The sequence below is a fragment of the Amblyomma mixtum genome, chromosome 2 (genome assembly GCF_055824585.1).
Source record: "Amblyomma mixtum isolate Tamu chromosome 2, ASM5582458v1, whole genome shotgun sequence".
Taxonomy (NCBI): Eukaryota; Metazoa; Arthropoda; class Arachnida; order Ixodida; family Ixodidae; genus Amblyomma; species Amblyomma mixtum.
This window is the reverse complement of record NC_143013.1, coordinates 28,663,621-28,735,709: the sequence shown is the minus strand read 5'-3', so window position 1 is coordinate 28,735,709 and position 72,089 is coordinate 28,663,621. Positions and strand designations below refer to the sequence as shown.

General features: G+C 48.5%; 1 protein-coding gene across 2 annotated transcripts; it reads right to left on the bottom strand.

The window, feature by feature from the left end:
* Nucleotides 1-33,277: 33,277 nt before the first annotated feature.
* LOC149358794 (uncharacterized) lies at nt 33,278-65,449 on the bottom strand. Of its 2 annotated transcripts, none has more exons than XM_089568912.1 (4): nt 65,286-65,449; nt 59,263-59,391; nt 53,514-53,776; nt 33,278-33,672 (listed from the first exon to the last, which is right to left on the bottom strand). In XM_089568912.1, the coding sequence occupies exons 1-4, from the start codon at nt 65,298-65,300 to the stop codon at nt 33,435-33,437; spliced, it is 645 nt and encodes a 214-aa protein (XP_089425038.1). In that variant the 5' UTR covers nt 65,301-65,449; the 3' UTR covers nt 33,278-33,434. The 2 variants fall into 2 exon arrangements, with proteins under 2 accessions (XP_089425038.1, XP_089425039.1); XM_089568913.1 differs by lacking the exon at nt 65,286-65,449 and adding an exon at nt 63,704-63,823.
* Between the last annotated feature and the right edge of the window lie 6,640 nt (nt 65,450-72,089).

The window sequence follows — 72,089 nt, the reverse complement described above, 5'->3', positions numbered from 1 at the left end:
CCCACGACCTCCAAATCACGCGTCCGGTGCTCTACCGCTGAGCTATGGCGACGGCTGTCAATCCTTCTGCTTTCGGGCTCAGCGGTAGCTCACCGTAGCTCAGCGGTAGAGCACCGGACGCGTAATTCGGAGGTCGTGGGTTCGGATCCCACCGGCGGCATGTGGTTGTTTTTTCTTCTGCTTTTCTAATCAATTAGCTTTAAGCGATAACATATTCAGTAATTAAATTGATCCACACCACAAAATAAATAAATTAATTAAAAATCCCATGTGCCCCTTGGTTTCTGTGGCTGTTGGCTTCTCTCATGCGTATAAAGAGCAATATACTGGGTCTAGTGTAAAGGATCAAAAATCTAAAAAGAGCAAATGGGAAGACGGGTAGATGAAATGGGGAAAATTGCTTTCCAGGCAGACAAGATATTCTGTCTTGTTGAAGCAAGAGAAGTTTTTAAGTTTTACCTTGGTGCAGCACTCCATAAAGAGAAGAAGCATTGCAGGAACAGCCATTAAACTCAGTGCCCTGAGGGAGTACGAACCCTTTTGTTTCGTTTGTATAGCAGCAAGGCGTTGAAGGTGCTCGGCCTGCAGCAGCAGCACTCAGTAGCCTCTGAAGCACTGAAATATGTCCCCTCTTTTAATGTTCTTGTAATATAAACACGACCAAGACAAACCCTTTAACGTTCACTGCAACTAGTTTGACAAGAAACAGCATTTACACATGTTCGTCTTGATTCCTTGTCAGTTCCCGGATAGACGTCTGCATCCGTTTCCAATAGCTGAAAAAAGTCACAAGATATCCTCATTATCGACGGATACTTGAGTTCATTCCATTATTCTTTAAAGGGCAACTGCACCACTTATTTTAGAATTTCGCGATATTTAAGGATTCAAATCTATATAGGCTTTAGGTAAAGCATGCTAACCGTTTTTGCACTAGCATTTAAAATAGTAACGTAATTGACGACTGAATTTTGCGCTTCTCCTGAATGCACCGGAGGAGTGTGGAGAAGTTTAGCGTGACGTCACGGAAGTCATGATTTCAAATTACCACTGCCGTCATCCACACCCTGCCCTGACTCGTTGGATGCTGCCAAACAAACCACTGCAGGATTTTCCTTCGATGGCGTTCGTTTTTTTTCCTTCAAAGCAGGCATTTGTACGTTGGAAATGTACCGATACCTTCAATGACGTCATCATGCGCCCCCCACTTGACGTTGTGCGCTGCGGAGAAGCTTGAAGGGCGACGGGATTTTAATCGGTGATTACTTCACTATTTCAAGTGCTAGCTCAGCAAGACTTCGCATGCTTTACCTGCAAGTTTCACACATTCGACCCTCTTAAGCTCGTTCATTTTTAAAACCTATGCAGTTTCCCTTTAAGTATGCAGCTGTATAATGTAGTAAAAACATTGGATTTCTTTATTTCATAACTATATTTATTCCAAATTGCATTGGACATCTGTCGAGCTTTTCTATTCATAGAAAAATATCCGCATGACTGGAATAGCTTTTCTCGGTGCGTCATTTTGAAAAGTGCGCTTGGTTTAAACTGATTGTTAGAACGTGGCAAACTGCGTTACATCAGATACTCGCATGCCGCGTGCGGCTTAAGTTCTGCTACGGCTGTTTACTGCACGAAGCTCTTTGCCGTGGATGCACGCTGCAGGGATTCACGGTATCTCGGGACACGGAGTTATCCTGCACTGCCGTTCGTCGTCTTGCATAGATACGATCGTGCAAAGACGCGCCTCGCACACGCAACGTCCCGCTGGCCCGTGCACAGCTTCCGTTTTATGCTCATCCAAGAGACAAGCGCCACACTGGGGGCTGTGCTGGCACGGAAGGCATTTACATAATGACAACTCGGGAGCTGGGAGGGTGGTGGTAAGGCGGGGATAACCCGCGTTTACAAACATGCATGATCGAGCAGACGACGTTAGGCTTCAGAGTGGCATCTCTGCAACTGTAAGAATGAAAATTTTAGAAGAAATCCTCGTATGAGCAGAACTTGCCGCAGATGTTTGAATATATACGCAGTGGAACGCGCACTTTATATTGTCAGTATGTTTCTGTGTGCACGTTATACACGGATAGTGATGAGCGCAGTAGCGCTTCTGAAAGCGAATTCGCGCTCTCTCGCTCGGGGAGCCGTTAAACAATTAGTATGCTGGTGCGAATACAATACTCCTTACTACGCGAGACAAAAATGAAGCAAAATCTGCAAGCTGGCTTTAGTACGCGATCGCCCGAAAATTCGGCAACTGAAAAGCGTTTGGTGTCTTCGAAGCACGCGAAGAGAGCTGCTGCTGTGTTGCGTAACGCCTTGCCATTTGCGGCAAAAACATTCGAGCCACAGTTTTTGCTCTTTCGGTGTTATGCCTGGATATACGCAACAGCCCCCATTTGATCCCATTTTGTTTATTTACCGCAGAGGCCGTTTATATATAGCATTACGCTACGAAGTTGGGAAGGAAACGAGGAGGGGGGGGGGGGGGGGGGGGACCGACAAATTTCAGTAAAAGTGCGCCGATAAGCATAATAAAAATAAATCGTAATAGAGAAGCACACACTTGAAAAAAATAATAATAATAAAGCGAGATATGCCTAAGAATAACTGATCAGTATATATCAGTATATTTTGTCACAATCGAAAAAACCATTTTCTCGCCGCATTCACATGTTCTTCACTGTATCTAACTGTGGCAATTTGAAGGGCAGACGATTGCAGTCAGAAATACAAAGAAAACAATTATATTTTTCTTCCTTTTTACTTTCTTAGTACATTAGAATTTCGGCTTCATCCTGAGTGGACCATTTGAACAAGGTGACAGGCGGCACGTTGGACTCAGACATGACTGATTGAAAGATGAGTGTGCCCATTTAGGGTTAAGTCAGAATACTTAAACGGAAAGGATTTTACAAATCAGCATGCGTTTGAGGTGGCGTAGAGACTGCACAGTGTGGTTAAAAATTAACTTTTCGCAGCTAATTGCGTCATTACTGCACGACGACTTATCTCCTTGCTAATATTTAATTAAAGAGAAGCTGGATATTGCTATCGGGAAGCGAGGTTCTCGCATTAAAGTTTTGCACTTGGATCACCTGGAGCGCACCGCGAAGAAATAATAGCTGCAGTGTTTTTCAAGCACTCAGCCTGAAGTGATTTCAAGAAAGAAAAAAATTCTTAATTGACAATACATGACTTCATTAAGAAAAGAGTGCCGGGGTAGTCGGTAAGGATCCATCACAGAAAAAGTAGAGTGCAAAAGGCAGGACTAACCAGTAAGATCCGACACACACCGTGTTGTGTGCGTCGCATCTTGTTGGTTAGTCCTGTCATGTGCGCTGCATTTCTTCTTAACCTGGAGTTCACCTTCAGATCAATCGTGAAGTTTATGCGAAGTAACGCAGAGAACGCAGAATAGAGAGAGAGAGAGAGGGGAGGGGGGGTCTAGCTTTGTAAAGAAACAAGATAAAAAAATTAAATCTCATAAGCAGTGCCAAAATCAATGTTCGCTGTCCTTCATCCTCTTCACTTATTCAACTCACTGACGTGCAGCCCGTATATTTGCTCGAATAAAAAGGTGAGGTTAGGCGCAAAGGGAAAGCCGTCTATATGTGCAAAAACAGCGCTGAAAACGCTGCCTGTCGCTGCAAGCTATTGGCGCTATGAAAAAAGAACCGCTTTAGCATGCAAATAGCAGTTCACCGCGTGTTGCTACTTCCGAGTTACGATAATGTACCGATTCGAACTACGTCATCTCTTTTGGATTAATAAAGCCATCCTAGCACTTTCACATGCAAGACGTGGATAATGCTGATGATGATGATTTTTTTTTTTTTTTTTATGGCGCAGCGGTAGCTTTGGCCGAAGAGCGCCATGACACAAGGTATTTTCGTCTACTCAAGGTAGAGTCACAGACCAATTCCTCTTGTTAATTCAGCCTTACTCTTTCTCGGAAATCCATATTTCCACGGAAAGGAAAAAGTGTAGCCCAGCGGAAGCTGAGAGGATGTGTCAGAAAGCATATTTTCAAATTCTAGTAGGTATAGCGTACGAATGCACCGCCATAAACGGCGATGACAGTTCCATGCACGACTACGCATTTGAAGTCAGTCTTAACTCGTCACTGCTATAGAGCGGACTGGTGCTTTTTCTTTTAATATTTCTGTCCTTTAGACATAAGACAAACGTTCTCGATGAAAAACTTCCTTCGCGAGCGTTTCAGGGTGTCTATTGTCCCTTAGATGAGCTCTAAAATGCACAATCTGGAAATGAAAAGCCGCAATCACTGCGGGCCCCTAGTCTGCAAATACGAGACCGAGATTTCCCCCGGTTTCAGGCGTCCTTATCTCGATAGAGTAGACAGACACGACGTTAACAGGCGCGTTGACCAGTCCGGACTAAGAGCCGACGCATTTTGTTACTCTGCCCAGACGCGTGTTGTCATCACGTTTGCGTAACACAGACATCATAGGGCCACCGAACCTTTGTCCATCGAACACGTAGAGCGCACTTCCATAGAAACGCTTCTGTAGATGATCTTTCGGCCCCGACTTTACGAGCGGCGACCGCGGGCAACCACACCGCACAAAAGCTGGGCGACAGCGATTAATATCGTTGAGTGACACAGCAAGCATCAGTGTCCCTCTATGAGCGCAGCGCAATGCCTCCTGGTGGTCTTTCGGCTGGTTGAGTATTCATGGTCGCCGACCCAATCGTAAAAACGGAGGGTCGTAAAATGGCTAAAAGGGGGCGCCACAATTGGCTTCTGTCGTGTTGACGGGCGTCTCGACTTGCCAGGGTTTTCCGCGCATCTCTGTATGCATGGATGGCAGTAAATATGATACCGGCCGTCGCGTACAGGCATTCATGATTTCATAACGCGCGCTGCGGGCACGCATCGGCGTGATTCGACTAGTGGCACTCAGCGCGAAAGCACAAACAAGTCTGCAGTGTGCAAGTCTGCAAGTATGCAGTCAGTCATTCACCAAATCGCTAAATCTGTTTTTTCTATCAATCAATCCCATCAATAAATAATGTGTACGACACGTTAACACACCATATCCTACTCACTCCTATCATTTTCGCCATGGGCGCTGATATAGTGATTAGGCAAACAGGCCCGCCGCTTTGACGACATACAATTAAGTGACCGATTGACAATGCCAATGGAATGTTTTACTGCGATTGAATTGAATGTGACGAATGCAATTGATCCATACTAAAGAACAAGGAATAAAAAATTCAAGAGTGAATTTTCAACATTCTTCTGCTGCTTTGCACTGCACAGCGTTCTTATTCAGTGCACAAAGCTTTCTGCCAGATATTAAGGACATCCGACGGCTGTAAGCAACTGCGTCGTTCATACTGACTGCTGCTTGCGGTTTATGCAGATTATGGGCGTACCCAACAAGGGACATGCGAAGCTAACGCAATACCTCTCTTTATTCCGTTGTTTGTTGCGCATGTCTACCCCAGTGTAGATAACGTGTGTGATATATGTATTGCTTTTTTGCCTTCATTTCTTTACCTTTTCAAGTTGTTATTCCCTGCTGAAAACTGTGTACACGTCTTAATGGGTCAGCAAGAAGGTTTATGGCACATTTGGTTTGGCTTTCTAGGATGAGCATCCCAAGCCGACTCAGGCTTTGAGGAACGCCGTATTATAGGGCTCCTGATAATTCCTACAACCTAGGGTTCATTAATGTTCACTGACATCGCAAAGTTCGTGAAAGTCGCGGGTTCAATCCCGCGCGCAGCGGTTGCGTTTCGATGGAAGCAAACTGCTAAAGGCCCGTGTTCTGTGCGGTGTCAGTGCAAGTTCAGAACCCCAGGCGGTCTGGAGCTCTCCCCTACGGCGTCCTTCAATGCCTAAGTCACTTTGAGACGTTAATCCTATAAAGCCAAATCGAATGTGTCATAATCCTATTTGCTGATCCATTCAAACCTATATACATATTGAAGTACGGTTATTTCTTTTTGCGTAGTTTTTTTTATTTGCTAGCAGCAACTTATTGTTGTGGTCGGCTGTTTTTGCCATAACTTTTGACTCCTTTTCAATGAATCTTTCTTTCTATCTCACATATCCTGCGAGGATATAATGAAAGGGCTGGGTGTATTAGAATTAGGCGACTTTACTTAATTCAGCTTTCGAGCATTCAATGAGAGCTCGCGTTCTCCCGCCGCTTGCTTTAGGCTGTTCAATATTTCAGGGTATAAAAAAATATCTTGATATTTACGGCGATGACCACCAACGACGAATGCACCTATGCTTGTTTTATGTTGTACGCAGAAGGCTTTTGAAATGGAAACTCCGAAAGCTTCAATGTTAGCTCGTTTTAAATGCTGACCCTACATCCAACAAAGCGGGAACGGTGAGGACGCTTAGGTTGTTTGACAGAAACAAGCGGAGGAACAAGAAAGATGAGAGACAGGGCACTAAAATAATGACATCTGTTTTAACGATGATACCGCCCTACTGAAAAAAAGCTGTGGGCGCAATAACCTCACACAGGCTTTGTCATAAAAATGTCACACAGTTTGTATCATTGTTTTATTGGTTTATTGGGGTTTAACGTCCCAAAGCGACTCAGGCTATGAGGGATGCCGTAGTGAAGGGCTCCGGAAATTTCGACCACCTGGGGTTCTTTAACGTGCACTGACATCGTACAGTACACGGGCCTCTAGAATTTCGCCTTCATCGAAATTCAGCCGCCGCGGCCGGGATCGAACCCGCGTCTTTCGGGCCAGCAGCCGAGCGCCGTAACCACTGAGCCACCGCGGTGGGGCCACAGTTTGTATGATATTGTATGGTAATTGTATGAGAAGTGTATGAATTTGTAAGAATAAATGGCATGTAGGATAACTGTATGAAATTTCTATTACAAACCTCTGTGAGGTTATTGCATCAGACAGCTTTTTTCAATAGGGCATACCTTAATTTTACTCTTAGTATTTCCCCGTATATCTGAAGGTTAAGCCGCCGCGGTGGCTTAGTGGTCATGGTGCGCGGCTGCTGACCCGAAAGACGCGGGTTCGACCCCGGCTGCGGCGACCGTATTTCAATGGACGCGAAATTCTAGAGGTCAGTGTACTATGCGATGTCAGTGCACGTTAAAGAACTCCAGGTGGTCGAAATTATCCGCAGCATTCCACTACGGCATCCCTCATAGCTTGAGTCGCTTTGGGACGTTAAACCCGATAAACCGAAACCTAAGCCTTTATCTGGAGAAACTTTGACAAACGAAGTTCCATGCAGCAGAAGTGTGTAATTCCTGCATGCCAATAATTCACCAGCCTTTGCGTATTATAATTCTCAAGTTGCATGCCAGATATGTAGTTTTGCGGTTTTGTATCACACTTACTTAGCCCACCCCTCATGTAGTCGAAAAAAAGAAAAATTACTGCTGAAAGTTAAGTCGAGACTTTTCAGAGAATAACTTGGGCACTTTGGTGGCCTGAAAACGTAAAATCACCTCATTCAGCCGTCCTCACGAGTTTCAACATGGTGCATAAAAAAAGCACAGTGGTAAAGTCTACTCTAGCCAAATGCTTCTTTACCTTTAGGCACAAAAGAGGAAAAGCTTGTCCACTTTTAGGCAAAACTATCATCATCATCAACCTGACTACGCCCACTGCAGGGCAAAGGCCTCTCCCATGTCTCGCCAATTAACCCTATCCTTTGCCAGGTGCGGCCAATGTATCCCCGCAAACTTCTTAATCTCATCCGCCCACCAAGCTTTCTTCCGCCCCCTTCTACGCTTGCCTTCTCTTAGAATACAGTCCGTTACCCTTAAGGACTTATATTAAGGGCACTATATTTGAAATAAACTGTTTTAAAGTGTAGTGTTGCGTGTTAATGCGCAAGATTTTCCTTTCTTGTTGCCTAAAATAAAAGAAGTTTTTTAACTTCGAACTATCTTTTCGTACTTCTGAGTAACAAACAAGTGCACCCCTTCAAAGAGAATTAAGGGGATCTGTTAGAAGATTTAGCCATCAAGATGTTTTTAGAAGAGTGCATTAGGCATGCCTTTCCAGCTTAATGCCGTATAAGAGGTTCCACTCTACGTCTTCCGAAGTCTAGACACGTTTGGGTGAGATTCTTACTGGCCTTTCCACAAAATAAAAACGCAGAATGTGAAGAAGAACATGCGAATTCTCCACATGTGCTGTCACCCTTACCGCTAGTGCCGATATGTGCTCGAGATACCACTGGCTAGAAGGCTGTGTACGCAAGACGCGAGCTAAGATCGGGGTTAAAAATAAGGGAAGAACGGGAAAGTGGGAAACTGATGTCTGAATTTCTACTCATAGATTACACACACAAACACACGTCCAAATAATTGAATCTGGCCGCGAGAACTGGCGTGCGGTAAGGACTTTCGTTGTGATAGGCCGGGCTCGGCGGGGATTCGTGACCTTAGGAAAGGGAGGAGGAAGGGTAAGGGGCGGACGAAGGGGACGGAGTCGTGCGCCTCATCTGGAACTATCTCGGGCTGCCAGGCTGACTCGTCCGCATCGCCAGCAATCGAAGCGGCGCAGTGGAGAGGTGGATAAGGTGGAAAGGAGGGCGGAAGGGAAGGCAACCGAGACTTCTCTCATCGCCGCCGCCAACTCCGCTGTGTCGGCGACAAGGAATACGCCACTTCTTCCTCTTAGTGAGGCCAGGGGGCGCGCGCGGAGCAGCGCTAATCCCCATCCCGTTGCTGCTGCCTCAGGTCACGTGACTTTCCTCTCACTTCCCATCTTACTCCCGAAACACATCCCGATTTTGTTTTATTCGTGACAACTCTTGCACTTCCCTTTACTTGATCTGCGTTTTATTCCACCGTTTTCTCTGCGATCTACCCATGTGTCATTCTGGCTCCGTTTCGATTTGTAGCTGGCATTTTTTACCGCAGTGCGTTTGAATTTCTTCACCGACCTCGGCTGCTGAAAGTTACGCATAAACACGTACATGTTTTGCTTTGCTTTGTTTCCTATAGGTGGAAAACATTCTGGCCGATAATCCACTGCTACAAACTGACTTGTCGAGCAAGATTCCAATACGCTGTGATTCAAATGATGTCATGCATGAGTTCCACAAGCCATTTTCAACGCATCTAATCGTAGAGCAGATTAGTTCTATAGTCAGAGTTCTCTTAGCGTGCAACGTGCTCATCCTCCTTGATACCTGGACACACGGGTCATGACGACGGGAACTAGTCCGCTCACAACGCGGCTTGTGTAAGTATCTCGTTCCTTCCTCCGATGGCATACCCCGCTGTTACCGACGGCCCTACCGATACGTCCAACAATTTGGCTGTCCTAACGTGCAAAGTAGAGAGTGCCAATCAGAGAAGCCGTGCTCGACTTAAGGCCTTTGCATAACCGAGTTACCTTGCTACCTCAACTGATCTTACACGGCATCAGCAGATCTTCATTAATAAAATCATCACCAATGCCTCCTACACACCAAACATCACCCGTAAATGGCCTACAGGCCGTCGTTGGCATCATGGAGCCAATGAAGGTGGCATGAAGTGCCCGTAATGCGCCTGTATCTGCCGTGCTGATCTGTACCATCTAGCTTGGCATTCTTCAGAGTTCCGTAAGGGACGCGACAACCTCATCGGCAAGCAAGGTTTCCCGACCAATGGCCAGGTATTCCGTGCATTTACCAGAGACGGAGCGAACGGCATCTGGGAAGATATTGACAAATATGCTAGGCGGCCTCTACAAAGCAGTGTAGAGCGTGGCTCAACCAACCCAGACGTCCCTCCTGGTATCTAATAGGCCCCTCCCTACTTTTCCCTTCCTTAACAACCGAATTCCGCAATAAACGGCCTCGAGCCTCCATTTCTAAATAAACTTCTCATTCATTCATTCATTCATGCATTCATTTTCATTCATTCATTCATTCATTCATTCATTCATTCATTCATTCATGTTTTTGTTTCTTCAGTCCCCGAAAACAGCTTTCAAACTTAATAAAATGTTTTTTTTTACATTTCTCCAACATTCCAGCAAAACACGCTAATTCTATTCGATACAGATACGAACAATTATGACAGACCGAAGTCAGGTACCAGTGCAAGTCTCGTGCCACGTTGCAGTAGCTCAGCCACATAACCTTACAGTCTCAAAATAAAGCATTCCTGTTTTTCTCGTTTCTGCACAGTCGTAAATCTCTCTTATGCGAAAAAAGGCACGACCCTAATACCCTCCTGAAGGCAAATACTGAACCTCGTACCGAACGATATTTACGCATCGTTGGCTAGATGCACACCAGCCTTATGCACTCAGGACGCAAATTAAGAGATTACGCTGCGCTGACATGCGACGCAGGGTCAGCATCCCTGGGCGCTCGCTCGGTTCTGCCGTCAGTCAAGAAGGGGCAACGAGGGAAATACGGCAGCGGGTCGGAGCGCGATATCGCGTTCCTCACGTTTCGCGCCCGCACGGCCTCCCTACTTCTGCGGGCGGCGTCACGAAGGCAGCCGAGCGAGAGCGCCCTCGGACGCGCGCGCCTGCGCCGCCGCTCCCTCCAGCGACGGCTGCGTGAACGCCGGAGATAAGTGCGCGAGGCCGTCCCGCCGCCTCGAGGGAAGCGAGAAGGAACGCGTCGCCAGCGCCGATTCAATTAGGGAAGCGCCGGCGGCGCAGAGCCTTTCTCCTCCTCCTTTTTCCCCCCTCGTAGGCGCCGAAAGAAGCCCTGCCTTCTTTCCCTCCTTGCTTTTCTTTTCTCCCAAGTCGCGATCTCCGTTGCGGGTCGCCGGAGCGAAGCGGAGAGCTCTTTCGCTTGCGTGTGATGGGATGGGAAAGGTGAACGAGTGCTCCGTTCACAATGCTTCTGTCGCTCCTCCTTCCCCCTTCGTGTGTGTGCGCACGCGGGATTTGGGGAAATTGGGGACGGACTTATGCTCGCGCTGTCACCTTAGACACCAGGATGTGCCTACTCGGAGAGCGGCTTCTTGAAGTGATATACTGGGGCCGTTTTAGTCCGTTTTTGGCGGATAAAAGAAGCTCCCCATTTTGGCACGCTTCTCAGAAAAGTAGATGGTGGCATTCTTATTTATTTTGTGCTTGAATTTTTAGGCTATGGTAATAAGGTGGTACTACATTGGGAAGAACAGAGGCTATCTCGCTGCGAATTAAGTTCATCCCTAGCACTACAAGAAAAATCTTGGGTTCTCGCTCATATGCGCGTCTTTACTTTCCTATGCATGCGGTACATTTCATGAGGCTGCAGAGGGAATAATTGTAGTTAACGTCTTTTGTAAGGTATTAGAAATGCCATAGACGGAGACATTCTTTGCTTCTATGAACTCACATCAACCACAGGGATTTTTAACCTAATCCGGTCATTGTTTAAAACAAAGTCGCTTGAATTCTATACTCATAACACAGAAGAGCGATGAGGGTTTCTTGGGCATTGGTTTCTGTTCTGATTAGTATTTTTGAGAATAACAGGTGTGTTTTTCACGGTAAAACACTAAAGAGAAGAGGAGAAAATGTCTTATTCTCATAACGGAAGGGCTATCTCATAAAGCTTCAGCTATCAAATAAGGTTTCTAAGTCATATGTGTTATTCGCGAATGAGAGGCTGTATGGCAAAGATACAAGTCTACTATCGGCGCATTTGTCACAGCTCGCCAAGTGCAATGTCAAAGTGGTAACACAGCCGGCATAAAGTGAAGTCAACTCCTCTTCTTAATTCAAAGTTGAGATTGCACTACCTGCAACTAGGCCGTCTTTGAAAAGGGGGTGCTTTTCACCGAAGAAACGTGTCGCGCCGCCTTGTTTGTAAATGAAGCTTTAGAATGGTTTGCAATTAAACAGAGATGATTGCTTGCAGAAGTTTCTCTGCGACCAGTAAATGCTATCCCGCCTTGGAAAGACCTTTAGAAGCATAACGACACTGTCTCGAGGAACAAGCAAGTTCCCTATCTCCCGCTGTTGTTTAACATTGCTATGGCAGCCCTGCCGGACGAACTACCATGTGGAGAAGTACTACTTTGTGCTGTTCCCGGGCGAAAGACGTCGCTGCACGCGCTTGGACCTGCGAGTGCAATGAACCCAGATTGTCAGGCATGCCACGCGAGGTCCCTGAGCATCACGTCTGACGCGCAAGACAGCGGTGCAGAGCACTGCTTCCTCCTCGCTTTCAGGGCTAAGCGTACTGAAACGTTTGTCAGATGTGACGTGGGACAGTGGGCCTTCAACAATGTTAAAGCTGCACTCAGCTATTGGGACCAGCAGTTCTTTACTGACTGCATTTTCTGTCGCCATCTGACAGCCAATATAAATGCCTTGAGATCAACAACAGGACATGCCCGAAGATTGTGTTGGGAGTTTCATGCCAGGCTTCTTTCATCAAGGTCTTAGAAGAAGCCCGTTGTCTTCCGTCACGTCAACTTGTTCGTCTTGGAGATACCCGGACAGGTCCGGTTCTGCTTTGACGTCTACGAGTTAAGACGCAAAGCCATTCACACCGTAAGCACAGCGGGTTGGTCAACCACGCGACAAAAGTGTTAGTAGAACCTACCATGATTTTATGATGACATTCAAAGCCGCCTCGACATCCAACGCTTACGCGCAAAACAACCGCTGCCTGGGACGGAAGTAAGATATTTGCTTCTTGAACATTTGAGCAGCGTCTACGGGGTCCACCTGCAAGTTTACACTGATGGTTCTGTGAACAGCCACGAGCAGTAATGCTCAGCCGCATTTAATATATCCTGGACTGCGCGCCTGCAGAGAACAGTGTCGTCATTCTCGGCTGAATCATTGACCTTTGCAAAGTTGCTTTAATGTCTGTCTTTCTGCAATCCACAGAGTCGTCATTCTGTCTGAAAACAAGTCTGCACTAGAGCACCTGCAATGAGTTACTCCTGCTGATAAAGTTGATGGCGCTTTAGTGAGATCACTAACTGAAATTTAACTAGGTAATGGACCCCTGTTTCCCTGGTAGCTTATAGCACGCCAGCATGCTGGAAAGGAGCGCTTAAGTCCCAGAAACATTGAACTAGAAAGGGTAGGCAAGGAAGTTAACCGAAGAAGGATTGTCAATTTTTACCCTGCACCAGGAAAATAAACGGGCGGTTAAAACGGGCAGGTAGAAGAGAACCCGAAATGCAAAGCAAGAACGCGGGAAGCCGGAAGCACTTTCACTACCCTTTCGCTCAAGCGTGACGTCATCTGGAAGCAGGCCATTGCATGACAGGCCTATAGGACTGATAATCCCCAGGGTTACCGCCCGAGGACTTCGTCTCGTTCTCCCGGTAGATATCTATGTCGTCGCATGGGTGGAACAGCGCTTCAGGTAGCGTCCCCAACGAGTGCTGCAGCATCTTTTTCAAGTGCAACATTTCTACCAATACGCTAAGAATTGACCGCACTTCGCGTGACTTCATTCCTTGGAAGGACACCTCCGTCTTGCTTCAACCTTTCACGTGCATGCAGGAGACGTGCAGTTTGCAAAACGTAACAGGGGCATCTCATTCTTCAGAAAAGACCGCAAGTACTCAGCGTATATTTTTAAGTCTTCCCTCAGCAACGCGCGGACCTATGTACAGTTTGCTGCACATACCTGGCTTCTTTCAAAGCGGTTTACATATTCCAACTCTAATATATCTCTACCTTCATTGGGCAACGAACTCAGTCAACAAAACAGACTCTCGTCCACGTGCACACATTGTATGCTATCGTCAGCGCGAGACAAAATCACGACAAAATTTATAATCTCTCCGAGAGGCCTTATCAACAGGCCATTCCAAACTGATTTAGAGCCATCTTCATCACGTCTTTTGAATACATCCCGCCGGAGTGGTATTGCGTTACGCTTACCACGCTAACAGAAGCCGCGGCTATAAAGCTTTCGGCACCGTAACTGCACGCGCATTCACCACCATGAAAAGGATGGGTGCCAATGAAAAAGCGATATCGTCGTCGAGTGGAGGGGTTACTTTCGAAACGCACCTCCATGAAACCATGGAGATTCACTGCTTTTCACCCCTTGTAAAAAGGATGGGCCATCGAGAAGGTCGTTATACGGCATGCCATAAATAGTTGTTCTTTCTTTGCGGTGTGGGGAGAAACGGCGCCATATACGCACTTGAATGGCAGCGGCATGCAATGGCTTCCTTTATCGCTACGCTATACAGAGAATTCTAAAGGCACCTGTGGCAGCAGGGAGAAGTGGTGTAAATTCTGGAAGTTCCTCACGGTGGCGAATACATAGTGGCAAACCGCATGCGTACAGCTCGTATACTCTAAATCTATGCCACTCTGCAAACACGTCCCCCCTTCTACCCCCCGCGCCCTCCTTGTAATGTGGAGAATTTGTGGAGTATCGATATTATGTTAACCACTCTGTCTGCTCAGGCTGAAACAATTAATGAGAAGCATTGCTTCACAGCACAGAAGCATTGGAGTATTGGTTTCAATATCCACCTCGTACACAGCAAAAGCGCGATTTGACACACAGTGATGCTGGATTTCCACTGGCTTACCGATGGGTACAAGCTTTCTTCTGTCCTGGTGCTTGGCTTCTCCGGTATGAAATGCTTAAAATGATGGGCCTCTGATCCTATCTCCTGTGGACCAGGAACACGTTATCCATGGCGCTCTTTGGCCAAGCTGCCAGTCCGTTATTAAAATTAGTCGTCATCATCATCGCCACCATTGCCACCATCATCAGTATTATCGCTACGACAGCTTCGGAAAGATGTAGCACCGTCCATATTTCAAGCAATTCCTTCTCCTGATATAATATGTTTTATTGCTTTCAACATTCTTTGTCCTACTCCTTGTTCCTTTTTCTTAAATTCTACCCATGGATAACACAGCTAGCGTGTTTCTATAAATCAGCAATTTGTTGAAAGAATCAATAACAGTAGCAACAAGGCGAGAGTCTTTTGGTCGCGACATACGATGCCTCTTATTCAAGGAACAGTCACCTAAAGAGCTATCAGTGTAAATTTGGACAGGTTGCTTCCATTTAAAACTATCCAGACGCTACCTCAAGCGTGTGTACAGATTCCCTTTGCACCGGCGTTAATTTCACGCCGTCTTCTCTCTCCAGACCGCTTCACAGGGAGAGGACAGGTCATGCACCTTAACAGGTCCGTAGTGCCTGGTCGGCCCCATACACCACGCTCCCCTGGCGGCGTACAATGGCCGCTCAAACGAGCTCGCAAGCAGCAGGGGTGCCAGTCACAATGTAACCATTAGAAGGGTGTAACCTCTATTGTGAGCTGGGTATATATCTACACATCAGCCACCAAGTCAGACCACGGCGGCGTTGACAGGGCAGTTGCCATCACTATATGCCCATATTACTCGGGGAACCGCAATGTTACTTTATTTCTTCGCTTTCCCTTTCTCTTTCCTGCGCTTTTTCAGCGGTCGGATCGAGGAGCTGCTTGTGGGGCGTTGTCTCCCCACTAAGCGGTGCTTCCCGCCGCGTGTGCTTGCCGCGAGCTGCTGGGTATCTAACACGCTCGGGTCAACTGCACAAATGGGTGCAGTGCACGGCGGTGGGCTAGCCATGCGTTTTCAATCTGTCGCCTCGCTTTCGGACTTAGGAAATGCATGATGAAATGCTGACACACCCAGAACACTCGGACCTGATATTTGTGACTTCTACATGACGCTGTGTATATGGCATGACGTTTGAATGTGTAACAGAATCGAGAGCAAAGGTGGAGCAACTACTAAATCTGTTTTAATTCTTGTTGCGGATGTTTTGTTTTCAGGATGCGTCGTCTCTTCTTTTTATTATAGAGCTTCTGTTCCGCATTGGACACGTTACAGCCTCGTTGCGGACATTGTCCGCACTGCCAGAAGGCTTTACGCAGTGGATAACAAAAGCGAAATACAGGAAGAAAGGGCTATCAAAGCAGAAACAAAAAATAAACGGAACTCCTCGAGTTTTCAACACCTCCCCCAAGCCATACCACCGTCATATATTAATTCGGCCATTTTCAGGTTCACTTGCACTACATGATCAAAGATGGCATATTAACACATGCATGGCACATTAACCATAACGTAACATGATCACAGAAGAATGGCCTGAGGGGCGAGTTGGTGCATGATGAAATGAACGGCGGCGCTACAAGGACCCTGTGGTGTCCCCTTTCTTGTTAGTGTCCTTGTTGCGCCGACGTTCATTTCATCAAATGATCACAAATGGCATATCATCCGGTCCACCGCCATGCCCCCTATGGCTGAGGACGACCTGCATAGCACTCTCTTCAGAGAGAATGGATAAGGCGATAGGGTTTGTTTGCTACATAGTGTCATGTCTGTTGGGGAAAAAAATGAAATCAGCATCAATATATCGCCCAGAATTAGATGTTTACCTCCTTGAAGCGTATCTGCCGTAACGTCAGTCTTTTCTCTTTCGCATCTTATTCATATGCACTGGGTTACGCCTCTATATTCACGGAGCGGTGCTTCGTCAACCTGGCAGTTTGTTAAACAACGACAATGTGTGTGAGGTATGTGTTACGGCAGTTCCTTAGCAGAAGACAGGCAGACATCAGAAATCTAAGCTATAAGTACAGTGAGAGTGAGTTGATGAAGCAGTTACTGTGAATCTGAGTGATATTAATGTGGGACGTTCTGTACGGCTTTCTCTGCAAGACCCCCCCCCCACCCTAACCTAGGTCACCGGTAGTGCTATGACATCCTTTTGTAGCTTATTCTCTAAGCTGGGTATTGAAGTGTATAGAGTGAAAATTCTGGTTTGGGCTAGGTGGTTCATACGTTTAGATCATAGAAAACATCCATGCAAAAGACGCATATAACAATGGCTAGTTGCTTGTACACCTTGGATAAAAAGACTCCAAGTCACATGATTTGCTTTTCAGCCGTGTACTGGAGCACGTGTAGAACCGCTCAAGCTCTAAATATCTGTAATATGAGAAAAAACATCGCATGCACTTTTTTTTTCGTATGGGTGCTTCATGGACACGGTTGAGGAACAATTCATAAGGCTCGGAGACTTGACTAAAGTTGAACATACTGCAGGCACGAAGGCACGCTGAACGGATGGGCAGGAATAAAACGAACGAAAACTGCACATAAAGATTTAACTTAACGAGGCGACGAGGCTTTACCTGTCTAATTTCTGTATCGTTTCCCGTTTGTATTGTTCTTGTGTATCAGTAGACCGCGTCATCACCCCGACGGAAAAACAGGGAAGGCAACAACATACAAGTACTTGCGACAACTTGTGAATGCCCTTTTACTTCCGAAGTTCTTTTCTTTAAGCTCTAGAATGCTGTAGAGAATTTCGCAACACCATCGAGAGAGCTGTACAGAACTAACGGGGCATATGTGAAAGGGAAAAGGAGGGGTCGGGGGGGGGGGGGGGGGTAGAGGTGCGGTGCGGTGTACTCGAAGCTGAGGTACCCGAAGTTGGCCGACCTGCGGATACAGGAGGTGATGGTCGGGGCGTGTGGTGCGGTGGCGGGGTTCGGGGGAGGCTCGAAAGCTAAAGCTGCCCGGGGGGTGTTTCGCGTTGTAAGCGAACGTGTCAAATGGACAATAAGTTGAGACGTACTGCGGCGGCTGCTCGTATTTCCCCCACCCCGCGAGCGTCCCTGGACTCCCCGCAGATCGTGGCCTCGTGGGGAAGCGCATCTGCCGCGCCGATCGCGGTGAATAGGCGGTATGGTCGGACGCTCTTGGACGCCGCGGTGGTGAAGTGTACATATATAGGTATATACACACGCACTCACGCGCCCGCCACCAATGCTGCCGCTTTATCCTCTAGGGTGCTCCCGGTTAGGTACTCTTTGGGGCCCTGATGGCTGCGGTAGTTTGTGATTACCCAAGGGTTCTTTGTCATTTCCTTTTGATCTACTAGTGATAAACCTGGTGGGACGAAACAGTAAAGGTATAAATGTGCGGGAATGATTAACCCAATAGTTTATAAGGAACGACGGGAAGAAAGTACGGCGGTGCATTAAGAACTGCACTATGTAATTGTAACTGTATGTAACTGTACTATGTAAGAACAAACTACGCAGTTTCTGTGCGATTTCTGAAGCGCATGCTAGATTTTCGTGGACCCTACATTGCGCCTGCGACTCGCCGCCGCAACTCAGCGACACCTCTGCACAGCTCACCAGGACAGCAGTTAAGATCACTCCTGTCTGTAAAGGCTTATTATGCATGCATGACATTGTAAGCAGAAGAATATGCAATCCATGCTATTAAGGTAAGCTTGGAAGTCGAGGCAGAAGTAGTCGACGAAGATCAAGAACTTTCTGCATTGCCACCGGCAGATTCCGTTTGTTAAACTATTCACTATTTCTCTGATTTATACAATTGTTCATTCAAACTGTGTAATTTCGAATTATCTGGAGTCTTAGAGCTTACCGGATATAATGTCCCAAAGCAACTCAGGCTAAGAGGGACGCCATAGTGAAGGGTTCTGGTAATTTCAACCACACAGGGTTCTTTCGAACAGTACACGGGACCGCCGCGGTTATAGAGGATCGAACCCGTTTCTTTTGGGTCACCAGCCGAGCACCATAACCACCAAGCAACCGCGGCGGCAGATTGATTGTAAAATATTTTATTCGCCGGAAAGAGCTTGGTAAGAGGCCGCGTTAAGTGGTCGAGAGTACGCAGCCCTCGACGACTTTGTCAGCCCACTCCACCGCCAAAACTTGCGTTCTGGGGTTAGAGCTAGCCAGCACTGTCACCCACCGCTCGAGAGAAGGAGCAGTAACTAGATCACCCCGAGGTGGCTCTATTTTGCAGTTCCACAGGATGTGATCATAGGTGACTCGTTGGCCACAGTGTTTACAATTTGGGTTGTAAAGATCTGGATAAATGTGCGCGAGAAGTGATGGGGTGCGTATCGATCCCGTCTGTAGACGACGCCACGTAACCTCTTGTTCTTTAGTCTGGCTTTTGTCCGGAGGGGGGAAAATTCTCCTCTCTAGTTTAAAATGATTGGTGAGATCATAATATGTGATCATGGAGTCCCTCGTGAAATTCAGGGAGCCAGACTCATCCACTGCCCGGTCGACGAAACCTCGGGCATTATTGTGGGCTGCCTCGTTCCCCGGATTCACCGAATGGGCTGGGACCCATATCAATTCGGAATAATTCGGTTGCGTTAAGGATTCTAAGGGAGGTGTTTGTAATGCGCCCTTTTGCGAAATTATTGATACCCATTGTGGAATCGCTGAGGATGATGCTCTCTTGGGTATGCGCTAGGGCGAGGGCTATAGCCGCCTCTTCTGCCGTTTCAAAGGATTTCGTTTTGATTGTTGCCGAGACGATGTGGTCACCATTCTCGTTCACAGCCACAATTGCAAAGGCATTGGTATGTTTGTATTCTGCCTCATCTACATAAAGTGTTCCAGCGCACTGTCTGTATTTATTATGCAAGGCTTTGGCTCGTGCTGGTGTAAGGGGTGCATGTTTTTGGGGAGTGGTTTGATTAGTAGGGCCGTCCTATAGTCGCGGGGTAAGTCTACTTTAGCATCTTTATTCGTAGGTTGCAAGTTAATTCCGAGCCTGGTAAGAATACTCCTGCCAGTTCTGGGATTGGCTAATCTCGCTGTTTGAGCCATTAAATGGGCTTCTTTCAGTTCATTGTAGGTGTTGTGTATTCCTAACCTCATAAGCCTTTCGGTTGAGGCATTTAGTGGGAGTGCTAACGCAGCCTTATAGGCCTGCCGTATCATGCTATCCAATTTGTCCACTTCTGCTTTCGCAAATTTGAGATAAGGGGTGTGCATAGAGTATCCTGCTTAGCGCAAAGGCCTGCACTAGTCGGCATAAATCTCTTTCCCTCACCCCTTGTCTGCGATTAGCTATGCGGCTGATTAGGATCTCTATAGTTTCTTCCCACTTTTAAATATTGCGCTAAATCGCCCTCGGCCTCCCTTTTTCTTTCCATTTTCAACATCATTTTCTTCGGCGCTCATCACCAAATCTTGACCAAGTCCCTTCTATGTGTACGGGCAATTATAGAGCATTACCGGAAAAACAATAAGGCGGACTTCACCGGTGAATCAGTGGGAATCGACTTCTGCAGCACTTGCAGGAAGCGTTTCCAACGTGTTTCTGATTTTTACTTATTTTTGGTTTTTGCAGGCAAAGCTCAGAAGAAAATGCAATGCTCATGATTTATGCGACTATTGTGAATATTGTATGTAACCCTGCTGCCTGTCTTTGTACAAAACATGCGATTCCTGGTAGCTTTTCGCTTACCAAAGCAAGCGAATAGCATGTCATTGCATTCGAACGCGTGTACTGTGAAACCTGTGACTAAACTGCTGTGACCTTTCAGATCGCTGCCATGGGCAATATATCTGTACGCTGCAATTACGGGGCAAAGGATCAGGTACAGGCCATGCGCCACATGCAAGCTATGGCGTGTAAGACGGCGTTTCCAAACGCTCGGTCGATGAACACCTTGACGCAGCTGCGCGCGCCTACGAGGTCCGCCCACTTCGTCCACACTAATCCACACCCTTCACGCTCTCCGCCACTCACTCACTCAATCGGCACGCGTTGCACGCAACAACGAGCAACGACGCTGAACAGAACAAAAACGGTGCGCGGATGACTCCATAATCGGGGCCACCCGCCCCACCCTCCCCCGAAGCAGAGAGCATAATCCCGCCTAATCCCCTGCTCGTCTGCCCTGCTAGCTGGCTTGCATGTTGTCCCGAAAATGGCACCTGGTTTCAGCCCACAACCCCAATCCCTTGTTCGTGTCGCTTCTTCCCCACAGATTAGTGTGTGCTCTTTTGACGTTTTGCGATCACCGCGGCGATGTACACGCGTCGAGAGGCGGGTGACGCAAAGAGCCTCCACAACGCATACTGGCTTAAAGAAGCAAAAGTTGCCCTTTAGTGTTCACATTTTAATGCGGAGCTAGGATTTGTGACGAGCAGTAAGCTTGGATTTGAAACGAACGTAATAATTTCTTAAACTCTTCCCATTATCATCGCTTCTCGCTCTCTAAAGAGATAGGTATCCCACTGAAATATGTTACTCCGATAGCATTAGAGTTAAGGTGCATTGGTCGAAAAGGACGTGACGTAGTCGTGACGTCAGTGGAGTTTCACTGGCCGAGAGAATCATGACGTCATCACACGAGCAACTGAAGAAATAAAATCAATTTCTCTGAAAAGCAAAATCTTCGAGCGAGCCGGGCGTGCTGCCTCTATATCCTCGAGAGGACAAACAATGAGGACGTGTAGAAATAAAGTAGCAACTGCTCATATATAGGAGCGTAAGCGTAACCTAAGTGAAAGAGAAAAAAAATGGCTGAGGCTTAACTTGGTTAACCCTGGTCAGATGCGAAGCATATTGGTGGCTAGGCTCGGTAATACATGGCTTTCCTTGGTTGCATACTTGGTCATTTTAATACAACCACTAGAAGCCTTCGTCGTGGGGGAAGACAACGGCATGGCTACAGCGGAACGCCGACTAACCCCGAGACGCGCGTTGGGTGGGCGCCTGGATTGCCACGGAAGCCGCGTCCGCCTGCCCGGTGGAGCGAGCGTTTCACCTACACCTAGTGTGAACGCGCGTTCGAAATGCGCGGGAATGCCGCTCGAGGACATTCCGGTGTCTGTGCGATTTGGATTGGATTGGAAAACGTTTATTGTCAGCACTGAGCCCTAGTGGGTATTATACTAGGTGGCTTCGAGCCCATGGCTCTTGGCGACCTTGTGAGCCCACTCAGTGGCCCGGACTTGCGTCAACGGGTCTGAGCTGGCCAGTATAGCCTCCCACCGCTCTAGAGAAGGGACTGGTAGTAGGTCCGCCGGTGGCGGCGCCTTTTTGCAGCTCCATAAAATGTGGTCATATCCGGCTATCTCGCCGCATTGTTTGCAAGTAGCGTTGTATTGTGTTGGATACATGTGTGCTAGTCTCGACGGGCTAAAGAAGGCTCGCGTCTGGAGCCGACGCCACGTTACCTCCTGGCTTTTGTCGAGCTTTTTGTCTGGTGGCGGATAGATCCTCCTTTCCAGTTTAAACTGATTGGTGTATTCGTGAAATGATATGAATGCATCTCTCGTGAAATTTGGGGACTCGACCCGGCTCACTGCTCGGCTGACATAACCTCGAGCTATACTGTGAGCCAACTCGTTTCCCCTGTTCCCCGAGTGTGCCGGCACCCATATTAGTTCCACCTCTCTTTGGTCCCAGTCTTTATGTCTTAATATTCGTTCTGCCTCCTGGGAGATCATACCCCGCGCAAAATTGTTGATAGCCACCTTGGAGTCGCTAATTATGGTGACTGCTTTGGTGCTGGCCATTGCCATGGCGATAGCCGCCTCCTCCGCTGTCCCTGAGTTTTTTGTTTTGACCGAACCGGCCGTTAATGTTTCACCCGAGTCGTTCACGGCCACGACCACAAAGGAGTCGCCTCCTTCGTATTCCGCCGCGTCTACATAGGTTGTGTGTTCCGAGCCTTCGAGCTTGACTTCAAGGGCCTTTGCTCTGGCTCTCCTCCTGCCTTCGTGAAAAGCAGGGTGCATGTTTTTTGGAAGTGGTTTAATAGTGAGTAATTTTCTAACTTTGGTCTGTAATTTTGCCTGCGCGTTTCTTTCCGGAATTTTATCATGTAATCCTAGGTTGCTCAGGATCTTTCTCCCCGGGGGTGAGGTCGCAAGCCTCCTTAATTGCGCAAATATATGTGCCTCGCATAGTTCCGTGGTGGTGTTGTAGATCCCCAGTTTAAGAAGTCTTTCCGTAGGAGTGCAGTGGGGCAGCCCCAATGCTGCTTTATATGCCTGCCTTATGATCCCATCTATTTTGTTCTGTTCCACCAGCCCTAGCTTGAGGTAGGGAACGGCGTAAACTATTCTGCTTATCACGAAAGCCTGAACCATTCGGCAGAGATCTTTCTCTTTGACTCCCCGTCTTTTGTTAGCTATTCGCCTTATGAGCCTGGTTGTCATGTTAATTGTGGACTTAAGCCTGTTTATTGTCTCTGTGTTCTTTCTATTGTCCTGTATTATAAGTCCTAGGACCCTGATTTTGTCAACTCTGGCTACCGGAGTCTCATTTACCAGTACGTGAATGTCTCCTGCGTTGGTATCGCGTTTGCTAGCCCCCCGGATCACCAGAAGTTCGGATTTGCTTGGCGAGCATTTTAGTCCTGCCCATTCTGCGTATTCCTGGACAATATCGATCGCGTGTTGGAGATTTTGTTCTATTTCCCCATCGTTTCCTGTATGCGTCCATATTGTTATGTCATCCGCATATAGCGTATGGTTTATACCTTCGACAGTCTTCAATAGCGGCGGTAGGTTCTTCAACGCCAGGTTGAATAAGAAAGGAGAGAGCACTGAGCCCTGCGGAGTTCCCCTATCTCCCAGCTTGATAGTTTCTGACTGGATATCTCCTAGATTTATTTCTGCGGTTCTGCCGGTTAGAAAGTCCCTTACGTAATCGTAGGTCCGCTTTCCAGGGGTAATCTCCGCCAGATTAGTTAGTATGACCTCGTGTTTGACGTTATCGAAGGCTTTATGTAGGTCTAGGCCCAGTATAGTTTTGGCGCCCCCTTTGTTGGGCGGGTCTATGATGTCTGCTTTGAGCTGGAGCATGACGTCCTGCGTGGACAACTTGCTCCTGAAGCCTAGCATCGTTTCAGGAAATACCTCCCTTTCCTCTGCGTATTCCTGGAGTCTGTTTAATATGACATGTTCCATCAGCTTCCCCAGGCAGGACGTTAGCGATATCGGCCTGAGGTTGCCCACTTCAAGTTTCTTCCCGGCATCGTTCTCCCTCTCCCAGCGCGTGACGGCGATCTGTCGTGACGTCATGTATCACGTGGTATGTCACGTGGTGTGTCGTGACTGTACCACGTGGTCTGCACGGCGTGCAACCACAGCGACGGCGCGAGGTGGACCCTCATCTTCCTCTGTCGTGACGTCATGTGTCATGTGGTATGTCACGTGGTGTGACGTCACTGTACCACGTGGTGTGCACGGCGTGTAACCACGGCGAAGGGCTGTAGTGTACCTCCGTTTTCCTCTGTCGTGACGTCATGTGTCACGTGGTGTGACGTCACTGTACCACGTGGTGTGCACGGCGTGTAACCACGGCGAAGGGCTGTAGTGTACCTCCGTCTTCCTCTGTCGTGACGTCATGTGTCACGTGGAATGTCACGCGGTGTGACGTCACTGTACCACGTGGTGTGCACGGCGCATAACCACGGCGAAGGGCTGTAGTGTACCTCCGTCTTCCTCTGTCGTGACGTCATGTGTCACGTGGTATGTCACGTGGTGTGACGTCACTGTACCACGTGGTGTGCACGGCGCATAACCACGGCGAAGGGCTGTAGTGTACCTCCGTCTTCCTCTGTCGTGGCGTCATGTGTCACGTGGTATGTCACGTGGTATGTCACGTGGTGTGACGTCAATGTACCACGTGATGTGCACGGCGCGGAACCACGGCGAAGGGCTGTAGGGTACCTCTAGTAATATGCTTCGCATAAAAGTGAGAGTAAGCGTAACCAAACTCTACCCTCCAGAAGTGTCACCCACCACCTGCCCACCTACCTCCACTCTCCACGAATCCTACGCCCACTGCAAACTCACGCAGCGACAGAATGAAAAATAAACAGCCAAATCGAATTCAAAGACGAAGTGGAAAAGCCAGCTGCCCTCTAGAATCACCAGCCACCAGGGTGGGCAGCTTGCGGCTGTAGGGGACTGCCTGTCCACCCTATGCCACTCTGGACCGACTTCCGCCCACCTTCACCCTCCAGGTAATTTCTGTCGTGCGTGTGAGGCCTGAGCTTAGAGTAAAAGCACCAAACAAACTATCGAGGGTAAATCCATCTGCTTTCGCAGAATTGTTCAACCAGATGTCTAATCGTCTCAATTTTTTCACATGCTGGTTTGGTTTGGTTTATTGGGTTTAACGTCCCAAAGCGACTAAGGCTATGAGAGACGCCGTAGTGGAGGGCTCCGGAAATTTCGACCACCTGGGGTTCTTTAACGTGCACTGACATCGCACAGTACACGGGCCTCTAGAATTTCGCCTCCAAAGAAATTCTAGCCGCCACGGCCGGGATCGAACCCGCGTCTTTCGGGTCAGCAGCCGAGCACCATAACCACTGGGCCACCGCGGCGGCTACTCATGGTAAGAAGCTGCTTTAAATGCAAGGCTGGGGTCTGGTTCATTCAAAGTGCACTGAGCCGTGCTTAACATCTGCTCAATTTCAGATGTTTGCACCTACACGCATATTACTGCTACGCCTGTGTAGTCTTTTTGTGCAAAAATGCAGGCTTGTTGTGGCATAAAATGCTGTAGCCTCCGCTGAAACTTGCTTATAGCGACCTTGGCATCTAAGCTCTATCTTCTGCTTTCTCTTATTGTAGCCCAGGACATCAAATAGACTGTCAGAATGCAATTCCAACAGGCTAAAGCGTTTAGTAAAGACCACTCCCGAACCCTGTACCGTAATGCACAGCGAGCCGTGCCGCCGCGCCTCAGTATGAAAGAGAACAGCAGCGCCTCTGGCTGCTTTCCAGGGCGTAACAGGCGGCCGGAAAGTCAGGTGCGCCCTCTCGATCAGGCTACTGTAATATATTCTTGTTCACTATATTATAGACATGGCTATAAGAAACGTGTCTTCTCATCCCGGACGCCAGTGGCGGCCGGGGGATAGAGGAATCCCTTCGTTTTGCCAATATTCTCTTTTCTATTCAGAAACTGTACGTGGCTCGGCACGTAGTGGCAAAATATGGGAAATAACAAAGATGTTTGTCTGGTAATGCTCCTCGTAGGCTACTACTACTCCAGATGATGTAGACTGAAGGGATTCGCATTCACACACGTACTACACAGTGTCAAGTGTATACAATTAGGATATATAGATGCCGGCACAGTCAGGTCTACACGGCACCTATAGGCGAGTGGCTTACCTAGCGAAAGTTTTAACTTCCGTTAAGACATGAATTGACACTGCAGGATTACAGGATTAGACTGGCCAATTGTTACAGCACAGCTTCAACACTGGCACCATCAACGGCAAGGGCGGCAATAGAGCAGCACAGTACAGCATAATTAACACGTAGCACACACTCACCTGCTTTTAAAAGACACCCTCTGGAATCATGCTTATATGCCTGCCATGTAGGATGCCCGCACAAGTGCTGGGGGTGAATTGTTAGGGACGGGTGTCTTCCAATAAAATTTTGGTGCTATAGGCTTCTTGTGAACGTCAAGGAAATGTTTAGGATAAGCGTACTCACTGCTATATTTTTTTAAGTTAGCGCAGCAGCTGTTATACGGTTTTCGAACGTTTCGTGTTACATGAAAGATGCCTAAGCAAGAATCAAAAGAAGGAGGCTTCTGTACGTTATGATCACATCTTTACTTTACACATTATTATAACTTCAGTAACACCGACTGTAAAAAGGCCATGCACGGACATGCGAAAAAGCGCGCCTTTACATGTCCGCAAGGGCGGCGAATGTCTCCAGCAGAGTAACGTCTAGGGAAGCGGTGAGTTATTTCGGGAGCCATATAAGGCTCGGCCTTGAAGAAAATGGCCGGCAAAGTTCACGATGCGACGCATCGCAGAGACAACCAGCGAGACGCTCAGACCGGTTCGGGGTTGTCCAGGGCCGAGTCCGTGGCGTTGTCGAGGGAATAGCTGGTCGCGGTGGCGTTGTCGGTGCTGGCGGGGGCCGTCGTTGTTCCGGCGAGCAGCAGCTGGTGACGGTGAGGTCTGTCCGCTGCCCAGTAGAATGGCCAGGGTGCCAGCGGCGCCTCGCCGAACATGCTTCGCGAGAGCATGAGCGTGGCCAGAGAGCCGAGGGAGAGCAGGACCAGCAGGCAGCAGATGAGGGCACGCCGGTCGTTCTGGGTCCGGTCCTGCTGCAGGTCCCTGAGCAGCTGCGATATGGTCGTGGCACCAGGCTGGCGGACATTCGTGGACGACCAGGAGGAGGCCCAGTGCGGCGGCGGCAGAGGTGACTCGGCGTCCATTCTTCCGATTCTTCTTTCTCCTCGCGCATGGCGCGCGCTCCGATCCAAGGATTTTTTCTTTCTTCTTTCAGACTAAACTGACGCATATCTTCAACGTGAACGTGAGATCTGGAAAAGTAGAAACGGAACAATATGACTGTGGGGGAGCACCTGTAGGCTTGACGGGTTTCTGATGAAGGCAGCTATACAACTGTATTATCTAAGAACAGAGCGGTTACCCTTTGCGATTCCATCACTGTACTCCCGAAAACGTTTGTGCGAAAAGAGACAAAAATAACGACCTACTGCTGCAGCAAGCGTTAAAATTTGTATAAAGATTATAGTCTTGTTTTCCTAATTCCTTGAAAAAAAAAAACTAAAAACGTCGCAAGAATGCTGTCTGCGAGTTTCATTTTTATAGTAAAGGCGGCCATCATGATACCAATTAGTATCACTTAAATCGAAAAGGTTGTTTTTGCCAGATCAGTACTCCCTGTAATTGGTCTGCAGAGCAACGGTTGACTGTCAGGAGGTGTAATCATAATGGCTGCCACTACGGTTAGCAACATGGTTAGCAAGAATATGGAGAGGGTGAGTGTGGGAACGTGACCCTCATTTAAGCTCTAACTATGCGTCCAAGACTCTCATGGTTTCATGTTTTCATAGTTTCACCGTTGCGAGAGAGCATGCATGAAAACGAGTGCTGAACAAGTAACAACACGACACATTTTCCCTCCCGCATTCAGCGGAGCTTTCTTCTCTGTCTCCTTGTGCCCTATAGCGCAGCACTATTTACTGTTCATGAACATGATTCTTATTCTTTAGGTGCTATTTTTGTTTATAAAGACCAACAGATTCCGCTGATACTAGCTCCGCGCTTCAAACCACGGCGCCACTAACACAAGATGCCTGAAGCGTCCTCTATGAGCGGTTGTGAGCAACGTCTGCCTCAGCGGCTTTCCCCGCTCGACCGGTAGACGGGGGTGCGGCTGTCCAGGGAGACGCAAGGCAGCAGTTTTTGTTGCACAAATAAAACAGCTCAATTTCTTGTACGGGTGGCTGCGGTGGTGGTTTCCCTGACGGCGCATATAAGCTGTCCTTATGTGGGCCCATTATTAGGGCACTGTACGGCGTGGGGCCGGCGTGCTAGGCTCGGGGCGCATGTTTTCCTTTTTTTTTTTATGGACGCTTATTAAACTTCCCGCGAAGGTCTACGTTTATTTCTAGGCACACGTTAAATTTCACGGCAACTTTCTGGACGTTTGTACCTTCAAAGGAGTGATAGGTCACTTAATACAGCACTGAGGAATTTAGCTACGTAGAATTCCATTCCTACCTTAACACTGTAGGTTCTGAGGAGGTGCACTTGCATACTTTTTTATTGTTGCGCCTTTTTGCGGTTTCTCTCATAAGGCCGGCAGGTCAACTATCTACTGCGCACTTTTTTCATTTATGATGTTCGCAATATAAGTATCCTAAATACCTTCTAAACTGACCGGAAAAAGAACCATATTTTACAACATCGTAGCGTCCCCTGCATGGGCACTACCTCAAGTTTCCGTACTCATATAAAAGTAGTGGGACTCCGGAGATACGTGCTTACGGAACCGAACGCTTTTCGCCACCTGATCAGGAAGGCCGTGCCTCTGCAGAGCGATCTTCTAAAGGTCCGGGTAAGCCAAGAAGTCAGCGGGACCAGGCTGGACCTCCACGAAAACAGGCCCGTGCAGCACTCTGCTTCAGAGCAATAATGAAACACTAAGGCCAACCGTTCGTCACATTTGAGAGAAAAAAAATGTACGCACTATTGTGTGCATGCTTGCGTATTTGTGTGTGTATGACGCGTCAGGCTCTAGCGGCGAAACAAATATGTGCTATATATCGAAGGCACGCGGTCCTTTGCACACACCAGCAAACAGGGCACGTTACTGCGGCTTCGATGGTGCATGCATAAGAGGCCGAACTGTCGTTTTCTAGGTGATACTGGAACGCATATTCGCATTTTTGTGTGCATGCTTCCGGGCCACCGTAACAACGGATTATATCACCACAAAGAACGCTACGCTCGCAGATAATGTCATAGCTGCATCATCATCGTCATGAGCGCCATTCACCTACTTACCCGCTGTTCTACATCCACTCAAGAAGAGGTATGCCTCTCTGGCCGACCTTTCGACTTTCCGACATTAAAACGCAATTGCTTCCCATTCTCTTCACTCGATCCGAATTCCAACCATCGCGGACAAAACAATGAAGTTGTGGCCGGCATCTCGACCGCGGCGACCAGCAGAACGGCTATCAAGTACATTCATCATCGATTTCTTCTCCTGTGTCGACACTGCTGCTAGGAGAATGTTCGAGCACTTGGTGTATAAAGCCAGTGGTTCTTGTCTCTTGCTGCCAAATTTTTCCTTTTCTACTTATTTCTTTTCTTTTTTGGAATTAAAGTGGTCTGGTTCAAACGCATAGATTCTTTGGAGAGTTAACAACGCGACGACTTGCACGTGTGAAGTCATTTCTTATAAGCGTGCGAAAAAGAGTTCTGAATATGAAGGCGAAGATAATGTTTAAGCTAGTCCCTTCTCTAAGTAGGGAGGCAGTGGTCATGGTTTCAGATACGACACTAAGAAACTCCTAATGTCAGGTACTTCAACCCTTAAGCCAAGCCACTGTTAAAGGCTCTTGCCACATATTAGGAAAGCCGCCGATTGCGCAACGCCTCGGCTAATGTGCAGCAGACTAATTACGTGACCTTGAAACATGTTTGCTGGGTCATGAGTAAACATAACTTTCAACAATATATGTCGCTGTGTCAGGCTATTAGGTGAAGTTCATCGTTTCTTTAATGCCTGTACAGTGTAGCCCAAGTGCCAGCGTATACGGTTGCGTCCACAGTTCAAGTTTAAGTTATATGAAGTGCGCGCAGTTCCTCCCGAACTTTTTTTTCACGTAAGATGTAAAATTATTTCAAGGGCTCCAAATAATGTCACAAAATTCACAAACAGTAGTAGCAAAGCCAACATACGTGCTTTGGCTAATGGTATACTCGCGTACTGGAGTCTTGCAGAGGTGCGTTACATTAGCGTCCTGGAGAGTACAGTGCTGACTTAATGACGGACGCTTCAGCAGTCGTCTGTACAATGTCCTCAGTTAGCAAGGTTGGTTCTGTTGCTTCTCTTAAAGTAAAAAAATAAAAAAAGGTCCCAAACTTCGCGCCTAGTTGCCAATAGCTGGCTTCGGTGGTTTCTCTGCTAATCTGAATTGCCGTGCCTAATGAGATGCAGTCTAGTTGAGCCAGGGCTGTGATCCGGCGGTAGTTTTGGACCACGAACCTTTAGACACCGCCATAGACATCAACCAGATGCTGTCTAATAGAGTGAAAACATACGAAAAGCAACAAAGCTTAGAAATCAAATTGTTTCGTTGCTTTATTTTTGTATGTGCGGTAAGGAAGAAAGGGGGAGGAGGGGGACTTTAATTGTTTTCTTAAATCCTAAAAGGGAAGACTAGAGACAGAATAGCTGGCAGCCTCTTGAAGATTGCGAGTTAAAAGCTGCTGCAGTTTGTGGGTGCTGTTCACTGAATTAATAAGTATTCTGTAGTAAGCTTCGCATATGTTGCAATAATTCCGGGCAATGCTGATAGCTAGTGGCTACTGGACAAACGACCAAAGGATTAGTACCCGAAGTGTAACATGATAGCAGTTTACTCTGCAGAAGACAGTGCAAAAAACAAGCAGTAGGTGCCACGTAATAAAAGTTCTTTTTATCAGCTTTGAAGTATGGGAGCTTCAAGATGAATAATTCAGACTGTCAAGACAACCCGAAGAAATTCTCTGCTGGGTGAATTATAGTTACTCCATAATTTGCGAAGGGGCACACGAACGAAGACAAAGTACGCTAATGGATACAATTTCTCTGTACTTTCTGTTCTTTCGTGCAGAGCGTTGAAAATAACGAATAAATGGACTTCTGAGTTTCTCAAATGAAAGAGACTTCACGCTCAATATGGGCGGAAGGCATGAGGTTACATTTCTTCATCTTTCCCCCGCAGCCGAGCAACCCAGTTTGGGAAAAGCCGATCGGCTACGCGGACGGCTTATTAAGGGCAGCTACCGATCCCTCCCGACGTTTGGCCGCCTTCCGGCACCTTTCTTTTCAAATTTGTTCATCGCTCGCGCTTCGAGTTGTTAAGACTGCCACAGATGACAAATGGGGACGTTTTTGACGATAGAAAAAAACATTAACAACAAAAAAGTTCAAGCCTGCCGATGGTTGATCAGTGTATATATCGACTGCTATTGTGAAATATTACCATATATAGAAGAACTATGTTCATAAACTATTTTATTCTGAAAAAATTCGCTTGTTCAGAATTTCTTGTTACGGTACGGTTCCTCAAGATGTAACTCAAACGACGACCGACAAGAAGCCTGGTAGTGCGCAGTCAGGCACACCCCTCCATTATTTACGTAACTGAAAGTAACAACAGAGAAGACGTCGCAAGAACAGCTGCCCGTTACGCCAGCCTGATGTCGTAAGGACGACCGCGCGGCGTTGCAACATAGCATTACACAGGCTTGTAACATATGCGCGGTTACCGCTCTAACGCACCGTAACCAGCATTACCATAGCCTTTATCATGGCGTAACAAGTGCATGCGCAGTTATGCCAGCTTGTCAGGACGTTTTCGCGTACCGACCGCGCAGCGCTACCGTTACCTACTGGTTGCATAGCTGCGCACCTGCACCGCATACGCATGCGCAATTTGCCTTATGCAGGGACGACGGCGACTGCGTGATACGCTCTGCGTATCTTTAAGCAGGTAGCCGAAGCTATAGCGCCGCCTGGTTTCCAGCCTTTGGTACTGGCATGTACTAAGCGCGTAAAACCTTCGTTTAGCTTCGAACGCTGCAAAACACGTAAGCCTAGAGGAAGTGTGTTTTTGGTCAAATATTTAGAACAATCCCCCAAGGTGGAGTAGATTTGTAATAAGGGAGTAATGCTCATTGGCATCCACGCAAGCGCAGTCAAACGGCTACAAAAGAAACCTGTATGGCTTTGCAATTGAAGAAAAATTCGTCCTGGTCCGGGGTCCGAACCCGGGACCACTGCTTCACCGGAGCGGCAAGCTTATGGTGAGGCGAAAGCTGTACAGCTTTCGTTTGTAGCCGTTTGGCTGCGCTTGGGTGGATGCCAATGAGTAATTACTCCCTTATTACGAAGTATGTTGTTTCCTGGAGGTGACATCTTACGTGGAATAAATGCTGCTGGTAAAATCATAGGCATGCATACTTCACACTTGCCTCTTCTAAAAGCGCACGCTCGGTCCGCAAACTTTACGCCGACGAGCAGTTGACGGCCGACTAGCTGCAAACAAGAACGCTGTGCTGCTCCCGTTATGCGGTGCGAGTCTGCGCGCGTGAACTGCGCAAGGGCGTGTCGTTTCGTCGTGTCCTCGTGATGATGTGTCATCGTTCACTGGTTATCCGACTGCAGGCGGGAGTCGTTATGTTCGCAGTTCGCGTAGTACGTGTTTCCTCAGCTACGTCGTGGCTAAGTCGTTAACCTGCCGGCACGCAGCGCATTGCTTCTTGTCATCATTTTATCCTTTTTTCAGTGGGCGCCCACAGACAAAGGAGGATCGCTGAACTGCACGGTGATGCTCACTGGCGTTGGGCATAATGGACGTGATCAGGAAACGTTAAGTGCGTGTAGCGCACTGATGCGCGTATAGCGAATCATTTTTCGCCTTTGCCATACATAGCTTTGTTATAATGACCGATTCGAAGGTTACTTTCTTTTAGACTGCACAAGAAAAGGTAAGACAAAGGCTGCCCTGTCGGCTCTACCACACCTCAGCGCCTCAAATTGAGTGTTCCGTATCAATTTTTTTTCATTGGACCGCTTTCCATCTGTTTTACTGGATTGATTGATTGATTGATTGATTGATTGATTGATTGATTGATTGATTGATTGATTGATTGATTGATTGATTGATTGATTGATTGATTGATTGATTGATTGATTGATTGATTGATTGATTGATTGATTGATTGATTGATTGATTGATTGATTGATTGATTCCTTCGGGCCAACTATGAGTAATGAGGCACGTTGCAATGTTGTGCTTGGGACTATATTTTTTTTCACCTTTGGGATTTTGACTTTATCCCGAAATTTCAGCACTCTGGCATTCTTGCGTTTCGCCTCCGAAGAAATATCGTACATGCTGTGGCCTGGATAGAACCTGCCACCTTGAGCTCAGCCTGCGCGGAGTGTTGTTTTAAACATGCAGAAAGGGAGGACTTACTCAAGAATAGTGTGCTTGCACGAATGCGCCACGTACTTTACAAACTGCGCCTCTTTATTCACGAACTAAATAAAAAATGCAACAAGAGGAGAAACAAATGGATGAAGAACGCGTTTCATGTTTCCTTTGGCCCTGCCGGAATGCACACGTGTGGAGGCCTCGGTTCATTTGCTGGATGCGTCCTGCTGCTCCTGTTCGATGGGCACGATGATGGCCCTGTGTCCCGGGGGCACCGTGATGGTTCGCGTGGCCGCCGTCCTCTGGGGCTGATCCGGCAGCAGCACCGACACGGGCACGTAGGAAGTGGCCGCGGAAGCCGCAGCTGCAGAAGCGGCAGCCGCCGCCGCCGACGCTGCACTACTCGAGGGCCCCCGCGACGGGAACGGTAGCCGAGCCGAAGACCTGCGCACGGGGATTCCACGCCGCAGTGGCAATGATGATACGTGAGTGAATACACCATCCATTAACTTTCCAAGGTGCTTAGGTGCATAGAGAGAAGTTTAATGATAGAGAAGTCGGAGAGATCGCTTGGAGGAGCGTTTCTCTGCCGCTACTTTACACTGGGGGAAAGGGAAAACGAAGGGTAGAAAACGTTTGAATGCGCATATGGGAAATGATGACGTCATAATACAATCAGCCGCATGGAGGGCCTAAGATGATGTCACTGTTCAGGTACACGCAGGCTAGCGCGCACTACTCACACGATATTAAAAGAGTAATAAATAAATAAACTACTTGCTTGTCATGTCCTATAGTTTTTGTCGTTTTGTCTTTGTGTTTTTTTTTCTCTGGCCTATTGTTTTGTTTGTCATGTATCTCCCCCCCTGCAATAATGCCTTCGGGCACTGCACGTATTTTCAGTAAATAAATAAATAAAAAGTAGTACAACCCTACATGCGCGCATCATGTGCATCCAAAAAGATGAATACCTATAGCCGGGGTATGGCATAATGGGGTGTCATGAAGGAGAAGGTCTCGACATAGCCACGCACGAACATTCAGTTGCTCCCATTTTCGCCAGAACTAATTCTTTTGAGAACACTTTTTTTTTTTTAAGTGGAAGATTGGAAACCGATGCACCTTGTGTATTTTGTCAGGTGATCCAGCTAGAGAATTGCAGAGCCGTTTTGCCCGCTGCTAAAAGCTGCGAGTTTTCTTAATTATTCTTGTGTGCAATTTTAGAATCTGTATACTCAAATTCATATTCAGTTTATTTCCGTCAAAATCAACAGATGAGGCTCAAACAAAAAGTGAAGCAAGTTCACTTGATTGCGTTCGAGCCCCCCTTTTCACGGCATACAGTGAGAATTCTATCCTAACATTATGTAATTTACATTTTACAGAACAAAGTAAAAAGTATAGTATATTGTACAGAGCTACATTTGTCTGCAGTGCTTCGGAATAAATAAATAAACATCAATAATGACGCACTTATCCATTCCTCCGCATATTGATTTTTGTACGCACATTCACTGTCCTGCGGGAGCAGGACCGTTACCCCTGACCTTTAACAAAGATTTTGCGTGCACCATCAGCAATATTTTGAAAGTACCGTCAGCAACGTGTTGCATGCGCATTAGTATCCTGTGCATCGTCGACGATCGTAGCTATTCAGTACACGCTTTGCTGGGTTATCTACCATGAGAGTTTTATTTTACTGACCTGTGTTAACGTTGCTTTATTTCCCTCTCACCCACTACAATGACCGTGTGATGTCGGCCTCTAAAGTCAATGAAGAAAAAGTAGTTATCCGATGTATTCGAAATTTCAGATAACTATTAAGTCTTTGCACAGCACCAAAACTATATGTGACCCTCTAACTGCGACCGTAGATCGCATGTAGTAGTTAAGCATATGTAGCACTCATAGCACTGCGTTAAGAACAAGTGGTCCGTGTTAGTGGTGGTGCATCAGTGTGAGAAATAGAGAAATGATGAGCACCCTATAGTTTACAGCTAGCTGTAGTCAGAGAACATTTCATCACAACCTTCGTTTCGATATCATTATGATCCCCAAGGTCGCGTTCACTAACTTTGATCTTCCAGTTATCTCCAAAGAACCCTGTCCTGCGGCAGTTACAGCTATTCTCTTCATGTTATAAAAATCAATAACTCCAAACTGTCTTGCCCGGCAACAGTAACAAGGGCCTAAATGAATGTGGAAAGGTGCACTTCGCCAAATGTACCTTCTGTGGTTGTCTCTCCGAAGCCTCCTCCCTTACCTCGCCCTGAGGCCCATACCCCTGTGGCCAGCAGGAGTAGGCCTATAGCTTACAGCTAGCAAAGACCCCACTGGCAGAGAAACTGCACAGTCATTGAAGCTTTTACTGAGTGCCCACATTGCCCCACCAGGAGCCTGAACATCTACCCTCACGTTATACTAAGCTTCATCGTGACTTCCCTCCTCCCCATGTAGAGCGTGGCTCGTTCAGGGGCTCTATCCGGCTTTAGTCCACTTAGCGAAATAGCGTCTCAGTATTGATTTGGTGGTCATTAAAGCCTTTTTAACCTTCTCATTCGCGTTGCCACTGTTGCTTCGTTAATCAAAAATATTCGTTTTCGATGTTGTGTTCAGAAATTGCTCATGCGTTCTTCTTTATCTGTCATGGGTCTCGTGTGCGCACTTGTTGCGTTATATGCGGATATAACAGTTATCTCACCCTGTATTTTCTTCTCAGTGTAATTGCAGAACAAAGCACTCCTCTTCTAAAGAAAAAAAACGAAAGGTCCTCCCATGTAACTGCATGGTCCTCAAGAACGACCTATCTGACGTCAGGTGTTCGCTAGCGACCTCATAAACACTCCGAAGTCGCGAACCCCAACCTCGTAGCCATCTACCGGCGGCGTCGAAAAGTTATGTGCTCCCCTGAGTCAAGCACTGCTCGACGGAGCAGCAGCAAGATCAGGAACGGCGGCGGAATGCAGGCAGCCTTCTTCCAACCGCAGGAAGCAGCAACAGATAGGGCACGCGCCCAGAGCGCCGCTTCGCGTCAGCGCGGCCCGCGAAAGCCCTCCGTGATTGACAGCGGCGTCACAGCGCTGCCCGCCGCCGCAGTCACACGGCTTGAGCAGCGGGCCGCTGATGCTGCCTACTCCTACACCGTACTGCCGCTACTCTTCTACGACGCCGAGTCACGAAAAGACGACGCCACGCAGGAGAGAGGGAGAAAGAGAAGAAAAAATGAAAGGAGGTTCCGGCGAGGCACGACTGTTTACCATATTGACTGGCACATAGTAGGTCGCACTTCCGTTCGTGAACCTACTGCCCTTAAAAAAAGCGGGCGCGTCAAATACTCCGGTCACGCGCTCGGTGTACAGCCCCTCTCTTTGTCCGGACGCTCTCCCTCTACCCATCGTCCAGGAGATGAAGGGCCGCACCGCAAGGCATTATGCAGAACCGGCGTCGCTAAACCGACGATGAGCTCGCGTCTCGTCCCGGACCTAGCAAGCGAGCGGGTTGGCGGCCTTAAATTCGAAATGGAAAGGAAAACAGAAATTTAAGACGGACGCAGCGTTCGCCGCTTTAAAGAAAACACGCCGACATCACCACCACCAGGTGTACCGAGCACGATGTCACCCTCCCGAACCGAGCGCACTGATTACGTAGGCGTCCGTCCGTCCTGCCGGCGACGCGACAATCCGCTCGCAGCGCCCTCACCGCGAGAGGAGCGGTGTCGCGCCGCGACAGCAAACAACGGAGTTGCGTCGGTTGCGTGCCGTCGCTGCCGTGAGCAGCCTGAGAATATGTAATATCCTCGGCCAGGGATTTGGTTACTCTCTTTCCCTACCGCTCGTGCCTTCGTACGCGCAACGCTGCGGTGCGCGATGCGAAAATATTGCGTCACGATGTCAACGCATTCGCCCTGTGAGTCCAAGTGATACGCGGCGCCGTAGGTGGGCGCGGCTGCCGTGGCGGCTTCCCGCCGAGTTAAGAGTCGCTGTTGCGACGTCTCGATTCCTTTCTACGTATGACGTCACGAGAGAGTGACAGATCGCTTCGAAAAGCCTCTCTGCGTCGCGTTAGGTTAGGCGTTGGATACTGTTGCCTGCACAAAGCTAGAGGTGATGTTGGCGCATGTAACCTCAGTGTTGCTTTCACACCGGCAGCTCCTACTTCAGGGTAAGCAATATCGGTGTAGTACGTCATAGCCTGAAACTCGATGCTCCGCGCAGGATGTAAACGACGTCTAGAATATTTTTGTTTCTTAGTTGTTTCTTGAAAGACAAGACGAAGTGAAATAAAAACGGGAACAAAAAAAAAGGTTTTGTCAGCATAAATCAACAACAGGACAAAAGTATCCAGGATGTCAGAGCGGCAACTGAAGTCGGTACCTCTGTTGTTGGCCGATGGCCTGAGGCCACACTTTTGGCGGCGGTGCAAGTTGGAGTCGGATGTTGTACTCACGCCCAGGGAATGTGGACACACGCTTCTAGTTTGTACTCTTGCCACCACGAGCCGCATGGCATTATCAGCGCTGTAATTTGGAATGTTCGGTACACTTCAATGATTTCTTTTTCTGGGGGGGAGCGAGGGGGAGGGGCTGTCGGAAATAGTATGTGTGAGCACAGGAAGAATTTTATGGGTCAGATTTTGCAGCGAAGAGGAAGAGCCTGCCTTGAATATTAGCATGGTCGCGCACAATCTCTCAATGCTTACTTTTCTCAAAATTAAAAGTTTAAAATATCCACACTGAGTTACGCGGTGCTTACTACTGGCGTCCGACAGATGGCGCTAGTTGCCGAATGTGCCGGAAAGTTGGGCATGTGTGTGGTGTTTAAATGGGGCGATCGTTGGCAGACGTAGCACCCATGCGCTTAAATATCTTTCGGCACGACCTGGAGATTTTTGTCCCCAAAAGAGCGCGTGAAAGCTGAAGCTCTTACAATTCGTTGTGCATGATATTACTCAAACGCGGATGTTTGTAGTCGTTCAGTGAACAGAGAGCGCTCGGCTCAAGCTCACAGTAGTCGACAAGAACCACGAGGCATTGGACCAGGCGTATGGCAGACTCGTGCGCAAAGCTCTCTACTGTGAAGAGTGGCTTCTAAGTGAGGCTATAAGGGCGCCGTTATTACAAGCAGTTCGCTCATGCCTCTACCCGACGTATGCCTACACGGATACGGCACTTACGACCTTCCAATACCGTCACTTTTCAATTGATATTGTGGCAGGGAGTGTTCAACGCGTATGGAACATCACAATATAATTCGCTTTTCAGCAGCGAGAAAGTATGTCGCGTTCTCGCAGGCAAACCGCTAAAAACGAGTTCATTCGAGCAATTTCATTGCGCTCAGAAGATAAACTCGAAAAATTACATATAAGCCGCGATTGTAAGTGAATGTTTCTTTGCTTGCTTGCTTGTTTGTTTGTTTGTTTGTTTCACATGATTCTATTCATAACAAAAGAAGGTGGCCGAACCTGCCGCTGCGCAGACAATTAGCCACCGGCCCAATTTTATACTTTGGCACGATAGTGTGACAAACTTAATTTTACGTTTACATAGGCTGATATATTCTTTGCAGCGTACATGTGACGTGACTTTGTCGCTGAGTGTCTGCAAGAGCTGACGAACCACGCAGCCACGCAGTGGGACATTGAAGCGAATTGGGTTGTTCTTGTTTAGAGAGCCATGGTCTGGAGAGACATTTATTTCCAGCTCATAGGGTCGTCCCATCCCTTTCCGAGGTCACGTTAGTTGGGCATGGTAAAGTTGTCATTGAAAACGGAAATCGGCGTGCGGTCGGCTCTAATCCGTCGTAGCGTGAGACGGATTCAGCAGCGGTGGCGGCAATGGAGCGGCCGAACGAGTAGCCTTCGAAAAAATCCGCAAGGTCGCCCGTACGCGTTTTCTTTGAAGGCACGTTAAGCTAAGTTAGTTTGACTAGTGAAGGTGTTGTTGGGCCGGGTGTGGTTACCGCACGCATGACTCTAATCCGCTTTCCGTGTCGAATCATGCCTCGCAAAGCATCGACCAAAGCGCGCCCTGGACGGTCAGTCCGCTGGGAAAAGGCCATGCCGTTGCGTGTGCTCTGTGAATAGAGGGCACTGCGGTATGCGAGCGCGCCTGCGCGCCTCGTACCGACGATTGTTAAGTATACTTCGCTTTGTTATCCAAACCGCTTCCGTAGTTCCTGCCCCCGACGCTACCTCTAGAAGTTTTCCCATGGCTCATTGGTTGCCCCAATCCTCGCAGGAAAAAGCAGCGACAAAAGGCTTAAAAATGATCTCAAGGCAACGCGGCTCCACATAGCTTATGAAGCCCTGAGACCAGCTGACGTTGACGGAGAAAAACTAGTAGGCCTCGCTGCCGATCGGTTTTGCGTCAGGCGCACCGTCGCGAAGAAAAAGTTGACCCGAGTCGTCAAAGAGCTGCACGTTTTACTGTTTCATCTCCGTAGTGAGGCGAGCTGAACTTAGCAATAACGGGCACGATAAGTCTTATACGGACAGGAGGTCTTAGCACTTTTAGATGAAGATGAGCTATGCGCTACTTACTAGGCTGCGTTCGTACTTTGTCAGGTGGAAGTACAGTCATTTCGTCAGAATACTCAAGAGGTGCTTTTATCATAGCGGAGTCGTGCTTGCGTTTTAGCGGGCGCCAGCTGCGAACGCGCAATGGCCCCGCCTGGACCCACTCATGCCTCAGCGCAAGTGCAGGAGGCGTCCGGTATATGTCTATGCACCTCCGCTATGCTGAAATTCTCTATTATCGTGTTCAGCAACCGTAGGAAGGAAGCTTAAATTGCATGTAGCAGAGTCCCCGGTTGGAGAAACTGCATTTTTTTTCCTTTTACCGTATGGCGCTGCTTATGGCCTTAGATAGACAGCCTCATATCGGCCTCCTAACTTCTCCAGTTTGCGCACAGGCTACTATTTATAAGGCAATTCAAATCTGCGGTAGGCTCACTGTACGGCGCCGAAAACTCCATTCGGGACAACGCAGGCGCACATAGCGTTGCAGGTTCGATGCACTGTAATATCTACTAGCTCAGCGAAAGTGCAAAACGACAGCGACTCCGCGCATTCAGTCTGCATGTCTCTTTTCTTTTCTCTATTCCCACTCCTCTCGGTCTCCTTTTTTTTTTTTTCTTAACGCAGGATAAGCACAACAAAGCACGTCAAAAGGACACTGCAAAGACTCAATCAAGCCGGAGTCATTCAAGCGTCACGTTAAGTCGAACTGTACGAGGCAATTTTGCGTTCCTTCGTCTATTCACGCAGTTGTCGGGAAAATGGAGGAGGGAAGGGGGGGGGGGGGTACAAAGTACAAATCGGCGAGCTCACGGATGGCGTGCACGGTAAGCCACGACCGCGGAACGCGTCCTTTTGTTCTCAATCACCCTGGGTAGTCTGACAGCCGCAACGTTCGCTGGTCGGGCTCAGCCAAGGACGAACACACCATATGCGGACACAATGTTTCTTGATTGCGCTTGCTTCATATGGGCGAATCCTAATATGTTCATGCAACAAGTGATGGCTAACATGCCGCGATCACAACAAACCAAATGTGAGCCGCCGTGGTGCCGAACGCACAGCAATAGTTTCACAATGCGATGGTTAAAACACGAAACGCAAAACGAGCATTGATGGCGGCATTGTTGTTTTCCAGCAAAATATTAATGGTTAATGGATTTTGACGTGTCAAGGTAACGTTGGTTCATAACGCACGTCGTATAGGGGACGCACGTATTGCTATTTGTAGGGCTTCTTTTCGGGGTGTTTTTTCTTTTTTTTTTACATGATAGATTATAAACGGATGCAGTGCTCGCTACTTCACGGAAACTACTTTGCAACAATATTGTGTTACTGTGGGTACAAACGTGTTTCCCACAGATTTCGGCGCATTCAGAGCTAACAAACCATATGACACAGTCCCTACAAGCAAGATAACCGCTAAGTTTCATGGGAGACAGTGAAATTGTGAAGATGAAATTCAAGAACTCCTGTGCACTAGGGTTTGAGTGAGAATGATAAAACCCCACAAATTATTCATTCCCGCCCTGCAACGGCGTGCGTCATAGACCATAGTGTTACCTTTGCAAGTATAAATCCGTTAGCTATTAACGCTCAACCATTAACGTGTACGCTGCGAAAGAACAAAGCAGCCACTGATGCTTGTTTGAAACTTTGAGGTTTAACCGTCGCATTTCGAAATCAACTCAGCGGGTTCGGTGCCACGGTAAGCCACATTGGATCTGTTGGAGTCATTAGTTGCATGACCATAACAGGACCCGCCCATATGAAGCAAGCACAAGCGAGTCAGCATTCGCGCACGCATAAACATCCCTGTTTCAATGCGACCAGCTAGCGTTCCGGCTGTCAGACTTTCAGGGTAACTGAGCATGAAAGGACGCGCTTGACAATCGTTCTTTACCGTGCACCTTGCCGTGGACTCACGGGTTTTCACCCCTCTCCACCTCCGCCTCCGCCCCTATCTCTTGACGACTGCGCGAAAGGTTGAAAGAATGCAAAGTTGTGTCGTATAGTAAGGCGTAACGTGCCGCTTGAATGACTCCGGCTTGATTGAGTCTTTGCAGTGTCTTTTGTCCGAGCTCGACGGCTCGGCTGTTTTGTTTCTTTATGTTGTGACCAGTTTAAGCCTTATGAGTTAGCTAAAAAAAAAACAATTCCTAATAAAGAAAGACGAGCGAGCTGCCTATACATACGTTATTTGTTAAAAATATGCCCTCCACTGGTTTTGTTTCTGCGCAAGCAATGCATTACGGCTCTTGTAGCATTCCTTACTATCGTAATCTCTGGATGGTGAAGAGGACTGTCACCCTCTCCCTCGAAAATTTTGGAGTGCTGGCAGTCCAACAAGGGCCATGTTACACGGTCCAGAGTATAATCTGTGGACTACGCATTTTTATGAAAAACTGCACCTGCCGTACTTCGATGTTACATGCATGCCGCTTCCTTCTCTAACCCCTGCCTTTTCTGCCTCCTTTCCTTAGCCTCGTTCCCATTAAGTAGAAAGAGATATTGAGATTCGAAACGCGTGAAGACGAAGAGCAAATTTCTTTCGACATTTAACAGTGGGGGGGCCTCTTACGATCCCAGATGCGCGGCATTTTATCGGTCTCGTGCCTGCCGCCTTCCAAGAACAAATGGCAGTGCATAGCGCGCGTCATAAATTATCACCTACAAGTTTACCGTATTTTTTTTTTCTCTATTGTCAACGAAACCGTGTAAGAAGCACCGGGAAATCGTAATCTAAGTGTGGTTTCCTCCTACGCAGGTCGTATGGCTCTGGCTAAGCAAGCACGCGAGCGGAGCGCATTCGGGTTTGGGTGAAGTGTGGCAGAGGACGGGCACCTATCGAAAAAGAACGGAAAAGCGGAGGAAGAAACAGGCTCCATCGTGTAATTCATATGATGCTCGAGCCATTTCCTTGCCGAGCCTCCTGCGCACAAGGACACTGCACTACCTTGCGCCGTATATTCACTGTCGAATAAAGTACACGCCTCGTACACACGACAACATTATAACCACCGCCCCGCCCACGAACACGGGCCTCCCCGATGGCTTAGTTACCTTGACGCTTCTTCGCCTCTTGTTTTTCCTCTGCAAGCCTCGAGCTTGTTAAACAATCGCGGCGAAAAAGTTACTGCCGCGAACACGCTAACGTCCAAACAACGTCGCATTTTATTATACAAGCACCGCCACTATGCAGGCTTCAAGCCCTCACTCGGAATGCGGTCGCCGTGAGTATTAAAGCGCCAGCCAGCAGGCTCGTAAAGTTTACTGCATCTAAAGCCGCCCGCACGCGCTTTACATCCAGTGTGTATAAAACCCGACTGTGTAGACATCGACGCCCTGTCCGCGGTTTCCCCGCTACCATTTAACCGCTTCACTTCTGGTATATCCGACGAATATGCACGCTCCAAAACGAAGGGTCCAAGGGCATAAAAGAGGGACCCGTTTTAAGAAGAAAAACAATAAGCATTCCTCAGAGCACGCGAGTGGCATCCAAAGAAGAAGCGATCCACGGACGCTCTCACAAAAGAAGTACTTCGTCGTCGGACCCTGCGCGGTCATTGTTTCCGGGGTGGCGTAGTTTGTGAGCGCGCGCCGCAACCACACAGACCGACCGGGGCCGGAACTGCCATCGATTTTCGTGCTGCCCATTGTGCTGACTCGAAGAGCCGGCTGCACGAAAGGGAGAGAGGGAAGGAGAGGGAGAGTGCGCACTCCAAATCACTCCGCGCGCTCTGCAACACACGGCAGGCGTTGAGAGGTGAATCAGCTCGAGCTCGTTCCACCACCGGATGCGCGCACGCTGTCTGAGCAGGATAATAAATGACTCCGTTCGCTCTCTCGCCGGCGAATTTTCATCTTTCGATTAACTTTTCCTGTGTGAATGCGCGAACACAATACGGACGAGACTTGAGAAAGTTATACCGCGAGGGGCTTTGCATATTTTGACGCGCGTTATATTGGCCCGAGTCGCGGGCGCGTCAGAGTGTGTTTGTTTAGCATCCTGCGTGGTATTCCAAATGGAATCTGTATTCTGGTTGAGACGGACGTGTGTCATTCCAAGCGCGCATGCGCCTTGGTCACTGTTGCGGAACAAAGTAGTGTCTCTCACGAAATGCCCCCTCGCCTTTCGCTACTCTTCCAAGGACACGTAGTTGTACAAGCTTTCGAGCTGCGCGCCTTCGCCGTGCTCAAAATAAAAAGAATAATAATAATAAACAGAACTGAAACTGCGCAAGGAGTCCTTATTGGCTTCCGCATTTGTCACAGATTGCATCAGCCTTCATGACGACGACTCAAAATTTGGCTGCCTCGATAGAAGTAGTTTCCTCAGTGGCTGTCCTGTGCGAGAAATACTACAAAAGGCTTTGAAATTTGAGTTTTTTTTTTTTACTCAAAAGGCGCTAGGCGCGCAGGTATGGCAAGCAGACATGGTAGACCTCTGACTCAAAATACTTTGGTCAGAGAACTATAATGAGCACAAGATAATTCGCCTTGCCAGAAAAGATTGCGCCGGGGCTCAAGTTCCCTACTTCGCTCACTTCTACCTTTATGATCCAGCACAGTGGTCCTCCAGCCTTTCTATACGTGTCTTATTTGTCGAATGCCCGCTGAAGAATACTCACAAGAAGTGGTTGTCTGCGAGGCCCTTTGCTTCTCGAGCACGGGAGTGAAACAGTTAATCTAGCGTTTTGGATAAAAATCTTCACTCCATGTAGTGGAACCCGTAGGGCGCCCTTAAACACCAAAAAGTCCTCGCAAGTGAGGTTGAGTGTTCCTTAAAAAGCTTTATAGCTTGAGTAGTGCCATAGGTTCTGCACTACAAGGCTGAAAGGCAAACCACGTGGTCTAAAGACATTTGGCTAAGGATGCACCCATTGATCAGCAATATTCTCTGGCCTTGACATCAGCATCAATTGAGAAGTCGAATCGATAATCTTTAGATCACTTAGATCATTTTCACTTCTCGATCCCGTGCCGGACCGGGTGGATTACAGCTGGCTTCACGAGGAGACATTCCTCGGACTTACCAAGAAGATACTAGGTGAGGGTTCCACCCTTGTCAGTCCAGAAGCATTTAGAGTTTTAACACAGCGTTATTATACACCGCTACCATTACCGCGGCCGTCAGCCGCTCGCTAAGCATAAGCAGTGCGGGCACGCACCGAGAACAGAACATTTTAGCTCACCGCTACTGCGCGACCACTACCGTTACCGAACCTGCAAGGAAGCGCGTAGGCGCGTGCTTCAACTGCGTGGCTAGTGCCCGGAAACACGGTAGCGGTAGCTTCATCGAGTAACGTTATGCTAAAACTCTCTAATCATTGAAGGGCCACATCCAGAAGCGTCTCTCTCTCTTTCTCTCCAGTCGAGGGTCATGAACCACTTTAAGACTATCAAAACCTGCCATGTGCATCGATATAGTTTGCAGAGCATACATCACTGCACACTATCCTCTCATGCACGACGGGTCAGCGGAAAACAATGATCGAACAAACACGATCGCTCCACGTTTCGCGGTATAGCGCCCGCCTTCAGCCGCTGCTCTAACTGAAACCATTTGTACCAGACCGCGCGGATGCCGCTGTCGTAATGAGCGCGAGCCACGCCGCGTGTACGCATATATGCGAGCGCATATGTAGTTCAAGACTGCGACGAGCACGTTCACCGACAGCACACAACGTGTCGTGTGCGTGTGTACGCACGAGTGTGGCCGCTGGGGAAATCTATCAGCACGGTAATGCAATCGATCCCGTCTTATCTGTGCGGGGCATCGCAGCGGAGACGCTGCGAAGGACCTTAATGGAGCACGACTGCATTCCAAACACGGTCGCACAGCCGCTCCGCGAAGCCCGACGCCGAAAGTTATAGAACGGAGCAGTAGGAAGGCTGCTGCGAGACAATTGCCGTAACGCTCCGTCCCGCTTTCTTCGTCCGGTTGATTGCTGGCTTCAGAGAGCGAATGCTGGAGGGAAGACGGCAAGCAAGCAGTCGAGTGAGGAGCGCGCGCGAGAGCCCTGCGTGATCGGGGTCGCGATGCTCACGGAACGAATGCGAGGAGGAGGGGACCGCTTTCGTTCTCGGAATTGGAATGCTGGTGGAGTTGACCACCACAGCGGTATAGTATACGTCGGGACTGTTTTGCTCGTTCTTTCACGGACATCTTTCACGGACGGAAACAGGGAAGTGGCGGCACGTCAGGATAGGTACAGCTTCGTTGGACGCAAGACGGGCCGGAAGACGCGTACGGAAGCTCTACGCCGGAAATGTACGGCTCGCTTTCGTAATGGGAAGGTGAGAGGGCAAACGTTTGCGTCGGCGTGCCGGCGGAGATTCCGTTTTTGTCTTTTCATAATACAAAAGGCTGTTATAAAAGTAAGAAAGGTGGGAAAAAGGGGGCTCCGAAGTCCGAAGAAGAGATGACAGCAATACCAGTCTACCCGAGTGAAGTGCTATTTATCGTGTGCTAACGAACGCCCAATCCTGTCGAATGTTCATTCAGTCACGAATTATTTGTACTGAAGTAAATATTAATCCTGACCGAAATCAACTCGCCCGACTTTTCGCACTGACCGGGTGCTAACTAGGTTGAAAGCTGCACCAACGCTTGACCTCGTCACGATCCAGCCTGACTTCAGTTTGGACACGTTCGTCAGAACGAAGCACGAGGTTTATTCAGCGACAAGACTGCATACGTTACATCGGAGGAGAACTAGTATATGCATCCTTCTCACTCGTCGCGCCGTGAGCGGAAGCAAGCGATGTAGGTGGGATGCTAAGCGGTCGCGCGAATCAAAACTCGAATGGATAGCACAACTGACCCCGTAAAAGAATGGCCTTTCACATTCGCATCAACCTGCGCGCGTCGTATCCGACGAAACGACGCCCAACTGTTCCTCCTCGTCTTTCACGTTCGCATCACGTGCGGTGGCTGTTATAACCAGAGCAGGGCTGTACGTCAGACTATCCTTCTGTGAGTGCGAATTTCCCCAGCCATCTCTCGCTGAGTGCATTACTGAACCCGTGAAAGATCTCACCCGACAAACTGAAGCGGATCTTATCAAATTATACGCGTTCTCAGACTAGCAAGCGTATTCGGGGGACAAAAGAACGGAACAAACGCGCGCACGGGTAACGCGAGAAACTGAGCATGCAAATGAGCGCGCGTTCTGGAGCCGTCAGTCAGCGGCTGCGGCCACACACGCGCAGATTCGCGGCAGTCAGTCAGTCGCGCGCTTCCTAGAGTGTGCTGCTACGAGTTGCGCGGGGTGACGACCCGACCTTGTCTCGCGGCGCATCAGCGCGGAGAAGGCTTGCGCGCTCAGAGAAGCTTCCGCGTGGAATCGGCGCCCCATCGTTGCCCGCCTCACTGCGCCGTAAATGCGTGCAGTGAGGCGTGAGGTACCTACTGCACGGCGTATGAAAAAGCCGACAGTCACTGAAACAGGGGAAAGCTTGTATGGGAGTATTTCTATATTTTTTTTAGTTTATGGTGACGATCAATGGGAAATTAGTTGTGTAACTTACCTGAAAGATAATCGATTAGAAAGTAGAAGAAAAACAACCACATTCAGCCGGTTGGATCCGAGCCTACAACTCCATATGTCGCGCGCGTGCAGTGCTCCGCCAACTGAACGACGACGGCAGTTCTCCAACCTTTGGGTATTTATGTTACATGCAACCTAACCTAGATGGATGGATGAATGGATGGAAAATAGGAGCGTTCCCTTTTAAACGGGGTGGTGGCAGTTGCCACTATGCTCGGCTTTTTTTCTTTATTTTTGTTTAAGTGTGCTGTAAATTGTTATTAAAATTCGTCATTTTCTTTCAACACGTTTTCCTACTGTTCTAATTTATGTCACCTCGCTTCTTTTGAGCCACCAATCCTCCAATCGCTTTTTGCTAACTTCCACCGCAGATTTATTTACATGACCTTTGTTATCTCTAAACCCTAGGGCCTCAGGAAGAGTAACTGTGCCTGCATCGACATCCGGATGGATATCATCACATTTGAGTATGAAGTGTTCAATTGTTTCTACCTTCAGAGTGTTCCCCAGCGCCACCGTCGGTCATAGCGGCGGACACCGCAAGTGCCACGTAGAACGCGACCGAACGGTGAGGGAGGCAGGTGTGCGAGGACCCTCTTATGCTTTTTATGGCATCGAGACTGCCAGAACAAAGGCCCTAGTGACGCTGTTTAGCAATCAGGGCCTGTGGAGGGGGACAAAAAAAGCGGAAGGGGGAGGGGGGGGGGGGCTGCGGCCAACTGGACAATCCCGGGTCCATGCGTGTCGAGCAGCACTATGTTGTTCGTGAGAGCCCCGAATTTACATGTGTAGCTGTTTTATGCCCTCGCCTAGGGGGGCTGAAGACTGCTTCAGGGATAGATAACGACTGTGGCTCAAGCGTGGTTTATGCTCTTGAAACCTGCGACAACGTGGTTTCAGTGTCGCCTGCCACGAAGCTGTCTTTAGAAATTCTCATATAGACAGTTCTTAATTGCTGCATGTAGACAATATTACGGGCTTATATGTGTTCTTGGCTTTTGTGTGAGTGTGTACCACTTCAGGTTTTATGATCATCACCTGGAACAGCCTTACAGTAGCGTATGCAATAGTGCATCAGCTACCAATCTCCTTCTTTCCTCATTAAAAATTCCTGACGACAGAGACAGAGTGAAAACAGCGCTGTCTCTGTTGTCGTCCGTTCCTTATCTTTATTCGCCCTATTATATGCTACGATGAACCAACAAGCCCAGCAAGCAACCATTCTGTAACAGCCAGCTGGGTAGAGTACCAGCCAAACACATTCAGTCACCATTCAGGAGTTTTTCACTCAGCGGGGTAGGACCAATCCACGGCTGCATTTTTCTTCTGTCTAACTTGCAGATTAAGCTTGTGTGCCATGTTTGCAATGGTGCAAATGGCCTTCGCATATCAAGGGCATTTCCAAGGCGGTTGTCAGTACGTACGCTGTGCAGCTTTGTGTGAAGCGCTGTATACGTTCTACACTTGTGTATATCAGAAGATATACGTACAGCTTTGTAAATATTATATAAAAGTTTGTAAAATTGGGTTTATCAGTCCCTGAATCCCGCAGCGCTCTCCGATTGCAGCACTCAAGGAGGCGATAAGGGGCCTACCCTAAACGACGTACGCCCACCTTGCAAACCCCTCCGTTGTTTCTGTTGTTGGTCAGCTGGCTTGACAATGATGGTTCACGGGGCAAGCGAAACCAACCTAGAAAGCATCAACTGCGCTAGCATGAGAGTGGCAACAAAATACCGCGAGGTAATCTGTTGCGATTTCCCAGATTGACCACAGCGGTGGCCTAGTGGTTGAGTATCCGCCTCGCATGCTGTAGGTGCGGGGTTCGATCTCCAGTGCCACCGGGTATCCACTGGTGACACAATGGGTACAAGCTTCCCCTGGCCTGGTGCTCGGCTTGGCAAATGTGTCTTTCACCCCATCTCGAGCAAACGAAAGTACCTTGTGCCAGGCGCTCTTTGACCGCAGATGCCCTTGAGCTGTGAAAATTCACTATCATCATCAATATTCTCCAGATAAGACGATCTGTTGTTGAGGGCATCTGGTAGCCTAGAAATGCTAAATGCATGTCTTTGTACTTAGCTGCGAGTGACATGACGCTGAAAGGTGCTACTTCGGAAACACGACAATCGAAACATGCGACCTTGGCAGGAAATTACTTCCTTGAAATGGTTGCCCTCTAATTTGCTCGAACATTAAAATATACAATTCTCCCCGATTCTTTCCTTTTTCTCATCTCATTTCACCCCACTGCAGCTCCTCCTCTTTTAAGTTGCATGCACTTTTTACTGCAAGGCTGACCGTTTCAGTATGTTGGAGATCTATGATTCTGCTCTATTGACATCCGTAGCGAAACGCCTTTCACCCTATCTAGTTCGTGAAAGGTGCATATGATGCAATTTGTCGCTCAAATTACGCTGAAAGCTGTTTTCTTTTCTTTTTTTTTCGCTCTTTCCGGTACGCCCCCATTCCCAATCTTTCCTTCAATCCAAGTGAGACATGTCAGGAGCGCAAATTCGAAACAGTCATAGGCGTGCATTGATGTGGCACCGTCGCGGCCTCTATAGCCCACTGCACGCAACTCTTAACGTGCGAACATTATCCACCGCGTCCGTAGCAATGACGCCTCCCTTTCGCACCCGCGCTCTCACCTCAGCAACCGACACCCTGCACGCACGACCGGACAGCGATGCTAATTTATGCCGCTCTCACCGATCTCGCACCTCCGCGGAACCGCCGCATTAGAACGACCCGGTTCTTTCTTTCTTCTTCTTTTCCGCCCGCGTTCCTTTTGTCGCTCTTTTCTTTCACGGCTGCCCTCGTGCGTAGGCGAGCAATGCCGCGAGCCATCGCCGCAGACGTGGACGACGTGTGCGGTTCGGCCGTCAAAGAATGCCGCCCGTCTGTCCCTCGCCGCGTCCACGCCGGATGTCGGTACACGGGTGCCGCTTGTGACGCGCTCCCGAAGCGCGTACTACTACACGGAGAGGCGGTAACTCTTCGGGTTGTGCGTGCGGTGGACAACGAGCGTCTCGAACGAAGGAAAATAACAACAACGATAATAGAAAGAGAACATAAGGCGCTGTTGTGTGTGTCCCACTGAAGTCACCGCGTTCGCCGTGCCTGGTGTCCGCTTCCGGGTTACGGCCTACTCTTGAGTGAAGCGGCTGTGCCGTACGGACAGTGCAACATCGACGGGGTCGCCGCACTGAACCACTCTCCTTTTGTGCAGCTATTCCTTGCCACTTTTCTTCTTTCTTTTGTGTATAATGCCACTTTTCCTGATCTTCAACCCCATTTCCGTTGCCCTTTGGGCACAGCTTGTAATGCCAGCAACAGACGATGTACTGTATGTCTCCCGTTCGACATTGCGACGGCGATTACAACGGCAAAAACAGCGAGCGCCTGGGAGCTTTACAAAGGCTTCCCAGGCCAGCGCGCGTGATACCGGAACGGGTTTGAAGCCACGAGATGGCGCTACTGGCGCGCTGAACGGCTTTCTGTAGAAGGCCTACAGCTAAAACTTCTATAGTTGGATAGAACTGAAGAATGCAGCGGTAAATGCTTCGCAAATGAAGCCCTTCAGCCAATAGCATCGAGAAATTTTCATGACTTCACCGCTAACCCGGTTACCTCATTATTAATCTCTCTTCACTTGCGCCCCCTGCTATGTTACACTAGCAGGTGCGACAGGATTAGCCATGACATCATGACAGTCTTCGACGTCACTAGTTGGAAGGCTTCTTTTGAGATGGATTTCCCGCGGCGTTCTTGGATGGACCTGACTATAGAGAACATCCAAAGCTTTAAATCTTCATGAGCTCCAACAGCACGGAAAGAATTACACTGCACGATCTGCGAATTTTTCGGTATATGGCGATCTGGTATACCTGCACGTTGCACTTAATACATATCCATAAATTCTGGACTAAGCGCATTTTTCAACCGGAAATAGTTTAAGAACTATATTTTTTTCACATATCTTAAGACTGCACCATAACAACCAACCTGCCTGCAGATCTCCTCTAGGCAGGCTTGCATTTTTTTTTTTTTTGCTATTAACATTTTTGCTATCGTCAAAAACGTTCCCCGTTGGTTTTCTGTGGGAATCTTAATTACTCGATACAAGCGAAGGACAAACTTTAAAAAGATTTTGCTACACATTGGAAGAACAGACCATTATGTTCAATATTTCCATAACAGTACGTTACAGTATTCCACTATTCAAAAATTAATGTCCAAGAATCCTGGACTGGTCGACCTTTGTGAACTTACACATGCTACCTCGAAGAGTTTAACTCAACGCGAGTGGTTGGGCAGCGTTCCTAGAAAATTAGTCCAGCATGCAGGAAGGAGGAAGTGTATTCATCACCTTGAAAGATACTGCTTTGTAGCACCCTGTGTATTACGATAAGACCTGGTTGTCAGCTCCTCGTGCCACCTATTTCTAAGATAAGAAGATAGAAAATTACGGTGATTCCCTTGCGAAAGCAAGAGCAAAGACCACGAGGTGCCACAGATCAGTGGGGCTGCTAATTAATTTCCATTGCCTGGAGTCCTGTGGCATACGCTGAAACATCACTGCAAGTAAGTCGCTGAGCTCTGTATACATAGTCGAAGCGTGTGAGCCTCAGGCGAGACTCTACGCCATGTTGCAGCGATCTCGTGCCCCGGCGTCCGTGCTCCCAGCCGCTGTTTGGATGAAAACAAAACCTCTTTCTTCATTACAACGCGGAAATTCGGCCGCTACAACGAGACATTAATTGCGCATCCTGGTCAATTACGCTTCAAGCGCCCTGTAATTAGCAATACGGATGAAGCCGGAACAAAGGTCAACCGCTTGTCGCTCGCAAGCGAAAAGAGTCGACCGCAATTATTTAGCTGGAAAGCTAAGCGGAAATGGGTTGCGTCTTCTTTTTTCGCGCCACAACTCGTCCCCATTCTCGTACGGAGTGTCGTCATCTTATGCAAGGTGGTTAGTTTGGCACTGTATAACACCAGAGATTGCAGAGAGGGAAGTGGGGAGGTGGGCTGGTTTAAAGCCGGAAATCTCACTTGATGCCGCAGGCGTCGTTACAAGCACGTTAGCACACGTACCACCATGGCAGAGAATGCTGCATAATAAGACGGATAACTTCCGTGCCTGTTTTTCGGGGTTAGCAATCCCTCCTACACATGGAATAGTCAAGTATGCCGTAAAAGCGATCTACTTTCGCTTGGTTCGTGGGTGCTCTTCTCACAGGCAGAAGAGGCGTGATTGAGTATTCGGCGACTACCCTATTAAATCTGGAATAGTTATAGGCCAGTGAAGTTGAACTGGTGGTGACGTAAAATTTCCTCTTGAAACGCTGTACTTCGTTCAATGAACTGCTTCGTCAGGTAGTATTATCATTCTGTCCTAATTTTTTCCCGTATTTCAAAGGCAGCACCTGCAATTTAATGTGCACATCGCTGTTGAAATCGCTGCATAGGCTGTCGATAGCACTATGTGAATTAATCAAGCTGCCTTGAGCCGTGAGATAGGCTTCAAAACAAAGAGTCCAGCTTGTGGAACTGAGAAACTTGAGCTCACGCAAGGTATTTACCTGGCAAGCTTGGTAGACGGAAGGCGCAACATTGTAAATAAGAATAGACTTTGAGTACACTGCCAATGGCGGCCTTACCCCTTACCGAACGCCTAGCATGAAGCTCGAAATTAAATGTTTCTTTCCAGAAAAAGATTAAAGACGAAGTAGCACAGAAAGCATCTGCAAAATACAGAGAATGTGGGCGTGTCTTTACGTCATAAAAGCAACAGCGGTCGTGGTTGTCCTGTGGGTTCTTGTTGCGACGTAGAAGCGGATTTGCGCCATGTGCTGTACGTAGATCCATCCAGCCCTGAAATCAGCCATTATCCTATGTATACCTGGCAGCAACAAGTCTGTCGTTAGACAGCGAAGCATGCACAGTGACCTTATCATCTTTTTTTTTTTTTCAACCTCATTCATTCCAGAAACCTCTTTTCGCATAACTACATCATTACATCTACGTCTTGAGGCAGTCATCAATGTACTGAAAAAAAAAAAAAAACTACCAAAGCTGTAAATGCTATTTTCAAATGAAAGCCAAAAATTTTTGATTCGGGAGAGGAAGTGTGGAAGAGAGGACATGGTAAATGGGGGTGGATAAATGGGGAGGTGGCGGCGAGAGCGGAGGAGGGTCCAACACTTTCCACCTCACCTGAAGACGACGTTGGCGGGGTTTAGGCTGGCCGTGCCGGGCTCATTGGTGAGCACCTCGGCGCGGAAGCCGCGCTCGTCGGCCACGTAGTTGACGCGGCGGCTGCGGCCGTCGGCGGTGCGCAGCGTGTAGAAGCCGGTGACGCGACCGGTCACGTCGGCCGTCTCGGAGCGGCCGTGCGAGGAGCCGTCCCGGGGGTCGGTCGCCGTGTAACTGAACGAGTAGGGCCTCCGGGGAGCAGCCACGGCCACGGGGGTTTCCTCCTGGAAGAAGCAGGGGAGGTGTGCACGCGGAGCTCACGCGCAAGCATCGAAAAAAAAAAAATGTCCAGAGGGACACCTAATTACCTTACGTGTTGGCAGTGCGATAGCATCAGAAGCTGTTGATGCCTTCACCGAAAGTGACGTCAGTTTCCTCCACACAATGGGCGAACTTTATGACCGACGCATTTTTTTTCCGGTGAGGCTTTTAATACTATCACTTAAAGGGGGGGGGGGGGGGGGGGGGGGGGGACGGAAGGTATTTACTAACTTTTCTATAAATCATGGCCAATCCCCCATTGTTGGTAAAGAGGTCTCACCACTCACCCAGAACTAGAGCGAAGCCGGACCGTGTTGGCAACCTGCACTGCCCAGGAGGCACTGCAGTTCCACTGAGCGCCTGAAAACTGCTGCCGTCGGCCGCTTGAGCCCCGATCATCGCGAGACCCCATTCTGAACGGTTTGAAGCACGCGTTCAGCTCATGAAGTCCTCTGCCTAGATGTTCTCGATGTAGCAGCTGACGCACGTCACTTGCGGCGTCGACAGGGCGCGGAAGCCTATGTATAAGCGCGGATAGGTGGTGTGGCAAATCACTGCGGGTCTGCCTAAAAAATGCGTGTCGCTATAGGCTTTGTGTAACGGCGTTGAGACCGGCACGCCAAACTTAATCGCAGGTTGCCTATAACACGTGCTTCCGGACAGGTGGCATGTGAGCATTTGCGACTACATTAACAGCAATGTAATGCATTAACAGCGTGCAATGCGCGTCAAGATTGAGAGGATCGCTCACGTGCCCACATGCAGCCTGTTGTAGCACCAGTGGCAGCTTGTTCCTTCTGGTATGACTTCTGACTCGGAGGCAGCGACTTCGCTTCTGTGCCCCTGAGCTTGGGTTAAGGTTCCCACGGTCTTTTTTTTTTTTGCTTATTCTTACAGCATGCATGCATGTACTCTGAGGCTCCAGACGATATCGAGATCGAGAGGGGTCCGTGGTCTTGCGTCAAGAATAGCTACAACAGGAGGGTCCCTTCTGAAGAATGTAAATACTACGCTGTGCTGTTAACTTCGCCTAAGTACTCTAAACATTTAGGTGTGCGTCATTTTCGTCTTTTTTCCGATCTTCCATCTACGCTGTGCCTCCAATATACCTACGTTGGTAAAAAACCCGGCTCAGCAGGGCCGTTAACTGGACGTGATGGTATGACTGTATCCTGGCATAGAGTGCAACTCACGCGACAAGGGCGATCGCAGCGTTCGTCCTGTTTCTTTTTAATAGTCCTTGCCGTTTGACTCACGCTCAGTACCAAGATGCGATATTCGATGCCCTTCACAACATATAGTCATAAGGTTTGCTGCAGAAAACAGAAACACAGTTATGAAAAACCATTTTACTCTCCTTGTGCTACCGCGCACAATGTACGCAATATGATGCTCCCCAAACATCCGGCTTTTTGGCACATGGTTTCAGTCCGATGTAAGCGGCAATCCATTTATATGGACAATGTCAAATCCCTTGAACTGAATGGGAGCATTTCAAATGACGCCATAAAAGGCGAGGATCTTGAATCTTGAAATGTAGCTTATAGGGTAAGTAAACCCGACTCTCTCTCTCTCACGATACATTGTATGAAATGAAAGCTTTGTTGGAAACAATCGCGGCAGCGGTCTTCAGATGTGATTCCGTCTTTACGCAGAAATCATGGTCATGATCAGTTATTATAGAGCTTCTCGGTTGAACAAATGGCATGAAGGAAGAGGTGCCGTTGGCGGAACGACGGCCGGCGCTGATCACCGAGAAACAATAACGTTGTTGTCAAGCTGTGTAATATTTATGCCCCCCTCATACCGTAGACGTGACATGACATTGACTAGGACAGACAGCCAACAAATTTTTTTTCAGACTCTAGACTAGTTTCCGTTATCGCTACTGCCAAACTGACACACTGGATAGACGAGCCTATCAAAGCGAGCACCGCTAGCGTGCCGGAGCAGTTCCCTTCAGGCGTGCGGGACAGTTCTTCCACGTGGCGAAGTGTCCCTGGCCGCAGTTGGCGCAGCGCACGGAGTTCAGCGCCTGGCAGTCATCAGTGGGGTGCGGTCCGCTGCAACGGGCGCATCGTGTGTTGAACTGGCAGTGCTTAGAGACGTGCCCCATCCTCTGGCAGTGGAAGCACTGCGGCACCTCCGGCACATACTCCTCCACCTCGTGGTCGACCGCGTCCAGCTTGACACTTCTGGGCCGCTCCTCGTTTGGCATGAACACCAGCATTACTTGATCAGTTGCCTCCATGTGCATCTCGGAGGTAGAGCCCTGGTCGCCCTCCCGAACGCGCGTCCTGACCCGCCGCGCGTGGACGACGCCCTGCGAGCTGAGCTGCTCGGTGATCTCTTCGTCCGTGTGCCACTTGGTGACGTCGTGAATGAGGCCCACGTTTTGCTGGTCGCTTCTGGGGATCTGAACGTCGACGGCGACCCCGCAAAGCTTGTCGGTTCTGAACAGCTTCCTGGCGGCGTCCGCGGAACCAACTTCGACTAGGAGGCCTCCTCGCACAGTCGAGCGGGAGCTGAGGAGCATTGCCGTCCCGACCACGGAGCGCACAGCCTTATAGAACCCACCTGTCGTGAAGGAAGCGAAATCCTGGCCTGACTTGGGTGTCAGGAGCATGAGAAGACCTTTATGTGTGTTCTGCTGGTCGCACGTCGCGGTAGTGGCGGCGATCAGTGGCGCAGAAGAGGCTGATGGTTGAATGCTAGCATCATGGTACGTTCTGTGGGCAGTGGCATTTCTGGTAAGCACTGACCTTCTGAAACTGCTTCGTGCCAGAGGAGAGGCCCGCGCTACCCTCTGCCCGCGGACGTGGTCACAAGTGGTACGAGGGTTCGGCAAACTAGGATAGGAGGCCCCCTGTTGACTGTGTCCATCCGTCCTGGTACTGACGTAGTGGACGTTACGACCACAGGCCCCAACCCGTTCGACGCGTTGAGAAATGACACTCCGAGGCCTACGCAGTGACATCGGTTGCCGCTCAGCTGTTCTGTGTCAAATGCTTTCAAGTTTCATAAAACGCAATTTGACGCAGAAAGTGAAGAGGCGCTGAAGTGGTGCGGGACGCTGTTTAAGCAGTGAGCTGCTGTGAGGCACAGGTGACGCTCTTGGAACTTGCGTGTCTGCAGTCGTTCGCACTTACGAGTTGCACTTGGAGAAAACTGCAGCGAAGACTAGGAAATGCGAATGATCTCCCTCAGCCTTCCCTTATCCGTAAAGAAAACACCTGCAGCAGCTGTGTGCAACTCAATTCAGTGCTTGCTTACGTTCTTCACAGGTGGTTATATGGTTATGACTTTGGATGGGCCGTTACTCAAAGCATCTATTCAGGCGTGCAATGGTGGGGCCAGGCAGGTTGTATATCACTACAGCTTGAATGCAGTTGCTCCTGCTCACGGCAGTTCTTATTCGAATGCAGTGACCCAAACAGAGCAACACACATGCCTTTTTCTTGGTCATTTGCCCCTTTCGTAGTCTGCTCCATATTGTATCATTTGCAAATGATTCCCATAGCTTGAATACACAAGTGTGATCGTTTATTCAGAAATAGCGCCCAGAAGTTCTTCACCTTCGTTTGCCAAAAAAGGCTGCAAACGAAGGTGAAAAACGAAGGCGTAAAAAACTTGGTACCTACAGGAGCATTTTGTAGCAACTTGGAAAACTGTGAAAACTGTACTGTCCCCCTTTATGCCTTTGAAGTACCTGAAGAAAGGAAAAGCCTTCACATAGCATGCATTTTGTCATTGCAAGGGGCTAAATAAAGGCGATTCGCAAGTCTCTTTTGTCCAGTGCAGGTGTTGACGCCTCCTATTACACCAGCGGTTATTGCTAACGCGCAATATAAACCTCGCCTTGCTGATTTTGTTTCCTCATACTAATTCCTGTACGCCACAAGGTTTGAGACGTGCCGGAGTACAGTTCACTGCTGTACGACCACGCCCGTTGCACATGAGGCTTGCCTGTCAAGTTGCTGCGTTCTAAACAGGAATACGCCAGTATAGGAGTAAAAAGAGAATAAGCTGTCCTACAACGCACTCCCTGTGTGCACTAGAGAAAAGTTTACTCCCTTTTTACGCCTTTCTCTTCAGAGTGTGGGAGGTCACTATCTCCTGCAGGGCGTAGCGCACAGAACATCTTCATGGGGGAGAACAGCTCAGTTTGCAATGGGCGAAGCATCAACGCATTTTTAAAGGATGTTTCACTGCAGGTATACGTTGCGGAGTTTCCAACAGTGGCATGAAATGTGCACATTTAGCCATCATTTGGCGAAATTAGCAGTGAAAATTTCGGGTGTCAGTGTGAACGTGCACCTGACTACTAGTATATTAAATGAATTCGGAAAGAGCTCTTAGGTTGAACCTCAGAAGCCCCATTACGGAAAGCAAGAACAGTCACCTACGGACGTGGAACTCTTAATACCTTGAAAACTTACCATAAAGTTGCAGTTGGATGATGTTTTCGTCAAGTTCATCTCCGAGAACTGCACTCAGTAATGCCTAATCCCTAGCAATGCAGAAAGTTGGGCGAGTTGGTAATACATGCTGAACTTAGCAAAGCGCAATTAAAAGACAGGGACAAGAAGAAGAAGGAAGAAAGAGGCTTGACAGAGAAATTATAGAGGCTTATTGCATTGGAAAGAAAGCTGAAAAAAGTATCAGCTCTCCTTCCCTGACCTTATCACGCAAGGAAATTGCTTACCTTGATGCCTGTTCACGCTTAACACACTTGTGATAAAGCCGATTCATTGCTTGGTTTATAATTTGTTTCCGCCTTCTATGTATCTGTATATATGTGTTTTTTCCCGAGTAAAGAACTAGTTGCAATGATGTCAAGCGTTTGTCCTGTGTGCTTTTTCTCCTTGTCCCTGTCTTTTAATTGCGCTTTGCTAAGTTCAACTAATCCCTAGATAGCAACCGAAAAATTCTGAGTACATATCAGCAACAATTATCAAAGAAATGATTTCTTCATACGCATACAACTGCGTTTTAAAAATTTGGCAACCAGCGCCGCGTTAATTTGAGGCCGCGACCTGGACATCCCACTTGCCTTCTATCAATGGCTGTAATATGCACGATTACACTGACGTCGACGGCAGTGCGTCCACAGTGAATGATCGAAAATGGGCGCTCTGTCTTGAAAAGACATTCCTTCATCGTGCTGTCTCATTACCCTGTCGCTGAATCGTAATCCGGGTCCGCTTCGAGTTTGTTTTTGTTTTTTTGAGGAAGAGAGGGGGGGGGGGGGGGGGGATGGCTCAAAGGCTTCTTATCTCCTTTCACTTAAAAGTCGACCAATGCTAAGGATTGACATGAATCTATGCTAAGGAGCACAACCTAGGTTGAGGAACGACATGAGATCGTTGAATATATATGGTCTAACGGAACCGATGACTTGTTAATACTACGTGAAGCACATAAGCAGCGGATGTATGCAGCTGCTCACCTGAGCGTCCTGGATTTGTTCCGGTGGCAGTATCTCGTCCATGTGAGCCGCCAACTCCACTGCTCCAGGAAACGCAAGGTTGCTGCATATTAGGCCCAGCAAAGCCGCCGTTGTTGCGATTGTCCCCGCCTGGATAAGAGAAACGCACTCGCTGACTCATCGCTTCGTCACAAGAACGTATGGTCTTCACTGACTGGATGAAAGAATTGTTTGAGTAATAATTGTAATTCATTGGGAAATATTGCCGCCAGCCTTTTCAGTGTTTAGTCTAGTGATGGGCAAAAAAAAATACTAATTCTGGTACAGCATATCATCGTTCACTACACAGTATTTGCGGCGACGTAACTAGTGGTACAAAGGAACAAGCCAGCTAATTCTCTGCAAAATTACACAGCGTTCCCCAAAGTAAAATTTCTTCAATGCATGCTTAATGCGTTAGCTAGTAGGATGGGGCCACTTATGCCTCGCACACCGTGCTACCTCTTCCTCAAACCACCCTCTTTCCTCTTTAGAGAGCATGCTTACCCGGCCAACAAATACTTTTTGCTATAACTCCTAATCCAGCGTGTCAATCGCATTGTGGAGATGCGGTCGACAAGTTACTGAGACTCTGTACTCAGCGTGTTGAATAACGTCTCTCTTTTTTGCGTCACCACCACCTCAAAATGCTGCCACCTAATTTCGCACTGTTTTGACACCCCTCCCACTCATTCACCGAAATCAAAATCAGCTTTGCTATAAATTTGTAACTGAAGCAAACGCAAGTGAACTGTTCAAATCAGCTCTCTACTAACATAGATGCATCCAGAAGCTCCGCTCACCGTAATCCACATACGAGGCCTCAACAGCTCAGCAAACGCCGTCCGCAAATTGCGTTTTTTTTTGTGTTACTCTTGAGCATGTCACACGGCCTTGGCACGACGGACAAGATTATCCTTTAACCATTGACACGCCTTAGGTCTTTTCCTCTAGGTTGTCTTTGGCAGCGCAGTTGACGCCCGTAAATCTGTGCGGACGCTGCGTCGCAATTCAATTAGCTGTCGCCGTTCCTTTCCAGCGCATGACGGGAGAACAGTTCAGCGAGCTTCGAACGGTGACCGAAAGGGGGCGGCGCGCACGACCTTCACTTGCAAGAAGGCCATAAAACAGGAGCGCGCGCCGAACAAGAACGTGAGCCGACCACGGTGTTTGTGAAATAATGCGCTTCGCTCAAACGCCTCCGCCGCTTCCTGCTCACCCACGTCGCAGCGTTGCTTCACAGTGCACCATTTCCACACTGACAAGGTCCCCTTCTTTTCCGTAAACCCCCACGCCCCGTTCTCTGCGCACACTGCCGGGCAAAGCGAATGCGCTAGTCTAAACGCGTCCCCCATCACGAAAACAGAGAATGCGCCTACTGCCTCGAACTGTCAGACGCAGTTTAGAAATGTCAGTGAAGCCGTGCCAACGCTCAGTGGTTATTTGTGGTTGGATGAAACTGAGCATTTTCCCATTCCATCTTGTACACATTTCCATCTAGATCTTTTTTTACTAATAGCTGCGGACTTGTTTTCACGGATGCATTAGATAAGCATAGCCGTCATATCTACTTGTTCTTTCGTTATCCCTTATTTCCAACTCCCAACAGCCTATTCTTATCCTCATCGTTGCAAGCGCATACACTTCTGTCTTTTTCATCTCACCCTTAAAGGAATAATACAAGTAATTATTTCCGACGATTGTAAACTACGGCTTCTCGCTCTCGTTCTGCCATGTGACAGTTTATGTTCTAACATATTATGTTGCTTTGCGCGATGCGGTATGCCCGACATGTTTTGGTTTTCCGGTGGGAAAATCTCTTCCGACAGACACCAAGTCGTTCAGCACTTTGTCCGGCATCTGTGCGTTGTGGCGACGCTAATTGTCAGTGTCAATTCACCGTCAGCCAGCTACGTATAGCCTGAACAAAAATTACACTCGTAAGAACTTGCAGGGGTGTTTTACTGCCGTGGTGCAATTTCCGCGGTCGTTCTGAGTACATAGGCAAACTATACCTTACAACTCTCCACTGTTATTTCCGAAGCGTTCCTAGGTCTTTTTGATAAAAAATGCCTCCCTTACCGCATTGGAACGCGCCCCCGTTCAATTCAAAGGACGTTTTTTTTTTTCGTTCAGTATGTCATATAACATTAGGAGTTAATAAGGAGGCATTAGAAATGGTCACAGCTAGCCATGCTATCCAGTTTGGCTGCAAATAAAGGCATATGGCAAGTGAAAGTTCTTCCACAGGATCTAGTCTACTACGCCAAGTTGTGATGCCACACAGACTGTGTAGACATGTCGTAGTATATTGCTGATAGCGCCAAAATGCAGTGTTTCCACAGATAATCCAGACCGGCATTGCGCAAAACCTTGTAAGCTGCGCTAAACTGTAATGTTTCCAAAAAGAGTCTAAATAGGCATGGCGCATGATCCTGTCGACTGCGCCAATTGGCAATGTTTCCACGCAGTTTATAGACAGGCGTGGCCACCATCTCTGTTTATTCTCTAATGCTACCGCCTGTACTCGTTTTCGCTGCTGTAGCTACATACAAGCTGTATATGATACGTTTTCCGGGGTGAGCGACGCCGCGGTCGACTCCACGGCATATACCGGGACTGAAAGGCACTGCTTACACCTCCTACCCAATAAGAAGTAGTTGTCTACACGGCCTGGAGGCCCTACGTGCTCTAGTGATCCAGATGTTCTAGGCTGGTGTGGTCTTACAAAAAAATAAATCACGAAATGCTCCCAGCCAACCGACTATTGATTACAGCATAGAGTTCGAGCGTAGATAGAACAGATAGAAGTTGGACCACGCTGCGACAGACAAGGGGGAGGACCGTGAAGGAGGAAACAGGGACCCACGTATAACTTCTTTCCAGAACACAAAGGGGCTATGTGCGAAAGCGTTGGCCGCCAGTGACTCATGCCTTGCGACGCGGGTGGCGGCACTATGCGTACCTTCACTGCATGTCTGCCGAGGCACCCACCTCAAGACACAGAGGCTACGGCGGCCACGCGCCCCAACCGCCGCCGCCATGCATGCTTGCTCCGTCGAGACAACACAACGGCACCGAGACCTTTAGTTTTTGTCTCGCCGTTGTCGTTGCTCTCGGTATCCGAAAGCTCGCCCGACTCCCTCCCTGCCCGCCCATCCCATGCATGCTAATGCCGGCTTCTCCCATGGGCGCTGTGCAGTACTCGGCCGCCCTCCGTCGCCATCCAACTTCTTCCCTGCGTTCCGCGCCTCTTCTTCCTCCCCTGTCTGGAGGATGACATATGCGGCAGACCTTCGACTGCGTTGGCTGCTCGCTCCGCATGCGGCCTGCGCTTTCGCTGCTGCGTTGCCAGCGGGGCGCAATCACGAACGCACGCACACACATGCCGGGCGCGGTGTTTACGAGCGTCATCGCGCTGCCGCCGGCTTTCCGCTTTGCGCGCCCAATTTATGCGGCGGCCTGTCAGCTCGACTACACATTGTGAAGCGATTAGAATAATCCGACGTTATAGCATCCAGCGCGCTGTGGACGGCCGATTGCGTGCGCCCTGCGGGTGGAGAGGAGGTGCGAAGCGGCCTGGGGGAGAAAGTTTTCCACTTCACGAATGGACGGTCGTTCGCATTCTTGAGAGAAGGACTGAACCGCTACGCCGTTTTGGACGAGCGACTGGTGAGAAGCTTGCGAATGCGAGACGATTTAGACTGTACGTTAACTTGGTTCCTGTATTGCGTTATTCCTGGCGTGGTGCGAGTGTGAGCTGTTTTGGGGAGTAGATTAATCCTTGCTCTGTCTTTCTTTTATAAAACCATTAACTGCCATTCCTGGGATTAACGCAAGTTAAGACGAAGCCTTTAGGTTATATAACGATCTATCTCGGCGACCCTTTCTTATCAGGTGTAGAGATTTCACCAAGCCCAGTAATGGAACGCCTTCGTGACTCTATGAAATCTTGTAGTCCTTCTCTAATGTCGGTATTCTTTAAAAGAAATCTCATTGAACGTCAGAGAATGGAAAATAGGACAGAGGGTAATGGTTTGGGTTCAACAGCGTCTAAGAACAGCAGGAAGGCAGAGTATATATATGCATGACGTTTCCACAATCTTGAGCTTGGTTAGAAAACTTGATCGTGAATGAAAGGGACTTCCGATGTCAACCGGAGACTCTGCGCACAGGTCTTGAGAGAGCACTTCTCCTGAGACTGAAGCGAGGGGGGTGAAGTCCTGCATTCGACTGGCAAAATATAATCCACGAAGGTCGAGTTGAACTTTCCCATGGCTCCGTGTACGAGGTAGCTCCAGTGTCAAAGCTGACCCGAGCTTCTCATCAATCACAGGCGAACGACTTCGTCCTCAAAGGCGTGCCGTAGAAATTATTCGCACTATCTCTCCAACACAGATCGGGGAAAGTAAACTGTACCAACCTTCATGTCGATTCCCGATGTCGTCTTGCTGAGGTCGAACAAGCCGATAACGAATCCTACTCGCGTACGGAGGACGTTTCAGAGCACACGCAGAATCCGCCGCACAGCCGTCGAACGACGTAACCCAAGCGAAGAGTGACCCCTGTGAAAGACCTCCCGGCCCTTATATATACGGGGTCGCAGCCGCCCATGGGTCCGAGGCAGGAGAAAGGCGCCGGACAAGCACGAGGATGGTGGGGGGTCGAACGAACGCTTCCTCCATTCAGGCGGACGCCGGACCCCGGGGTTGGGGGGTGAGCCAACGCCAGTTCCTTCTGGTTAGCGCCACTCAAAAGGCGCCCGGCGTCGCAATGCGGGCGCTGCGGGCTAATGAGTCAGTAAAGGCGGCCCCATTGCGTCAAGAGAGCGCACTGCGGAGGAGCAGAGTCGCCCCTAACGAGACCGCAGAGGCGCCACAAAAGGGAAGGTCAAACGACGCCGCGCGTCTGTCGGCGTCGTCGGTGTCACCCTCCAGAGCGGTCCGCAGGTGTCCTCCACGCCCAGCTATGCGGTCAGCGCATCCCCCCCCCCCCCCCCCCCGCCCCCTCTCTGGATACACGAAGTGCGTATCCTCTCGCCTGGCCGGGTGTGCATGGTGTCGAAAGCTCGGTGGTGGCGTGAAGAGGTCTCCCGACACCTCTTGTGGTCAGCTGTATCGACCACTCTCGTATCACCACCATCAGGATCACCTGTTCGAGAAGCAGCGAGGGAGAAATTGCGATGGGTGATCTCGCTGGCTGTGCTCGATTTTCGACATCACACGGACCTGTTCCAGTGGCGGTTTCTAGCCTGTTTCTCTCTCACCACTTGACAATGTCTGGATTGATAATCTCAATGCAAATGCATACAAGAAAGAAATATAACCGTTCGCATGAGTACTTTGGTATTCGGAGAAAAAAACAAACCAAGGAGACAATGAATGTTAAAAGGAAAGCTTTAGCGCATATGACGAAATTTCCTCAACTTGAAAGCTAACGGGGCCTCTTTGACTAGCTTTTGAATTGCACATATTCACCAGGTTGGAATGAACGATGATCTGAGTACGAGCCGCATTATGTTCGCAATCATGTTATCTACCTGGTTTTACTTTATTTCTAAGAGTTCGTTCTGCTTTTTAAAGCGAACAGCCTCCATCCAACAGAAATCTGATAGCCCCTACACTCCATTACCTAGTTCTACTAGGTAATGGAGTTCCTAGTTCTACATTTAAAAAAGGCAATGAAGTTTCCATCCCACTTTTTGTTTCTTCTCTGGTAACAAATTCGTAATGATCAGAAACACTGTAGCTGCGCCAAAGAAACGTCAAGCCATCTTCACTTGAATGCCTGTCGTAGGGCTGTGCCTGCGCGGGCTCTTGCCTCGCCTGCTGTAATAGAAATAACTTTAAGAGTTAATGAGCGCCAACACCATCAACTTGTCGCCACTGACGTAGCACAGTGACAAGGCCGGGTTAAAACTTAACGGGAATAAGCCCACACGTTACAGACCCCCTTGGACCGACGCGGCCCTTCGTGCTTTGACGCCGCAAGCATGGAGACCTGACCTGCCAATGCTGCATAGCTCTTCCTGCATGCAACCACGGGGCGAAAGCGTCCAGGGAAGAAGACAGGTGTCTCCGGAAGCCGGATCGGACGAAGGCCGAGGGAACGTGTCGCTGCCGCCAGCAGCGATGTCGAGCCGACCGCAACCATCAAGATCGTTCACGACTCGCCTGTCGACGTCCCAACTGTCGACGCGTCGTCTGGCACGCTTCGTTTCCTGTTTATGAAGCGCGGCGTTTTTAACACCGACCGATGGCCGCGTAATCAGATATGCACGCGGGTTTGCTTGCTTGCTTGCTTGCTTGCGCACTTGCTTGCCTGCTTACTTGCTTGCTTGTTCGCTCTTCCTTCCTTCCTTGCTGTCATTTATTGAGTTGATTGTATGCATATTTCCTTGCAGTTAGTGATACTTGCCGAATTGATATTTTTGGTGTCGTTTTAATATACCTATATATTCACTGCATTTACTTGAATTCACGATACTCTTTTGTTTCGTTTTATACACGTATGAACTATTTGCTTCTCGATGTATATGAATATTCTTTGAATGTGTGCTGTCATGCCTTGTAACGGCTGGCTGGGCCTCGTCAAGCTGTTTACGCACAGCTTTTAGCCCAGGCAGCCGACCAGAACCTTCTGGGAAATAAATTGAATTGAATTGAATTGAATTCATTTTATATTTATTTCTGCCCTCTTTCGTTCTCTCTTTATTTGTTTCCTCCCTTCTTTCTTCCTTTCTTTCTTTCTTTCTTTCTTTCTTTCTTTCCTTCTTTCTTCCTTTCCTTCTTTCTTTCATTCGTTCGTTCTTTCTTCATTTCTTTCTTCCTTTCTTTCTTTCTTTCATTCGTTCGTTCTTTCTTTCTCTGCTTCCTTCACGTTTCATACAACGGTACAGCAAGCATGCAGAGTGGGGTACGTTTCACGAGAATTGACCGCCGAAACCAATAATATTGTAATCTTGTTGATAGAGCGCGGTGCCGTTGGAGCAAGACACAGCAAGAGCCCTAATGCACAGCTATTCGGATGTAATAGGCCAGTCAAGATGCGGTATTTATTTTAGACAAAAAAATACATTCAATGGTTTAAAAGTACTTATTTCAAAGCATTTAGCAAATAAGGGTAGGAAAATGGAGGGGGGGGGGGGGGGGGCTCGTGATGAAACACATATAAAGGAACCCAGCAGACATCGGAAGCAAGGAATGCATAGGGAATTTTGTTGCGAAAGCAACACTACGCGAGTCGCCGAGCCATTTTGGGGAGCTGAGGCAAGGCCATACTGCGCATGCGCGAGTAGCAGTGACGTCACACGGCGCACGGCTGGCGCGCCGCCGCCATCGCTGAGCGGGTGACTCAGAGGTGCCGCCGCCGCGGTCGCCAGTTGCGCATGCGCGTAGCTAGCGTGCCGGGGCCGCCGCCGTTGCAGCGCTCTCTCCATCGCCTCTCTCTCTCTCCTCGTTGCTTTCGCAATCCTCCAGGTTTAACCAGAGCTAAACCACTGCCAATTTCCTTATTAATTTCTGGTTTTCATTTTAAATATCATTTCAATTTAATTTCGATATCAAATATATCATTTTAAAGCAATCATCTTAAGATAGGGACAGCATAACCGTATGCGGCTGTTTCACCTGACGTGCGCCTGAAATTTTGACTCCAAATCATGGAGCTACGTTGTGGAAGAAACCCGAAAGCTAATGGCGCATTCCGTACCTGTTACAGATGCGCCGTCAGCCCTGCACACCCGAATCGTTCGTGCAGAGTAGAAATCGAGGAGGAGTGCACGACCAGCAAAGGGAAGCCTCCTCCTCATCCTCCTCCTCCTCGTCGCGATCCCCGGGGCACGCACCCGAACGCCCTTGGGCAGTGGCGGTGGCGGAGGAGCGGGTCTCACCGGGGTCCAGCCGGCGTGGCCCCCGCGGCAGCCGCTTCGTCCTCGTTCCAATTCCGGCCGCGCGCACTTGCACGCTGTGCTTCCTCATCAGAGACATCTCGCCGAGAGGAGAGCGGTCACCAGCACCGCCGCTTCTTTCCCCGCCCAGGCAAATTAAATGGCGAAGGTCAGCGGAGCGGAACCACCGGCCGCCGGGTCCGTCAGGACGCCGCCGCTGGCATGAATATGCAGCGCATCATTAGCGGGAGCCCCCGGCCCGTTGCAAGCGCCCGAGCGCTGCTGTTGCCTTCGACGTGGTGGGGCGCTGTCGTCGGGGCACTTGCATGCAAGCTGGGTCCGATGCTCTCGGAGGGATGAGCAGTCTCCCGCTGACCGGCGACTGTGCATCTTCCCTCTTCTTTATCTCTTCTTATCTTTTTTCTTTCTTTCGCATCTTTGATACAATGAAGAAGTAGAAAGCGAGTGGTCCTTAAACGCCGCGCTGGACGAGTCAATTCTCCCTCCCACTATCACTCGCAAGCCTCGCGCAGATTCTTGCGTCCCTGTCTTACACAATCGGACGGCACGAGCCAAAAAACCTGCGCTCGCGGACCTTGTCCAGCGGTCGCTGATTCATCGCCCTCGCAACAACGATCGGAGGATGCGAGGTGTTTGCGTAAGAGCAAAGTGTGCTGGGATGCGCTCGTGCCACCGCCGAATGGCCGGTCGTGTGTAAACAAAGAATGGGTATGTTTATTGGCGGATGTTCGCGTAATAGGGGGCACTTTAGCCTCGGATTTAATTGCAGCTGCCGTCCATTGTTTTCGGCTGCTGCTGGCTGAATGTGGAGGTCCTGATGTCTTTCTTTGCGCGCATAGATGTGTACGCAGGATTGTACCGTCCCCTGGACTTTTGTTACAAACGCCTTTGGCAGGCAGTAAGGCTGTAGTTACCGGAATAGTACAAAAAGGGGTGAATTTAGTCGATTTTCTTAACAACGCCAGTTGTAAGCTTGTCACTGGCGTCTCACGTAAACTCTCATTATTCAGTAGAAATAGTGTCAAAATCAAGTTTAAGAGCTCTAGGAACGCTAATAATATCGCGAAAATTCTGAGCTTAGCCATCATGTAATCTTCTGGGTGATGTTTTAGCGGTTCAGTTAGCATGCAGGAAACGTTCCAATTTTATACGGAACTTATATGAAACCTGCTTTTGGTGCTGCTTACAATTATTCCACATGTACGAGTGCGTGAAAGTTAGCGGCAGTTTCTAACGAGTACTGATCAAAACACTTCAATTCTTCGCATGATGCACACTCCACAAAGTACAAGAGCCCTCTTCTTGCCACGCAATTGTCCGTCTATCTTTCGCTTGTGCCTCTCGATCGTTTCGACCAAGATGCCGCCTCACCATCTAATCTATAAACTAACCACCCATAGCTAACACGTAGCTCGTTACCAAGCCACTCCCCCTCCGTCACGCCCATGTGGCCTCCAGCGGCATTATCTTTCTGCATTCGGGAATTAACAACCGCCATACTTGAAGCCTTTTTCGATAATTATAACAGGCTTCAACTCAACTTGTATAATTACAGTCTAGTATACACCATGCCGCGACCAACCCACTATAAATAAAACGAACCGCCGCACGGAATCTGAAAATTTCAGCTCCGGATAGTATCAGGCCACTTAACAGGGCCATCGTGTTAAGGCAAGGCCAGTGGGGTGTGAGCGCGGTAGTGCGCGTAAAGTTCCAACCCACCTTCTTGTGAGGCGCAGCCTTGCATTTGCATCATAGCAAGGGCTCATGCGTTAAAGTTTTCACCACGCTTTATAATCGCCACCCAATGACGAACTTTTCAAGCCTGCTACGACTTCGCTGAATTAGACTCATGAGCTAACCGTTCGCTTAAAGAAACGCTTAACCTGAGTTGAAATCGATGGGGCTTAGCAGTCGCGAAGCGTCTGTCTTTGTCACATCGTGTAAACAGTACACGATGTTGGGGCTTCCAGTGGATTACGCTTAACTATTTTTGTTATGGACTGCAACCACTTCATCCTTCTCACTGGATTAGTTCGCGTTTCTAATCGCGTTCGCAGATAAAAATTCTATGTGAAGAATGACTTACCACTCATTTGGCGGCACATAAGTGGAGCTAATGAGATTATAATGGCCTTCAGTTGTCTCTCGCCAATAAGTATGCAGAAATGAGATTCGCAGACAGGTTAGTGGAAGGTCTACCAGGTAGTCCTTGCTCAACAGCTTAGCAACATAAGTACAGTGACAGCGAGTACTATCATTGATGATCATCTCGGAATGCAGCAGCGTGTCGTGTTATGAATGCATGAACATTGTAACTTACAGTTCATTAAAATTACCGGCACCAAACGCAGACAGGAATAATAGTTTCAAGTACATGCTTGATATTCTCCTAGAGAACGTGTTAAAGTTTGAAAATACGACGTTTTGGGCGAGTTGGTTACCTACATTCATTATTACAGCGCAACGACGGCACAAAACAAGAGGGGGACAAAGCAGCGCTGTTGTGTCCCCCTCTTGTTTAGTGCCGTCATTGCGCTGTAATAATGAATGAATTAAAGTTTGATATTATCAGAGTTACCTGCTTTCAGTAACTGCACAAAATTTGTCGCACAGTCCAACGCTGATGAAAAAGAAGGGTGAAAATGATATTGCAAGGAATTAAAGACTTTCTGAGAAACGTGTGCAACATAAATTCCAAACAACCGTAAATAATACCAGGCAGGTTGCATGCATAGAAAGCCACATAACGAGTGAAGCGGCAACTAATCTAAAGTGGCTGCAACGAACAGTACCACAGTGTGCAATATGAAAGGGAACAAAGAATGATCATTCAATTATTGATTACTCCATAATTATTTGTGACAAGCAGAGTTTTTCTTGTTTCCTAGCTAGCTTCTTTCTCGGCTTATAACAATCAAAGGACATTTTCAGCTTTAGTGGACAAATAACCAAAAACTTCCCACTTTTGTGCAAAATTGGTTGTTTGTTCTCTTTCAGGAAAGCATACTGGTAGGTACAACTCACAACTATATATATAAAAAAAAAAAGCTCATGCCGGAGCGTAAGGGTAAATTTGCAAGAAAATTTCTCTTTTGTTGATCTTGTTGTTCATCGCGTTTTGAAATCATGGAAAAGTAGAAGCGGTATTGTTGTTTATGGGCAGCGAGTTTCAAACTGGAAGGTCTGAACACTGTGACATGCTCCCAGCTCTCAAATTAGGAACTTCAGATTGCGTATTCTTCAGTGATACCCCATGTATTTGACACACGCGTTTCTATATACTACTGTGATGCTTTGGCACGAACCGTCTCCAGCAGAAAATTGCTTTGAATGCAGCTTATAATCATTTTATTCCTGTGAAACTAAACTCGCCGTCTCGCATCGTCAGCTGGGTGCGCTAGGAAATGGCCTTGAAGTGCTAGCCAGTTTTTTTGTTTTTTTTTTGCATTCTCCCCTGGCCTTCTCCTCAGTGATTTGTCCATACGTTCAACCATTTGAAGCAACAATGCCGATGGCGCTGTGCCAGAGGTTTACGTTTAACCCCATTTTTAGGAGCGAGGTACAGGAGGTCTGGTGGCCCAAGGAACCGCACACTTCCCAGTGACGTGAGTCAGTCAAGTGTTTAGTGACGCTTGCGAAAGCCGAGGTCGAAAATGAAAGTTTTATCAATCTCTATTTGAGTAATCTCAGACGACATCCTTTGTTGTCATTGTCCTGTGTGACGTGCAAAAAATCTTTCTGGCCTGGAGACGCTATCCTCCTTCAAGCCCCCCCACGAGAGTCAGCTATATGACGAAGGTCATTTCGTAATTACAGTGTCACTCTGCACGAACGCCTTCGCGTTCATCGCCAAGCGCAACAGATTGGACCAAGATATCGGTTAAGAAACTGGCAACAATGGCTCTTTCAAAAGGGAAGACGGGGTGGGGGGCTCCGCTATTTGTTATGCGTATTGATGGCAGAACATTTCCATCTTGAAGCTGTTATTGCGAGCCGATTTTTCAGACGCTTTCTTATCCATTCACACCTGCAGGTATATCGTGGGTGCAAGCATAGGGTTAGACTTGTTGGGATATGCCGGCACTGTTCCGCCTATACCTTCACGCCTATCAGCGACATCGATTCAAGACGACAGACTTCGCGTAGCAGGAGTGGACGCGGAACTGGCATCATTCCTTTCTGAGTTGTGGTCATTGTGTGTCTTTTCCTTTTTCTTTGGAGGTGGAAGGGAAGGGAGGTTTGGGGGACTATATGTATTCATTTTATTACTGCAGACGGAGTAGCCGAATCCGGAAAAGGGATGCCAAGAACTCCTCTTCCACTCAAACCTACATACAAAAAAGGGATGCGAAATGGAACAAAACATGAACGCGAACGCTCTCGATCTCACTGACATCAGTGCAGATTCGTGGAAACTAGAACCGCTTAGACGTACGATCAAAAATTGAACTGACGTATTCATCCGCAGGTAACAAATGTCTATGGCTAGACAGTGATTGCAATGTAAGTAGTCAATATAGTTACTGCAGACGTCGGGTCGACAGTGTCTTCATATGACAACAGCCTTGTGAACCAGGCCGGCTCGCCACTTGGCTCATGCTCCAGCTTTTTTAAACGGTCTCAGTCTAAGCAAAGAAAATCAGTTCCGCACTTTCGCGTGCAGCCGGGAGGACGGGTCGGGTGCTATGTCTTCGGAGCGAACGGCACGCCGTCGGGCGAGAGTCGCAACAAAAGGTTTTCGCTCTTCGAAAACAAAAACAACAACAAAAAAGAAAGACCGGACGACCTGCGGGCCGCGACTAACGTGAGTGATGCGGCGCTTCTCGAAAGAAAACGATCCGAGGGACGCAGCACGAGCACACGCGCAAGATACATCGAGCAACGGCGGCGGCGAAAC

What these genes read in the sequence shown, in the direction of transcription:
- LOC149358794 (XM_089568912.1), bottom strand. An exon ending in AACAAATCCAGGACGCTCAG is followed by an intron (nt 53,777 to 59,262) that starts GTGAGCAGCTGC and finishes TGCTTCTTCCAG; the next exon opens with GAGGAAACCCCCGTGGCCGT. An exon ending in CCCGCCAACGTCGTCTTCAG is followed by an intron (nt 33,673 to 53,513) that starts GTGAGGTGGAAA and finishes CCCCGTGCGCAG; the next exon opens with GTCTTCGGCTCGGCTACCGT.